Source organism: Danio rerio, chromosome 3 (genome assembly GCF_052040795.2).
Source record: "Danio rerio strain M-AB ecotype USA chromosome 3, GRCz13ab, whole genome shotgun sequence".
Classification (NCBI taxonomy): Eukaryota; Metazoa; Chordata; class Actinopteri; order Cypriniformes; family Danionidae; genus Danio; species Danio rerio.
This window is the reverse complement of record NC_141023.1, coordinates 53132842-53204930: the sequence shown is the minus strand read 5'-3', so window position 1 is coordinate 53204930 and position 72089 is coordinate 53132842. Positions and strand designations below refer to the sequence as shown.

General features: G+C 34.9%; 2 long non-coding RNA genes across 2 annotated transcripts; both read left to right on the top strand.

Annotated features, from left to right (window-relative positions):
* The first annotated feature begins 16473 nt into the window (after positions 1-16473).
* Positions 16474-34670, top strand: LOC147846054 (uncharacterized). Its single transcript, XR_015481284.1, has 3 exons — positions 16474-16982; positions 30004-30746; positions 33352-34670. It is a non-coding gene; the product is annotated as an uncharacterized LOC147846054 (long non-coding RNA).
* Positions 34671-45489: 10819 nt separating this feature from the next.
* On the top strand, positions 45490-60152 carry LOC147846053 (uncharacterized). The gene is made up of 3 exons (XR_015481282.1): positions 45490-45998; positions 55486-56228; positions 58834-60152. It is a non-coding gene; the product is annotated as an uncharacterized LOC147846053 (long non-coding RNA).
* Positions 60153-72089: the final 11937 nt, after the last annotated feature.

The following is a 72089-nucleotide window of genomic DNA, read 5'->3' as shown; positions in this document are numbered from 1 at the left end:
CAAACTCAGTCAGAGACATAGATTTTCACTTGCAACTTGCTTTAACATGTTTAACAGTGCATGAAATGTTGTCTAAAACAAAAAAGAATGATGCATTTTATGGCTGGATCTGGTTTTATTACATTCTGAATTGGACGTTGAAAATGAGCTTATCTCAGCCAGCAGAGATGTCAAATCACAGTAATGCAAACTCAGTCAGAGACATAGATTTTCACTTGCAACTTGCTTTAACATGTTTAACAGTGCATGAAATGTTGTCTAAAACAAAAAAGAATGATGCATTTTATGGCTGGATCTGGTTTTATTACATTCTGAATTGGACGTTGAAAATGAGCTTATCTCAGCCAGCAGAGAGGTCAAATCACAGTAATGCAAACTCAGTCAGAGACATAGATTTTCACTTGCAACTTGCTTTAACATGTTTAACAGTGCATGAAATGTTGTCTAAAACAAAAAAGAATGATGCATTTTATGTCTGGATCTGGTTTTATTACATTCTGAATTGGACGTTGAAAATGAGCTTATCTCAGCCAGCAGAGAGGTCAAATCACAGTAATGCAAACTCAGTCAGAGACATAGATTTTCACTTGCAACTTGCTTTAACATGTTTAACAGTGCATGAAATGTTGTCTAAAACAAAAAAGAATGATGCATTTTATGTCTGGATCTGGTTTTATTACATTCTGAATTGGACGTTGAAAATGAGCTTATCTCAGCCAGCAGAGAGGTCAAATCACAGTAATGCAAACTCAGTCAGAGACATAGATTTTCACTTGCAACTTGCTTTAACATGTTTAACAGTGCATGAAATGTTGTCTAAAACAAAAAAGAATGATGCATTTAATGGCTGGATCTGGTTTTATTACATTCTGAATTGGACGTTGAAAATGAGCTTATCTCAGCCAGCAGAGATGTCAAATCACAGTAATGCAAACTCAGTCAGAGACATAGATTTTCACTTGCAACTTGCTTTAACATGTTTAACAGTGCATGAAATGTTGTCTAAAACAAAAAAGAATGATGCATTTTATAGCTGGATCTGGTTTTATTACATTCTGAATTGGACGTTGAAAATGAGCTTATCTCAGCCAGCAGAGAGGTCAAATCACAGTAATGCAAACTCAGTCAGAGACATAGATTTTCACTTGCAACTTGCTTTAACATGTTTAACAGTGCATGAAATGTTGTCTAAAACAAAAAAGAATGATGCATTTTATGGCTGGATCTGGTTTTATTACATTCTGAATTGGACGTTGAAAATGAGCTTATCTCAGCCAGCAGAGATGTCAAATCACAGTAATGCAAACTCAGTCAGAGACATAGATTTTCACTTGCAACTTGCTTTAACATGTTTAACAGTGCATGAAATGTTGTCTAAAACAAAAAAGAATGATGCATTTTATAGCTGGATCTGGTTTTATTACATTCTGAATTGGACGTTGAAAAAGAGCTTATCTCAGCCAGCAGAGAGGTCAAATCACAGTAATGCAAACTCAGTCAGAGACATAGATTTTCACTTGCAACTTGCTTTAACATGTTTAACAGTGCATGAAATGTTGTCTAAAACAAAAAAGAATGATGCATTTTATGGCTGGATCTGGTTTTATTACATTCTGAATTGGACGTTGAAAATGAGCTTATCTCAGCCAGCAGAGAGGTCAAATCACAGTAATGCAAACTCAGTCAGAGACATAGATTTTCACTTGCAACTTGCTTTAACATGTTTAACAGTGCATGAAATGTTGTCTAAAACAAAAAAGAATGATGCATTTTATGGCTGGATCTGGTTTTATTACATTCTGAATTGGACGTTGAAAATGAGCTTATCTCAGCCAGCAGAGATGTCAAATCACAGTAATGCAAACTCAGTCAGAGACATAGATTTTCACTTGCAACTTGCTTTAACATGTTTAACCGTGCATGAAATGTTGTCTAAAACAAAAAAGAATGATGCATTTTATGACTGGATCTGGTTTTATTACATTCTGAATTGGACGTTGAAAATGAGCTTATCTCAGCCAGTAGAGAGGTCAAATCACAGTAATGCAAACTCAGTCAGAGACATAGATTTTCACTTGCAACTTGCTTTAACATGTTTAACAGTGCATGAAATGTTGTCTAAAACAAAAAAGAATGATGCATTTTATGGCTGGATCTGGTTTTATTACATTCTGAATTGGACGTTGAAAATGAGCTTATCTCAGCCAGCAGAGAGGTCAAATCACAGTAATGCAAACTCAGTCAGAGACATAGATTTTCACTTGCAACTTGCTTTAACATGTTTAACAGTGCATGAAATGTTGTCTAAAACAAAAAAGAATGATGCATTTTATGGCTGGATCTGGTTTTATTACATTCTGAATTGGACGTTGAAAATGAGCTTATCTCAGCCAGCAGAGATGTCAAATCACAGTAATGCAAACTCAGTCAGAGACATAGATTTTCACTTGCAACTTGCTTTAACATGTTTAACAGTGCATGAAATGTTGTCTAAAACAAAAAAGAATGATGCATTTTATGACTGGATCTGGTTTTATTACATTCTGAATTGGACGTTGAAAATGAGCTTATCTCAGCCAGCAGAGATGTCAAATCACAGTAATGCAAACTCATTCAGAGACATAGATTTTCACTTGCAACTTGCTTTAACATGTTTAACAGTGCATGAAATGTTGTCTAAAACAAAAAAGAATGATGCATTTTATGGCTGGATCTGGTTTTATTACATTCTGAATTGGACGTTGAAAATGAGCTTATCTCAGCCAGCAGAGATGTCAAATCACAGTAATGCAAACTCAGTCAGAGACATAGATTTTCACTTGCAACTTGCTTTAACATGTTTAACAGTGCATGAAATGTTGTCTAAAACAAAAAAGAATGATGCATTTTATAGCTGGATCTGGTTTTATAACATTCTGAATTGGACGTTGAAAATGAGCTTATCTCAGCCAGCAGAGATGTCAAATCACAGTAATGCAAACTCAGTCAGAGACATAGATTTTCATTTGCAACTTGCTTTAACATGTTTAACAGTGCATGAAATGTTGTCTAAAACAAAAAAGAATGATGCATTTTATAGCTGGATCTGGTTTTATTACATTCTGAATTGGACGTTGAAAATGAGCTTATCTCAGCCAGCAGAGAGGTCAAATCACAGTAATGCAAACTCAGTCAGAGACATAGATTTTCATTTGCAACTTGCTTTAACATGTTTAACAGTGCATGAAATGTTGTCTAAAACAAAAAAGAATGATGCATTTTATAGCTGGATCTGGTTTTATTACATTCTGAATTGGACGTTGAAAATGAGCTTATCTCAGCCAGCAGAGATGTCAAATCACAGTAATGCAAACTCAGTCAGAGACATAGATTTTCACTTGCAACTTGCTTTAACATGTTTAACAGTGCATGAAATGTTGTCTAAAACAAAAAAGAATGATGCATTTTATAGCTGGATCTGGTTTTATTACATTCTGAATTGGACGTTGAAAATGAGCTTATCTCAGCCAGCAGAGATGTCAAATCACAGTAATGCAAACTCAGTCAGAGACATAGATTTTCATTTGCAACTTGCTTTAACATGTTTAACAGTGCATGAAATGTTGTCTAAAACAAAAAAGAATGATGCATTTTATAGCTGGATCTGGTTTTATTACATTCTGAATTGGACGTTGAAAATGAGCTTATCTCAGCCAGCAGAGAGGTCAAATCACAGTAATGCAAACTCAGTCAGAGACATAGATTTTCATTTGCAACTTGCTTTAACATGTTTAACAGTGCATGAAATGTTGTCTAAAACAAAAAAGAATGATGCATTTTATAGCTGGATCTGGTTTTATTACATTCTGAATTGGACGTTGAAAATGAGCTTATCTCAGCCAGCAGAGAGGTCAAATCACAGTAATGCAAACTCAGTCAGAGACATAGATTTTCACTTGCAACTTGCTTTAACATGTTTAACAGTGCATGAAATGTTGTCTAAAACAAAAAAGAATGATGCATTTTATGTCTGGATCTGGTTTTATTACATTCTGAATTGGACGTTGAAAATGAGCTTATCTCAGCCAGCAGAGAGGTCAAATCACAGTAATGCAAACTCAGTCAGAGACATAGATTTTCACTTGCAACTTGCTTTAACATGTTTAACAGTGCATGAAATGTTGTCTAAAACAAAAAAGAATGATGCATTTTATAGCTGGATCTGGTTTTATTACATTCTGAATTGGACGTTGAAAATGAGCTTATCTCAGCCAGCAGAGAGGTCAAATCACAGTAATGCAAACTCAGTCAGAGACATAGATTTTCACTTGCAACTTGCTTTAACATGTTTAACAGTGCATGAAATGTTGTCTAAAACAAAAAAGAATGATGCATTTTATGGCTGGATCTGGTTTTATTACATTCTGAATTGGACGTTGAAAATGAGCTTATCTCAGCCAGCAGAGAGGTCAAATCACAGTAATGCAAACTCAGTCAGAGACATAGATTTTCACTTGCAACTTGCTTTAACATGTTTAACAGTGCATGAAATGTTGTCTAAAACAAAAAAGAATGATGCATTTAATGGCTGGATCTGGTTTTATTACATTCTGAATTGGACGTTGAAAATGAGCTTATCTCAGCCAGCAGAGATGTCAAATCACAGTAATGCAAACTCAGTCAGAGACATAGATTTTCACTTGCAACTTGCTTTAACATGTTTAACAGTGCATGAAATGTTGTCTAAAACAAAAAAGAATGATGCATTTTATAGCTGGATCTGGTTTTATTACATTCTGAATTGGACGTTGAAAATGAGCTTATCTCAGCCAGCAGAGAGGTCAAATCACAGTAATGCAAACTCAGTCAGAGACATAGATTTTCACTTGCAACTTGCTTTAACATGTTTAACAGTGCATGAAATGTTGTCTAAAACAAAAAAGAATGATGCATTTTATGGCTGGATCTGGTTTTATTACATTCTGAATTGGACGTTGAAAATGAGCTTATCTCAGCCAGCAGAGATGTCAAATCACAGTAATGCAAACTCAGTCAGAGACATAGATTTTCACTTGCAACTTGCTTTAACATGTTTAACAGTGCATGAAATGTTGTCTAAAACAAAAAAGAATGATGCATTTTATAGCTGGATCTGGTTTTATTACATTCTGAATTGGACGTTGAAAATGAGCTTATCTCAGCCAGCAGAGAGGTCAAATCACAGTAATGCAAACTCAGTCAGAGACATAGATTTTCACTTGCAACTTGCTTTAACATGTTTAACAGTGCATGAAATGTTGTCTAAAACAAAAAAGAATGATGCATTTTATGGCTGGATCTGGTTTTATTACATTCTGAATTGGACGTTGAAAATGAGCTTATCTCAGCCAGCAGAGATGTCAAATCACAGTAATGCAAACTCAGTCAGAGACATAGATTTTCACTTGCAACTTGCTTTAACATGTTTAACAGTGCATGAAATGTTGTCTAAAACAAAAAAGAATGATGCATTTTATGGCTGGATCTGGTTTTATTACATTCTGAATTGGACGTTGAAAATGAGCTTATCTCAGCCAGCAGAGAGGTCAAATCACAGTAATGCAAACTCAGTCAGAGACATAGATTTTCACTTGCAACTTGCTTTAACATGTTTAACAGTGCATGAAATGTTGTCTAAAACAAAAAAGAATGATGCATTTTATGTCTGGATCTGGTTTTATTACATTCTGAATTGGACGTTGAAAATGAGCTTATCTCAGCCAGCAGAGAGGTCAAATCACAGTAATGCAAACTCAGTCAGAGACATAGATTTTCACTTGCAACTTGCTTTAACATGTTTAACAGTGCATGAAATGTTGTCTAAAACAAAAAAGAATGATGCATTTTATGTCTGGATCTGGTTTTATTACATTCTGAATTGGACGTTGAAAATGAGCTTATCTCAGCCAGCAGAGAGGTCAAATCACAGTAATGCAAACTCAGTCAGAGACATAGATTTTCACTTGCAACTTGCTTTAACATGTTTAACAGTGCATGAAATGTTGTCTAAAACAAAAAAGAATGATGCATTTAATGGCTGGATCTGGTTTTATTACATTCTGAATTGGACGTTGAAAATGAGCTTATCTCAGCCAGCAGAGATGTCAAATCACAGTAATGCAAACTCAGTCAGAGACATAGATTTTCACTTGCAACTTGCTTTAACATGTTTAACAGTGCATGAAATGTTGTCTAAAACAAAAAAGAATGATGCATTTTATAGCTGGATCTGGTTTTATTACATTCTGAATTGGACGTTGAAAATGAGCTTATCTCAGCCAGCAGAGAGGTCAAATCACAGTAATGCAAACTCAGTCAGAGACATAGATTTTCACTTGCAACTTGCTTTAACATGTTTAACAGTGCATGAAATGTTGTCTAAAACAAAAAAGAATGATGCATTTTATGGCTGGATCTGGTTTTATTACATTCTGAATTGGACGTTGAAAATGAGCTTATCTCAGCCAGCAGAGATGTCAAATCACAGTAATGCAAACTCAGTCAGAGACATAGATTTTCACTTGCAACTTGCTTTAACATGTTTAACAGTGCATGAAATGTTGTCTAAAACAAAAAAGAATGATGCATTTTATAGCTGGATCTGGTTTTATTACATTCTGAATTGGACGTTGAAAAAGAGCTTATCTCAGCCAGCAGAGAGGTCAAATCACAGTAATGCAAACTCAGTCAGAGACATAGATTTTCACTTGCAACTTGCTTTAACATGTTTAACAGTGCATGAAATGTTGTCTAAAACAAAAAAGAATGATGCATTTTATGGCTGGATCTGGTTTTATTACATTCTGAATTGGACGTTGAAAATGAGCTTATCTCAGCCAGCAGAGAGGTCAAATCACAGTAATGCAAACTCAGTCAGAGACATAGATTTTCACTTGCAACTTGCTTTAACATGTTTAACAGTGCATGAAATGTTGTCTAAAACAAAAAAGAATGATGCATTTTATGGCTGGATCTGGTTTTATTACATTCTGAATTGGACGTTGAAAATGAGCTTATCTCAGCCAGCAGAGATGTCAAATCACAGTAATGCAAACTCAGTCAGAGACATAGATTTTCACTTGCAACTTGCTTTAACATGTTTAACAGTGCATGAAATGTTGTCTAAAACAAAAAAGAATGATGCATTTTATGACTGGATCTGGTTTTATTACATTCTGAATTGGACGTTGAAAATGAGCTTATCTCAGCCAGTAGAGAGGTCAAATCACAGTAATGCAAACTCAGTCAGAGACATAGATTTTCACTTGCAACTTGCTTTAACATGTTTAACAGTGCATGAAATGTTGTCTAAAACAAAAAAGAATGATGCATTTTATGGCTGGATCTGGTTTTATTACATTCTGAATTGGACGTTGAAAATGAGCTTATCTCAGCCAGCAGAGAGGTCAAATCACAGTAATGCAAACTCAGTCAGAGACATAGATTTTCACTTGCAACTTGCTTTAACATGTTTAACAGTGCATGAAATGTTGTCTAAAACAAAAAAGAATGATGCATTTTATGGCTGGATCTGGTTTTATTACATTCTGAATTGGACGTTGAAAATGAGCTTATCTCAGCCAGCAGAGATGTCAAATCACAGTAATGCAAACTCAGTCAGAGACATAGATTTTCACTTGCAACTTGCTTTAACATGTTTAACAGTGCATGAAATGTTGTCTAAAACAAAAAAGAATGATGCATTTTATGACTGGATCTGGTTTTATTACATTCTGAATTGGACGTTGAAAATGAGCTTATCTCAGCCAGTAGAGAGGTCAAATCACAGTAATGCAAACTCAGTCAGAGACATAGATTTTCACTTGCAACTTGCTTTAACATGTTTAACAGTGCATGAAATGTTGTCTAAAACAAAAAAGAATGATGCATTTTATGGCTGGATCTGGTTTTATTACATTCTGAATTGGACGTTGAAAATGAGCTTATCTCAGCCAGCAGAGAGGTCAAATCACAGTAATGCAAACTCAGTCAGAGACATAGATTTTCACTTGCAACTTGCTTTAACATGTTTAACAGTGCATGAAATGTTGTCTAAAACAAAAAAGAATGATGCATTCTATAGCTGGATCTGGTTTTATTACATTCTGAATTGGACGTTGAAAATGAGCTTATCTCAACCAGCAGAGAGGTCAAATCACAGTAATGCAAACTCAATCAGAGACATAGATTTTCACTTGCAACTTGCTTTAACATGTTTAACAGTGCATGAAATGTTGTCTAAAACAAAAAAGAATGATGCATGTTATAGCTGGATCTGGTTTTATTACATTCTGAATTGGACGTTGAAAATGAGCTTATCTCAGCCAGCAGAGATGTCAAATCACAGTAATGCAAACTCAGTCAGAGACATAGATTTTCATTTGCAACTTGCTTTAACATGTTTAACAGTGCATGAAATGTTGTCTAAAACAAAAAAGAATGATGCATTTTATAGCTGGATCTGGTTTTATTACATTCTGAATTGGACGTTGAAAATGAGCTTATCTCAGCCAGCAGAGAGGTCAAATCACAGTAATGCAAACTCAGTCAGAGACATAGATTTTCATTTGCAACTTGCTTTAACATGTTTAACAGTGCATGAAATGTTGTCTAAAACAAAAAAGAATGATGCATTTTATAGCTGGATCTGGTTTTATTACATTCTGAATTGGACGTTGAAAATGAGCTTATCTCAGCCAGCAGAGAGGTCAAATCACAGTAATGCAAACTCAGTCAGAGACATAGATTTTCACTTGCAACTTGCTTTAACATGTTTAACAGTGCATGAAATGTTGTCTAAAACAAAAAAGAATGATGCATTTTATGTCTGGATCTGGTTTTATTACATTCTGAATTGGACGTTGAAAATGAGCTTATCTCAGCCAGCAGAGAGGTCAAATCACAGTAATGCAAACTCAGTCAGAGACATAGATTTTCACTTGCAACTTGCTTTAACATGTTTAACAGTGCATGAAATGTTGTCTAAAACAAAAAAGAATGATGCATTTTATAGCTGGATCTGGTTTTATTACATTCTGAATTGGACGTTGAAAATGAGCTTATCTCAGCCAGCAGAGAGGTCAAATCACAGTAATGCAAACTCAGTCAGAGACATAGATTTTCACTTGCAACTTGCTTTAACATGTTTAACAGTGCATGAAATGTTGTCTAAAACAAAAAAGAATGATGCATTTTATGGCTGGATCTGGTTTTATTACATTCTGAATTGGACGTTGAAAATGAGCTTATCTCAGCCAGCAGAGAGGTCAAATCACAGTAATGCAAACTCAGTCAGAGACATAGATTTTCACTTGCAACTTGCTTTAACATGTTTAACAGTGCATGAAATGTTGTCTAAAACAAAAAAGAATGATGCATTTAATGGCTGGATCTGGTTTTATTACATTCTGAATTGGACGTTGAAAATGAGCTTATCTCAGCCAGCAGAGATGTCAAATCACAGTAATGCAAACTCAGTCAGAGACATAGATTTTCACTTGCAACTTGCTTTAACATGTTTAACAGTGCATGAAATGTTGTCTAAAACAAAAAAGAATGATGCATTTTATAGCTGGATCTGGTTTTATTACATTCTGAATTGGACGTTGAAAATGAGCTTATCTCAGCCAGCAGAGATGTCAAATCACAGTAATGCAAACTCAGTCAGAGACATAGATTTTCATTTGCAACTTGCTTTAACATGTTTAACAGTGCATGAAATGTTGTCTAAAACAAAAAAGAATGATGCATTTTATAGCTGGATCTGGTTTTATTACATTCTGAATTGGACGTTGAAAATGAGCTTATCTCAGCCAGCAGAGAGGTCAAATCACAGTAATGCAAACTCAGTCAGAGACATAGATTTTCACTTGCAACTTGCTTTAACATGTTTAACAGTGCATGAAATGTTGTCTAAAACAAAAAAGAATGATGCATTTTATGGCTGGATCTGGTTTTATTACATTCTGAATTGGACGTTGAAAATGAGCTTATCTCAGCCAGCAGAGATGTCAAATCACAGTAATGCAAACTCAGTCAGAGACATAGATTTTCACTTGCAACTTGCTTTAACATGTTTAACAGTGCATGAAATGTTGTCTAAAACAAAAAAGAATGATGCATTTTATAGCTGGATCTGGTTTTATTACATTCTGAATTGGACGTTGAAAAAGAGCTTATCTCAGCCAGCAGAGAGGTCAAATCACAGTAATGCAAACTCAGTCAGAGACATAGATTTTCACTTGCAACTTGCTTTAACATGTTTAACAGTGCATGAAATGTTGTCTAAAACAAAAAAGAATGATGCATTTTATGGCTGGATCTGGTTTTATTACATTCTGAATTGGACGTTGAAAATGAGCTTATCTCAGCCAGCAGAGAGGTCAAATCACAGTAATGCAAACTCAGTCAGAGACATAGATTTTCACTTGCAACTTGCTTTAACATGTTTAACAGTGCATGAAATGTTGTCTAAAACAAAAAAGAATGATGCATTTTATGGCTGGATCTGGTTTTATTACATTCTGAATTGGACGTTGAAAATGAGCTTATCTCAGCCAGCAGAGATGTCAAATCACAGTAATGCAAACTCAGTCAGAGACATAGATTTTCACTTGCAACTTGCTTTAACATGTTTAACAGTGCATGAAATGTTGTCTAAAACAAAAAAGAATGATGCATTTTATGACTGGATCTGGTTTTATTACATTCTGAATTGGACGTTGAAAATGAGCTTATCTCAGCCAGCAGAGAGGTCAAATCACAGTAATGCAAACTCAGTCAGAGACATAGATTTTCACTTGCAACTTGCTTTAACATGTTTAACAGTGCATGAAATGTTGTCTAAAACAAAAAAGAATGATGCATTTTATGGCTGGATCTGGTTTTATTACATTCTGAATTGGACGTTGAAAATGAGCTTATCTCAGCCAGCAGAGAGGTCAAATCACAGTAATGCAAACTCAGTCAGAGACATAGATTTTCACTTGCAACTTGCTTTAACATGTTTAACAGTGCATGAAATGTTGTCTAAAACAAAAAAGAATGATGCATTCTATAGCTGGATCTGGTTTTATTACATTCTGAATTGGACGTTGAAAATGAGCTTATCTCAACCAGCAGAGAGGTCAAATCACAGTAATGCAAACTCAATCAGAGACATAGATTTTCACTTGCAACTTGCTTTAACATGTTTAACAGTGCATGAAATGTTGTCTAAAACAAAAAAGAATGATGCATGTTATAGCTGGATCTGGTTTTATTACATTCTGAATTGGACGTTGAAAATGAGCTTATCTCAGCCAGCAGAGAGGTCAAATCACAGTAATGCAAACTCAGTCAGAGACATAGATTTTCACTTGCAACTTGCTTTAACATGTTTAACAGTGCATGAAATGTTGTCTAAAACAAAAAAGAATGATGCATTTTATGGCTGGATCTGGTTTTATTACATTCTGAATTGGACGTTGAAAATGAGCTTATCTCAGCCAGCAGAGAGGTCAAATCACAGTAATGCAAACTCAGTCAGAGACATAGATTTTCACTTGCAACTTGCTTTAACATGTTTAACAGTGCATGAAATGTTGTCTAAAACAAAAAAGAATGATGCATTTTATGGCTGGATCTGTTTTTATCACTTTCTGAACTGGACGTTGAAAATGAGCTTATCTCAGCCAGCAGAGAGGTCAAATCACAGTAATGCAAACTCAGTCAGAGACATAGATTTTCACTTGCAACTTGCTTTAACATGTTTAACAGTGCATGAAATGTTGTCTAAAACAAAAAAGAATGATGCATTTTATGGCTGGATCTGGTTTTATTACATTCTGAATTGGACGTTGAAAATGAGCTTATCTCAGCCAGCAGAGATGTCAAATCAGAGTAATGCAAACTCAGTCAGAGACATAGATTTTCACTTGCAACTTGCTTTAACATGTTTAACAGTGCATGAAATGTTGTCTAAAACAAAAAAGAATGATGCATTTTATAGCTGGATCTGGTTTTATTACATTCTGAATTGGACGTTGAAAATGAGCTTATCTCAGCCAGCAGAGAGGTCAAATCACAGTAATGCAAACTCAGTCAGAGACATAGATTTTCACTTGCAACTTGCTTTAACATGTTTAACAGTGCATGAAATGTTGTCTAAAACAAAAAAGAATGATGCATTTTATGTCTGGATCTGGTTTTATTACATTCTGAATTGGACGTTGAAAATGAGCTTATCTCAGCCAGCAGAGAGGTCAAATCACAGTAATGCAAACTCAGTCAGAGACATAGATTTTCACTTGCAACTTGCTTTAACATGTTTAACAGTGCATGAAATGTTGTCTAAAACAAAAAAGAATGATGCATTTTATAGCTGGATCTGGTTTTATTACATTCTGAATTGGACGTTGAAAATGAGCTTATCTCAGCCAGCAGAGAGGTCAAATCACAGTAATGCAAACTCAGTCAGAGACATAGATTTTCACTTGCAACTTGCTTTAACATGTTTAACAGTGCATGAAATGTTGTCTAAAACAAAAAAGAATGATGCATTTTATGGCTGGATCTGGTTTTATTACATTCTGAATTGGACGTTGAAAATGAGCTTATCTCAGCCAGCAGAGATGTCAAATCACAGTAATGCAAACTCAGTCAGAGACATAGATTTTCACTTGCAACTTGCTTTAACATGTTTAACAGTGCATGAAATGTTGTCTAAAACAAAAAAGAATGATGCATTTTATAGCTGGATCTGGTTTTATTACATTCTGAATTGGACGTTGAAAATGAGCTTATCTCAGCCAGCAGAGAGGTCAAATCACAGTAATGCAAACTCAGTCAGAGACATAGATTTTCACTTGCAACTTGCTTTAACATGTTTAACAGTGCATGAAATGTTGTCTAAAACAAAAAAGAATGATGCATTTTATGGCTGGATCTGGTTTTATTACATTCTGAATTGGACGTTGAAAATGAGCTTATCTCAGCCAGCAGAGATGTCAAATCACAGTAATGCAAACTCAGTCAGAGACATAGATTTTCACTTGCAACTTGCTTTAACATGTTTAACAGTGCATGAAATGTTGTCTAAAACAAAAAAGAATGATCCATTTTATGGCTGGATCTGTTTTTATCACTTTCTGAATTGGACGTTGAAAATGAGCTTATCTCAGCCAGCAGAGAGCTCAAATCACAGTAATGCAAACTCAGTCAGAGACATAGATTTTCACTTGCAACTTGCTTTAACATGTTTAACAGTGCATGAAATGTTGTCTAAAACAAAAAAGAATGATGCATTTTATGTCTGGATCTGGTTTTATTACATTCTGAATTGGACGTTGAAAATGAGCTTATCTCAGCCAGCAGAGAGGTCAAATCACAGTAATGCAAACTCAGTCAGAGACATAGATTTTCACTTGCAACTTGCTTTAACATGTTTAACAGTGCATGAAATGTTGTCTAAAACAAAAAAGAATGATGCATTTTATGGCTGGATCTGGTTTTATTACATTCTGAATTGGACGTTGAAAATGAGCTTATCTCAGCCAGCAGAGAGGTCAAATCACAGTAATGCAAACTCAGTCAGAGACATAGATTTTCACTTGCAACTTGCTTTAACATGTTTAACAGTGCATGAAATGTTGTCTAAAACAAAAAAGAATGATGCATTTTATAGCTGGATCTGGTTTTATTACATTCTGAATTGGACGTTGAAAATGAGCTTATCTCAACCAGCAGAGAGGTCAAATCACAGTAATGCAAACTCAATCAGAGACAAAGATTTTCACTTGCAACTTGCTTTAACATGTTTAACAGTGCATGAAATGTTGTCTAAAACAAAAAAGAATGATGCATGTTATAGCTGGATCTGGTTTTATTACATTCTGAATTGGACGTTGAAAATGAGCTTATCTCAGCCAGCAGAGAGGTCAAATCACAGTAATGCAAACTCAGTCAGAGACATAGATTTTCACTTGCAACTTGCTTTAACATGTTTAACAGTGCATGAAATGTTGTCTAAAACAAAAAAGAATGATGCATTTTATGGCTGGATCTGGTTTTATTACATTCTGAATTGGACGTTGAAAATGAGCTTATCTCAGCCAGCAGAGATGTCAAATCAGAGTAATGCAAACTCAGTCAGAGACATAGATTTTCACTTGCAACTTGCTTTAACATGTTTAACAGTGCATGAAATGTTGTCTAAAACAAAAAAGAATGATGCATTTTATAGCTGGATCTGGTTTTATTACATTCTGAATTGGACGTTGAAAATGAGCTTATCTCAGCCAGCAGAGAGGTCAAATCACAGTAATGCAAACTCAGTCAGAGACATAGATTTTCACTTGCAACTTGCTTTAACATGTTTAACAGTGCATGAAATGTTGTCTAAAACAAAAAAGAATGATGCATTTTATAGCTGCATCTGGTTTTATTACATTCTGAATTGGACGTTGAAAATGAGCTTATCTCAGCCAGCAGAGAGGTCAAATCACAGTAATGCAAACTCAGTCAGAGACATAGATTTTCACTTGCAACTTGCTTTAACATGTTTAACAGTGCATGAAATGTTGTCTAAAACAAAAAAGAATGATGCATTTTATGGCTGGATCTGGTTTTATTACATTCTGAATTGGACGTTGAAAATGAGCTTATCTCAGCCAGCAGAGATGTCAAATCACAGTAATGCAAACTCAGTCAGAGACATAGATTTTCACTTGCAACTTGCTTTAACATGTTTAACAGTGCATGAAATGTTGTCTAAAACAAAAAAGAATGATGCATTTTATAGCTGGATCTGGTTTTATAACATTCTGAATTGGACGTTGAAAATGAGCTTATCTCAGCCAGCAGAGATGTCAAATCACAGTAATGCAAACTCAGTCAGAGACATAGATTTTCATTTGCAACTTGCTTTAACATGTTTAACAGTGCATGAAATGTTGTCTAAAACAAAAAAGAATGATGCATTTTATAGCTGGATCTGGTTTTATTACATTCTGAATTGGACGTTGAAAATGAGCTTATCTCAGCCAGCAGAGAGGTCAAATCACAGTAATGCAAACTCAGTCAGAGACATAGATTTTCATTTGCAACTTGCTTTAACATGTTTAACAGTGCATGAAATGTTGTCTAAAACAAAAAAGAATGATGCATTTTATAGCTGGATCTGGTTTTATTACATTCTGAATTGGACGTTGAAAATGAGCTTATCTCAGCCAGCAGAGATGTCAAATCACAGTAATGCAAACTCAGTCAGAGACATAGATTTTCACTTGCAACTTGCTTTAACATGTTTAACAGTGCATGAAATGTTGTCTAAAACAAAAAAGAATGATGCATTTTATAGCTGGATCTGGTTTTATTACATTCTGAATTGGACGTTGAAAATGAGCTTATCTCAGCCAGCAGAGATGTCAAATCACAGTAATGCAAACTCAGTCAGAGACATAGATTTTCATTTGCAACTTGCTTTAACATGTTTAACAGTGCATGAAATGTTGTCTAAAACAAAAAAGAATGATGCATTTTATAGCTGGATCTGGTTTTATTACATTCTGAATTGGACGTTGAAAATGAGCTTATCTCAGCCAGCAGAGAGGTCAAATCACAGTAATGCAAACTCAGTCAGAGACATAGATTTTCATTTGCAACTTGCTTTAACATGTTTAACAGTGCATGAAATGTTGTCTAAAACAAAAAAGAATGATGCATTTTATAGCTGGATCTGGTTTTATTACATTCTGAATTGGACGTTGAAAATGAGCTTATCTCAGCCAGCAGAGAGGTCAAATCACAGTAATGCAAACTCAGTCAGAGACATAGATTTTCACTTGCAACTTGCTTTAACATGTTTAACAGTGCATGAAATGTTGTCTAAAACAAAAAAGAATGATGCATTTTATGTCTGGATCTGGTTTTATTACATTCTGAATTGGACGTTGAAAATGAGCTTATCTCAGCCAGCAGAGAGGTCAAATCACAGTAATGCAAACTCAGTCAGAGACATAGATTTTCACTTGCAACTTGCTTTAACATGTTTAACAGTGCATGAAATGTTGTCTAAAACAAAAAAGAATGATGCATTTTATAGCTGGATCTGGTTTTATTACATTCTGAATTGGACGTTGAAAATGAGCTTATCTCAGCCAGCAGAGAGGTCAAATCACAGTAATGCAAACTCAGTCAGAGACATAGATTTTCACTTGCAACTTGCTTTAACATGTTTAACAGTGCATGAAATGTTGTCTAAAACAAAAAAGAATGATGCATTTTATAGCTGGATCTGGTTTTATTACATTCTGAATTGGACGTTGAAAATGAGCTTATCTCAGCCAGCAGAGATGTCAAATCACAGTAATGCAAACTCAGTCAGAGACATAGATTTTCATTTGCAACTTGCTTTAACATGTTTAACAGTGCATGAAATGTTGTCTAAAACAAAAAAGAATGATGCATTTTATAGCTGGATCTGGTTTTATTACATTCTGAATTGGACGTTGAAAATGAGCTTATCTCAGCCAGCAGAGAGGTCAAATCACAGTAATGCAAACTCAGTCAGAGACATAGATTTTCACTTGCAACTTGCTTTAACATGTTTAACAGTGCATGAAATGTTGTCTAAAACAAAAAAGAATGATGCATTTTATGGCTGGATCTGGTTTTATTACATTCTGAATTGGACGTTGAAAATGAGCTTATCTCAGCCAGCAGAGATGTCAAATCAGAGTAATGCAAACTCAGTCAGAGACATAGATTTTCACTTGCAACTTGCTTTAACATGTTTAACAGTGCATGAAATGTTGTCTAAAACAAAAAAGAATGATGCATTTTATAGCTGGATCTGGTTTTATTACATTCTGAATTGGACGTTGAAAATGAGCTTATCTCAGCCAGCAGAGAGGTCAAATCACAGTAATGCAAACTCAGTCAGAGACATAGATTTTCACTTGCAACTTGCTTTAACATGTTTAACAGTGCATGAAATGTTGTCTAAAACAAAAAAGAATGATGCATTTTATAGCTGCATCTGGTTTTATTACATTCTGAATTGGACGTTGAAAATGAGCTTATCTCAGCCAGCAGAGAGGTCAAATCACAGTAATGCAAACTCAGTCAGAGACATAGATTTTCACTTGCAACTTGCTTTAACATGTTTAACAGTGCATGAAATGTTGTCTAAAACAAAAAAGAATGATGCATTTTATGTCTGGATCTGGTTTTATTACATTCTGAATTGGACGTTGAAAATGAGCTTATCTCAGCCAGCAGAGAGGTCAAATCACAGTAATGCAAACTCAGTCAGAGACATAGATTTTCACTTGCAACTTGCTTTAACATGTTTAACAGTGCATGAAATGTTGTCTAAAACAAAAAAGAATGATGCATTTTATGGCTGGATCTGGTTTTATTACATTCTGAATTGGACGTTGAAAATGAGCTTATCTCAGCCAGCAGAGATGTCAAATCACAGTAATGCAAACTCATTCAGAGACATAGATTTTCACTTGCAACTTGCTTTAACATGTTTAACAGTGCATGAAATGTTGTCTAAAACAAAAAAGAATGATGCATTTTATGGCTGGATCTGGTTTTATTACATTCTGAATTGGACGTTGAAAATGAGCTTATCTCAGCCAGCAGAGATGTCAAATCACAGTAATGCAAACTCAGTCAGAGACATAGATTTTAACTTGCAACTTGCTTTAACATGTTTAACAGTGCATGAAATGTTGTCTAAAACAAAAAAGAATGATGCATTTTATAGCTGGATCTGGTTTTATAACATTCTGAATTGGACGTTGAAAATGAGCTTATCTCAGCCAGCAGAGATGTCAAATCACAGTAATGCAAACTCAATCAGAGACATAGATTTTCACTTGCAACTTGCTTTAACATGTTTAACAGTGCATGAAATGTTGTCTAAAACAAAAAAGAATGATGCATTTTATAGCTGGATCTGGTTTTATTACATTCTGAATTGGACGTTGAAAATGAGCTTATCTCAACCAGCAGAGAGGTCAAATCACAGTAATGCAAACTCAATCAGAGACATAGATTTTCACTTGCAACTTGCTTTAACATGTTTAACAGTGCATGAAATGTTGTCTAAAACAAAAAAGAATGATGCATGTTATAGCTGGATCTGGTTTTATTACATTCTGAATTGGACGTTGAAAATGAGCTTATCTCAGCCAGCAGAGATGTCAAATCACAGTAATGCAAACTCAGTCAGAGACATAGATTTTCACTTGCAACTTGCTTTAACATGTTTAACAGTGCATGAAATGTTGTCTAAAACAAAAAAGAATGATGCATTTTATGGCTGGATCTGGTTTTATTACATTCTGAATTGGACGTTGAAAATGAGCTTATCTCAGCCAGCAGAGAGGTCAAATCACAGTAATGCAAACTCAGTCAGAGACATAGATTTTCACTTGCAACTTGCTTTAACATGTTTAACAGTGCATGAAATGTTGTCTAAAACAAAAAAGAATGATGCATTTTATAGCTGGATCTGGTTTTATTACATTCTGAATTGGACGTTGAAAATGAGCTTATCTCAGCCAGCAGAGAGGTCAAATCACAGTAATGCAAACTCAGTCAGAGACATAGATTTTCACTTGCAACTTGCTTTAACATGTTTAACAGTGCATGAAATGTTGTCTAAAACAAAAAAGAATGATGCATTTTATGGCTGGATCTGGTTTTATTACATTCTGAATTGGACGTTGAAAATGAGCTTATCTCAGCCAGCAGAGATGTCAAATCACAGTAATGCAAACTCAGTCAGAGACATAGATTTTCACTTGCAACTTGCTTTAACATGTTTAACAGTGCATGAAATGTTGTCTAAAACAAAAAAGAATGATGCATTTTATGGCTGGATCTGGTTTTATTACATTCTGAATTGGACGTTGAAAATGAGCTTATCTCAGCCAGCAGAGAGGTCAAATCACAGTAATGCAAACTCAGTCAGAGACATAGATTTTCACTTGCAACTTGCTTTAACATGTTTAACAGTGCATGAAATGTTGTCTAAAACAAAAAAGAATGATGCATTTTATGGCTGGATCTGGTTTTATTACATTCTGAATTGGACGTTGAAAATGAGCTTATCTCAGCCAGCAGAGAGGTCAAATCACAGTAATGCAAACTCAGTCAGAGACATAGATTTTCACTTGCAACTTGCTTTAACATGTTTAACAGTGCATGAAATGTTGTCTAAAACAAAAAAGAATGATGCATTTTATGGCTGGATCTGTTTTTATCACTTTCTAAATTGGACGTTGAAAATGAGCTTATCTCAGCCAGCAGATAGGTCAAATCACAGTAATGCAAACTCAGTCAGAGACATAGATTTTCACTTGCAACTTGCTTTAACATGTTTAACAGTGCATGAAATGTTGTCTAAAACAAAAAAGAATGATCCATTTTATGGCTGGATCTGTTTTTATCACTTTCTGAATTGGACGTTGAAAATGAGCTTATCTCAGCCAGCAGAGAGGTCAAATCACAGTAATGCAAACTCAGTCAGGGACATAGATTTTCTCTTGCAACTTGCTTTAACATGTTTAACAGTGCATGAAATGTTGTCTAAAACAAAAAAGAATGATGCATTTTATGGCTGGATCTGTTTTTATCACTTTCTGAATTGGACGTTGAAAATGAGCTTATCTCAGCCAGCAGAGAGGTCAAATCACAGTAATGCAAACTCAGTCAGAGACATAGATTTTCACTTGCAACTTGCTTTTACATGTTTAACAGTGCATGAAATGTTGTCTAAAACAAAAAAGAATGATGCATTTTATGGCTGGATCTGGTTTTATTACATTCTGAATTGGACGTTGAAAATGAGCTTATCTCAGCCAGCAGAGATGTCAAATCACAGTAATGCAAACTCAGTCAGAGACATAGATTTTCACTTGCAACTTGCTTTAACATGTTTAACAGTGCATGAAATGTTGTCTAAAACAAAAAAGAATGATGCATTTTATAGCTGGATCTGGTTTTATTACATTCTGAATTGGACGTTGAAAATGAGCTTATCTCAGCCAGCAGAGATGTCAAATCACAGTAATGCAAACTCAGTCAGAGACATAGATTTTCATTTGCAACTTGCTTTAACATGTTTAACAGTGCATGAAATGTTGTCTAAAACAAAAAAGAATGATGCATTTTATAGCTGGATCTGGTTTTATTACATTCTGAATTGGACGTTGAAAATGAGCTTATCTCAGCCAGCAGAGAGGTCAAATCACAGTAATGCAAACTCAGTCAGAGACATAGATTTTCATTTGCAACTTGCTTTAACATGTTTAACAGTGCATGAAATGTTGTCTAAAACAAAAAAGAATGATGCATTTTATAGCTGGATCTGGTTTTATTACATTCTGAATTGGACGTTGAAAATGAGCTTATCTCAGCCAGCAGAGAGGTCAAATCACAGTAATGCAAACTCAGTCAGAGACATAGATTTTCACTTGCAACTTGCTTTAACATGTTTAACAGTGCATGAAATGTTGTCTAAAACAAAAAAGAATGATGCATTTTATGTCTGGATCTGGTTTTATTACATTCTGAATTGGACGTTGAAAATGAGCTTATCTCAGCCAGCAGAGAGGTCAAATCACAGTAATGCAAACTCAGTCAGAGACATAGATTTTCACTTGCAACTTGCTTTAACATGTTTAACAGTGCATGAAATGTTGTCTAAAACAAAAAAGAATGATGCATTTTATAGCTGGATCTGGTTTTATTACATTCTGAATTGGACGTTGAAAAAGAGCTTATCTCAGCCAGCAGAGAGGTCAAATCACAGTAATGCAAACTCAGTCAGAGACATAGATTTTCACTTGCAACTTGCTTTAACATGTTTAACAGTGCATGAAATGTTGTCTAAAACAAAAAAGAATGATGCATTTTATGGCTGGATCTGGTTTTATTACATTCTGAATTGGACGTTGAAAATGAGCTTATCTCAGCCAGCAGAGAGGTCAAATCACAGTAATGCAAACTCAGTCAGAGACATAGATTTTCACTTGCAACTTGCTTTAACATGTTTAACAGTGCATGAAATGTTGTCTAAAACAAAAAAGAATGATGCATTTTATGGCTGGATCTGGTTTTATTACATTCTGAATTGGACGTTGAAAATGAGCTTATCTCAGCCAGCAGAGAGGTCAAATCACAGTAATGCAAACTCAGTCAGAGACATAGATTTTCACTTGCAACTTGCTTTAACATGTTTAACAGTGCATGAAATGTTGTCTAAAACAAAAAAGAATGATGCATTTTATGGCTGGATCTGGTTTTATTACATTCTGAATTGGACGTTGAAAATGAGCTTATCTCAGCCAGCAGAGAGGTCAAATCACAGTAATGCAAACTCAGTCAGAGACATAGATTTTCACTTGCAACTTGCTTTAACATGTTTAACAGTGCATGAAATGTTGTCTAAAACAAAAAAGAATGATGCATTTTATAGCTGGATCTGGTTTTATTACATTCTGAATTGGACGTTGAAAATGAGCTTATCTCAGCCAGCAGAGAGGTCAAATCACAGTAATGCAAACTCAATCAGAGACATAGATTTTCACTTGCAACTTGCTTTAACATGTTTAACAGTGCATGAAATGTTGTCTAAAACAAAAAAGAATGATGCATGTTATAGCTGGATCTGGTTTTATTACATTCTGAATTGGACGTTGAAAATGAGCTTATCTCAGCCAGCAGAGAGGTCAAATCACAGTAATGCAAACTCAGTCAGAGACATAGATTTTCACTTGCAACTTGCTTTAACATGTTTAACAGTGCATGAAATGTTGTCTAAAACAAAAAAGAATGATGCATTTTATGGCTGGATCTGGTTTTATTACATTCTGAATTGGACGTTGAAAATGAGCTTATCTCAGCCAGCAGAGAAGTCAAATCACAGTAATGCAAACTCAGTCAGAGACATAGATTTTCACATGCAACTTGCTTTAACATGTTTAACAGTGCATGAAATGTTGTCTAAAACAAAAAAGAATGATGCATTTTATGGCTGGATCTGTTTTTATCACTTTCTGAACTGGACGTTGAAAATGAGCTTATCTCAGCCAGCAGAGAGGTCAAATCACAGTAATGCAAACTCAGTCAGAGACATAGATTTTCACTTGCAACTTGCTTTAACATGTTTAACAGTGCATGAAATGTTGTCTAAAACAAAAAAGAATGATGCATTTTATAGCTGGATCTGGTTTTATTACATTCTGAATTGGACGTTGAAAATGAGCTTATCTCAGCCAGCAGAGAGGTCAAATCACAGTAATGCAAACTCAGTCAGAGACATAGATTTTCACTTGCAACTTGCTTTAACATGTTTAACAGTGCATGAAATGTTGTCTAAAACAAAAAAGAATGATGCATTTTATGGCTGGATCTGGTTTTATTACATTCTGAATTGGACGTTGAAAATGAGCTTATCTCAGCCAGCAGAGATGTCAAATCACAGTAATGCAAACTCAGTCAGAGACATAGATTTTCACTTGCAACTTGCTTTAACATGTTTAACAGTGCATGAAATGTTGTCTAAAACAAAAAAGAATGATGCATTTTATAGCTGGATCTGGTTTTATTACATTCTGAATTGGACGTTGAAAATGAGCTTATCTCAGCCAGCAGAGAGGTCAAATCACAGTAATGCAAACTCAGTCAGAGACATAGATTTTCACTTGCAACTTGCTTTAACATGTTTAACAGTGCATGAAATGTTGTCTAAAACAAAAAAGAATGATGCATTTTATGGCTGGATCTGGTTTTATTACATTCTGAATTGGACGTTGAAAATGAGCTTATCTCAGCCAGCAGAGAGGTCAAATCACAGTAATGCAAACTCAGTCAGAGACATAGATTTTCACTTGCAACTTGCTTTAACATGTTTAACAGTGCATGAAATGTTGTCTAAAACAAAAAAGAATGATGCATTTTATGGCTGGATCTGTTTTTATCACTTTCTGAACTGGACGTTGAAAATGAGCTTATCTCAGCCAGCAGAGAGGTCAAATCACAGTAATGCAAACTCAGTCAGAGACATAGATTTTCACTTGCAACTTGCTTTAACATGTTTAACAGTGCATGAAATGTTGTCTAAAACAAAAAAGAATGATGCATTTTATAGCTGGATCTGGTTTTATTACATTCTGAATTGGACGTTGAAAATGAGCTTATCTCAGCCAGCAGAGAGGTCAAATCACAGTAATGCAAACTCAGTCAGAGACATAGATTTTCACTTGCAACTTGCTTTAACATGTTTAACAGTGCATGAAATGTTGTCTAAAACAAAAAAGAATGATGCATTTTATGGCTGGATCTGGTTTTATTACATTCTGAATTGGACGTTGAAAATGAGCTTATCTCAGCCAGCAGAGATGTCAAATCACAGTAATGCAAACTCAGTCAGAGACATAGATTTTCACTTGCAACTTGCTTTAACATGTTTAACAGTGCATGAAATGTTGTCTAAAACAAAAAAGAATGATGCATTTTATGGCTGGATCTGGTTTTATTACATTCTGAATTGGACGTTGAAAATGAGCTTATCTCAGCCAGCAGAGAGCTCAAATCACAGTAATGCAAACTCAGTCAGAGACATAGATTTTCACTTGCAACTTGCTTTAACATGTTTAACAGTGCATGAAATGTTGTCTAAAACAAAAAAGAATGATGCATTTTATGTCTGGATCTGGTTTTATTACATTCTGAATTGGACGTTGAAAATGAGCTTATCTCAGCCAGCAGAGAGGTCAAATCACAGTAATGCAAACTCAGTCAGAGACATAGATTTTCACTTGCAACTTGCTTTAACATGTTTAACAGTGCATGAAATGTTGTCTAAAACAAAAAAGAATGATGCATTTTATGGCTGGATCTGGTTTTATTACATTCTGAATTGGACGTTGAAAATGAGCTTATCTCAGCCAGCAGAGATGTCAAATCACAGTAATGCAAACTCAGTCAGAGACATAGATTTTCACTTGCAACTTGCTTTAACATGTTTAACAGTGCATGAAATGTTGTCTAAAACAAAAAAGAATGATGCATTTTATAGCTGGATCTGGTTTTATTACATTCTGAATTGGACGTTGAAAAAGAGCTTATCTCAGCCAGCAGAGAGGTCAAATCACAGTAATGCAAACTCAGTCAGAGACATAGATTTTCACTTGCAACTTGCTTTAACATGTTTAACAGTGCATGAAATGTTGTCTAAAACAAAAAAGAATGATGCATTTTATGGCTGGATCTGGTTTTATTACATTCTGAATTGGACGTTGAAAATGAGCTTATCTCAGCCAGCAGAGAGGTCAAATCACAGTAATGCAAACTCAGTCAGAGACATAGATTTTCACTTGCAACTTGCTTTAACATGTTTAACAGTGCATGAAATGTTGTCTAAAACAAAAAAGAATGATGCATTTTATGGCTGGATCTGTTTTTATCACTTTCTGAATTGGACGTTGAAAATGAGCTTATCTCAGCCAGCAGAGATGTCAAATCACAGTAATGCAAACTCAGTCAGAGACATAGATTTTCACTTGCAACTTGCTTTAACATGTTTAACAGTGCATGAAATGTTGTCTAAAACAAAAAAGAATGATGCATTTTATGGCTGGATCTGGTTTTATTACATTCTGAATTGGACGTTGAAAATGAGCTTATCTCAGCCAGCAGAGAGGTCAAATCACAGTAATGCAAACTCAGTCAGAGACATAGATTTTCACTTGCAACTTGCTTTAACATGTTTAACAGTGCATGAAATGTTGTCTAAAACAAAAAAGAATGATGCATTTAATGGCTGGATCTGGTTTTATTACATTCTGAATTGGACGTTGAAAATGAGCTTATCTCAGCCAGCAGAGAGGTCAAATCACAGTAATGCAAACTCAGTCAGAGACATAGATTTTCACTTGCAACTTGCTTTAACATGTTTAACAGTGCATGAAATGTTGTCTAAAACAAAAAAGAATGATGCATTTTATAGCTGGATCTGGTTTTATTACATTCTGAATTGGACGTTGAAAATGAGCTTATCTCAGCCAGCAGAGAGGTCAAATCACAGTAATGCAAACTCAATCAGAGACATAGATTTTCACTTGCAACTTGCTTTAACATGTTTAACAGTGCATGAAATGTTGTCTAAAACAAAAAAGAATGATGCATGTTATAGCTGGATCTGGTTTTATTACATTCTGAATTGGACGTTGAAAATGAGCTTATCTCAGCCAGCAGAGAGGTCAAATCACAGTAATGCAAACTCAGTCAGAGACATAGATTTTCACTTGCAACTTGCTTTAACATGTTTAACAGTGCATGAAATGTTGTCTAAAACAAAAAAGAATGATGCATTTTATGGCTGGATCTGGTTTTATTACATTCTGAATTGGACGTTGAAAATGAGCTTATCTCAGCCAGCAGAGAAGTCAAATCACAGTAATGCAAACTCAGTCAGAGACATAGATTTTCACATGCAACTTGCTTTAACATGTTTAACAGTGCATGAAATGTTGTCTAAAACAAAAAAGAATGATGCATTTTATGGCTGGATCTGTTTTTATCACTTTCTGAACTGGACGTTGAAAATGAGCTTATCTCAGCCAGCAGAGAGGTCAAATCACAGTAATGCAAACTCAGTCAGAGACATAGATTTTCACTTGCAACTTGCTTTAACATGTTTAACAGTGCATGAAATGTTGTCTAAAACAAAAAAGAATGATGCATTTTATAGCTGGATCTGGTTTTATTACATTCTGAATTGGACGTTGAAAATGAGCTTATCTCAGCCAGCAGAGAGGTCAAATCACAGTAATGCAAACTCAGTCAGAGACATAGATTTTCACTTGCAACTTGCTTTAACATGTTTAACAGTGCATGAAATGTTGTCTAAAACAAAAAAGAATGATGCATTTTATGGCTGGATCTGGTTTTATTACATTCTGAATTGGACGTTGAAAATGAGCTTATCTCAGCCAGCAGAGATGTCAAATCACAGTAATGCAAACTCAGTCAGAGACATAGATTTTCACTTGCAACTTGCTTTAACATGTTTAACAGTGCATGAAATGTTGTCTAAAACAAAAAAGAATGATGCATTTTATAGCTGGATCTGGTTTTATTACATTCTGAATTGGACGTTGAAAATGAGCTTATCTCAGCCAGCAGAGAGGTCAAATCACAGTAATGCAAACTCAGTCAGAGACATAGATTTTCACTTGCAACTTGCTTTAACATGTTTAACAGTGCATGAAATGTTGTCTAAAACAAAAAAGAATGATGCATTTTATGGCTGGATCTGGTTTTATTACATTCTGAATTGGACGTTGAAAATGAGCTTATCTCAGCCAGCAGAGAGGTCAAATCACAGTAATGCAAACTCAGTCAGAGACATAGATTTTCACTTGCAACTTGCTTTAACATGTTTAACAGTGCATGAAATGTTGTCTAAAACAAAAAAGAATGATGCATTTTATGGCTGGATCTGTTTTTATCACTTTCTGAACTGGACGTTGAAAATGAGCTTATCTCAGCCAGCAGAGAGGTCAAATCACAGTAATGCAAACTCAGTCAGAGACATAGATTTTCACTTGCAACTTGCTTTAACATGTTTAACAGTGCATGAAATGTTGTCTAAAACAAAAAAGAATGATGCATTTTATAGCTGGATCTGGTTTTATTACATTCTGAATTGGACGTTGAAAATGAGCTTATCTCAGCCAGCAGAGAGGTCAAATCACAGTAATGCAAACTCAGTCAGAGACATAGATTTTCACTTGCAACTTGCTTTAACATGTTTAACAGTGCATGAAATGTTGTCTAAAACAAAAAAGAATGATGCATTTTATGGCTGGATCTGGTTTTATTACATTCTGAATTGGACGTTGAAAATGAGCTTATCTCAGCCAGCAGAGATGTCAAATCACAGTAATGCAAACTCAGTCAGAGACATAGATTTTCACTTGCAACTTGCTTTAACATGTTTAACAGTGCATGAAATGTTGTCTAAAACAAAAAAGAATGATGCATTTTATGGCTGGATCTGGTTTTATTACATTCTGAATTGGACGTTGAAAATGAGCTTATCTCAGCCAGCAGAGAGCTCAAATCACAGTAATGCAAACTCAGTCAGAGACATAGATTTTCACTTGCAACTTGCTTTAACATGTTTAACAGTGCATGAAATGTTGTCTAAAACAAAAAAGAATGATGCATTTTATGTCTGGATCTGGTTTTATTACATTCTGAATTGGACGTTGAAAATGAGCTTATCTCAGCCAGCAGAGAGGTCAAATCACAGTAATGCAAACTCAGTCAGAGACATAGATTTTCACTTGCAACTTGCTTTAACATGTTTAACAGTGCATGAAATGTTGTCTAAAACAAAAAAGAATGATGCATTTTATGGCTGGATCTGGTTTTATTACATTCTGAATTGGACGTTGAAAATGAGCTTATCTCAGCCAGCAGAGATGTCAAATCACAGTAATGCAAACTCAGTCAGAGACATAGATTTTCACTTGCAACTTGCTTTAACATGTTTAACAGTGCATGAAATGTTGTCTAAAACAAAAAAGAATGATGCATTTTATAGCTGGATCTGGTTTTATTACATTCTGAATTGGACGTTGAAAAAGAGCTTATCTCAGCCAGCAGAGAGGTCAAATCACAGTAATGCAAACTCAGTCAGAGACATAGATTTTCACTTGCAACTTGCTTTAACATGTTTAACAGTGCATGAAATGTTGTCTAAAACAAAAAAGAATGATGCATTTTATGGCTGGATCTGGTTTTATTACATTCTGAATTGGACGTTGAAAATGAGCTTATCTCAGCCAGCAGAGATGTCAAATCACAGTAATGCAAACTCAGTCAGAGACATAGATTTTCATTTGCAACTTGCTTTAACATGTTTAACAGTGCATGAAATGTTGTCTAAAACAAAAAAGAATGATGCATTTTATAGCTGGATCTGGTTTTATTACATTCTGAATAGGACGTTGAAAATGAGCTTATCTCAGCCAGCAGAGAGGTCAAATCACAGTAATGCAAACTCAGTCAGAGACATAGATTTTCATTTGCAACTTGCTTTAACATGTTTAACAGTGCATGAAATGTTGTCTAAAACAAAAAAGAATGATGCATTTTATAGCTGGATCTGGTTTTATTACATTCTGAATTGGACGTTGAAAATGAGCTTATCTCAGCCAGCAGAGAGGTCAAATCACAGTAATGCAAACTCAGTCAGAGACATAGATTTTCACTTGCAACTTGCTTTAACATGTTTAACAGTGCATGAAATGTTGTCTAAAACAAAAAAGAATGATGCATTTTATGTCTGGATCTGGTTTTATTACATTCTGAATTGGACGTTGAAAATGAGCTTATCTCAGCCAGCAGAGAGGTCAAATCACAGTAATGCAAACTCAGTCAGAGACATAGATTTTCACTTGCAACTTGCTTTAACATGTTTAACAGTGCATGGAATGTTGTCTAAAACAAAAAAGAATGATGCATTTTATGTCTGGATCTGGTTTTATTACATTCTGAATTGGACGTTGAAAATGAGCTTATCTCAGCCAGCAGAGAGGTCAAATCACAGTAATGCAAACTCAGTCAGAGACATAGATTTTCACTTGCAACTTGCTTTAACATGTTTAACAGTGCATGAAATGTTGTCTAAAACAAAAAAGAATGATGCATTTAATGGCTGGATCTGGTTTTATTACATTCTGAATTGGACGTTGAAAATGAGCTTATCTCAGCCAGCCGAGATGTCAAATCACAGTAATGCAAACTCAGTCAGAGACATAGATTTTCACTTGCAACTTGCTTTAACATGTTTAACAGTGCATGAAATGTTGTCTAAAACAAAAAAGAATGATGCATTTTATAGCTGGATCTGGTTTTATTACATTCTGAATTGGACGTTGAAAATGAGCTTATCTCAGCCAGCAGAGAGGTCAAATCACAGTAATGCAAACTCAATCAGAGACATAGATTTTCACTTGCAACTTGCTTTAACATGTTTAACAGTGCATGAAATGTTGTCTAAAACAAAAAAGAATGATGCATTTTATAGCTGGATCTGGTTTTATTACATTCTGAATTGGACGTTGAAAATGAGCTTATCTCAGCCAGCAGAGAGGTCAAATCACAGTAATGCAAACTCAGTCAGAGACATAGATTTTCACTTGCAACTTGCTTTAACATGTTTAACAGTGCATGAAATGTTGTCTAAAACAAAAAAGAATGATGCATTTTATGGCTGGATCTGTTTTTATCACTTTCTGAATTGGACGTTGAAAATGAGCTTATCTCAGCCAGCAGAGAGGTCAAATCACAGTAATGCAAACTCAGTCAGAGACATAGATTTTCACTTGCAACTTGCTTTAACATGTTTAACAGTGCATGAAATGTTGTCTAAAACAAAAAAGAATGATGCATTTTATGGCTGGATCTGGTTTTATTACATTCTGAATTGGACGTTGAAAATGAGCTTATCTCAGCCAGCAGAGATGTCAAATCACAGTAATGCAAACTCAGTCAGAGACATAGATTTTCACTTGCAACTTGCTTTAACATGTTTAACAGTGCATGAAATGTTGTCTAAAACAAAAAAGAATGATGCATTTTATAGCTGGATCTGGTTTTATTACATTCTGAATTGGACGTTGAAAATGAGCTTATCTCAGCCAGCAGAGAGGTCAAATCACAGTAATGCAAACTCAGTCAGAGACATAGATTTTCACTTGCAACTTGCTTTAACATGTTTAACAGTGCATGAAATGTTGTCTAAAACAAAAAAGAATGATGCATTTTATAGCTGCATCTGGTTTTATTACATTCTGAATTGGACGTTGAAAATGAGCTTATCTCAGCCAGCAGAGAGGTCAAATCACAGTAATGCAAACTCAGTCAGAGACATAGATTTTCACTTGCAACTTGCTTTAACATGTTTAACAGTGCATGAAATGTTGTCTAAAACAAAAAAGAATGATGCATTTTATGGCTGGATCTGGTTTTATTACATTCTGAATTGGACGTTGAAAATGAGCTTATCTCAGCCAGCAGAGATGTCAAATCACAGTAATGCAAACTCAGTCAGAGACATAGATTTTCACTTGCAACTTGCTTTAACATGTTTAACAGTGCATGAAATGTTGTCTAAAACAAAAAAGAATGATGCATTTTATGGCTGGATCTGGTTTTATTACATTCTGAATTGGACGTTGAAAATGAGCTTATCTCAGCCAGCAGAGATGTCAAATCACAGTAATGCAAACTCAGTCAGAGACATAGATTTTCACTTGCAACTTGCTTTAACATGTTTAACAGTGCATGAAATGTTGTCTAAAACAAAAAAGAATGATGCATTTTATAGCTGGATCTGGTTTTATTACATTCTGAATTGGACGTTGAAAATGAGCTTATCTCAGCCAGCAGAGAGGTCAAATCACAGTAATGCAAACTCAGTCAGAGACATAGATTTTCATTTGCAACTTGCTTTAACATGTTTAACAGTGCATGAAATGTTGTCTAAAACAAAAAAGAATGATGCATTTTATAGCTGGATCTGGTTTTAGTACATTCTGAATTGGACGTTGAAAATGAGCTTATCTCAGCCAGCAGAGAGGTCAAATCACAGTAATGCAAACTCAGTCAGAGACATAGATTTTCACTTGCAACTTGCTTTAACATGTTTAACAGTGCATGAAATGTTGTCTAAAACAAAAAAGAATGATCCATTTTATGGCTGGATCTGTTTTTATCACTTTCTGAATTGGACGTTGAAAATGAGCTTATCTCAGCCAGCAGAGAGGTCAAATCACAGTAATGCAAACTCAGTCAGGGACATAGATTTTCTCTTGCAACTTGCTTTAACATGTTTAACAGTGCATGAAATGTTGTCTAAAACAAAAAAGAATGATGCATTTTATGCCTGGATCTGTTTTTATCACTTTCTGAATTGGACGTTGAAAATGAGCTTATCTCAGCCAGCAGAGATGTCAAATCACAGTAATGCAAACTCAGTCAGAGACATAGATTTTCACTTGCAACTTGCTTTAACATGTTTAACAGTGCATGAAATGTTGTCTAAAACAAAAAAGAATGATGCATTTTATAGCTGGATCTGGTTTTATTACATTCTGAATTGGACGTTGAAAATGAGCTTATCTCAGCCAGCAGAGATGTCAAATCACAGTAATGCAAACTCAGTCAGAGACATAGATTTTCATTTGCAACTTGCTTTAACATGTTTAACAGTGCATGAAATGTTGTCTAAAACAAAAAAGAATGATGCATTTTATAGCTGGATCTGGTTTTATTACATTCTGAATTGGACGTTGAAAATGAGCTTATCTCAGCCAGCAGAGATGTCAAATCACAGTAATGCAAACTCAGTCAGAGACATAGATTTTCACTTGCAACTTGCTTTAACATGTTTAACAGTGCATGAAATGTTGTCTAAAACAAAAAAGAATGATGCATTTTATAGCTGGATCTGGTTTTATTACATTCTGAATTGGACGTTGAAAATGAGCTTATCTCAGCCAGCAGAGAGGTCAAATCACAGTAATGCAAACTCAGTCAGAGACATAGATTTTCACTTGCAACTTGCTTTAACATGTTTAACAGTGCATGAAATGTTGTCTAAAACAAAAAAGAATGATGCATTTTATGTCTGGATCTGGTTTTATTACATTCTGAATTGGACGTTGAAAATGAGCTTATCTCAGCCAGCAGAGAGGTCAAATCACAGTAATGCAAACTCAGTCAGAGACATAGATTTTCACTTGCAACTTGCTTTAACATGTTTAACAGTGCATGAAATGTTGTCTAAAACAAAAAAGAATGATGCATTTAATGGCTGGATCTGGTTTTATTACATTCTGAATTGGACGTTGAAAATGAGCTTATCTCAGCCAGCAGAGATGTCAAATCACAGTAATGCAAACTCAGTCAGAGACATAGATTTTCACTTGCAACTTGCTTTAACATGTTTAACAGTGCATGAAATGTTGTCTAAAACAAAAAAGAATGATGCATTTTATGGCTGGATCTGGTTTTATTACATTCTGAATTGGACGTTGAAAATGAGCTTATCTCAGCCAGCAGAGAGGTCAAATCACAGTAATGCAAACTCAGTCAGAGACATAGATTTTCATTTGCAACTTGCTTTAACATGTTTAACAGTGCATGAAATGTTGTCTAAAACAAAAAAGAATGATGCATTTTATAGCTGGATCTGGTTTTATTACATTCTGAATTGGACGTTGAAAATGAGCTTATCTCAGCCAGCAGAGAGGTCAAATCACAGTAATGCAAACTCAGTCAGAGACATAGATTTTCACTTGCAACTTGCTTTAACATGTTTAACAGTGCATGAAATGTTGTCTAAAACAAAAAAGAATGATGCATTTTATGTCTGGATCTGGTTTTATTACATTCTGAATTGGACGTTGAAAATGAGCTTATCTCAGCCAGCAGAGAGGTCAAATCACAGTAATGCAAACTCAGTCAGAGACATAGATTTTCACTTGCAACTTGCTTTAACATGTTTAACAGTGCATGAAATGTTGTCTAAAACAAAAAAGAATGATGCATTTAATGGCTGGATCTGGTTTTATTACATTCTGAATTGGACGTTGAAAATGAGCTTATCTCAGCCAGCAGAGATGTCAAATCACAGTAATGCAAACTCAGTCAGAGACATAGATTTTCACTTGCAACTTGCTTTAACATGTTTAACAGTGCATGAAATGTTGTCTAAAACAAAAAAGAATGATGCATTTTATAGCTGGATCTGGTTTTATTACATTCTGAATTGGACGTTGAAAATGAGCTTATCTCAGCCAGCAGAGAGGTCAAATCACAGTAATGCAAACTCAGTCAGAGACATAGATTTTCACTTGCAACTTGCTTTAACATGTTTAACAGTGCATGAAATGTTGTCTAAAACAAAAAAGAATGATGCATTTTATGGCTGGATCTGGTTTTATTACATTCTGAATTGGACGTTGAAAATGAGCTTATCTCAGCCAGCAGAGAGGTCAAATCACAGTAATGCAAACTCAGTCAGAGACATAGATTTTCATTTGCAACTTGCTTTAACATGTTTAACAGTGCATGAAATGTTGTCTAAAACAAAAAAGAATGATGCATTTTATAGCTGGATCTGGTTTTATTACATTCTGAATTGGACGTTGAAAATGAGCTTATCTCAGCCAGCAGAGAGGTCAAATCACAGTAATGCAAACTCAGTCAGAGACATAGATTTTCACTTGCAACTTGCTTTAACATGTTTAACAGTGCATGAAATGTTGTCTAAAACAAAAAAGAATGATGCATTTTATGTCTGGATCTGGTTTTATTACATTCTGAATTGGACGTTGAAAATGAGCTTATCTCAGCCAGCAGAGAGGTCAAATCACAGTAATGCAAACTCAGTCAGAGACATAGATTTTCACTTGCAACTTGCTTTAACATGTTTAACAGTGCATGAAATGTTGTCTAAAACAAAAAAGAATGATGCATTTAATGGCTGGATCTGGTTTTATTACATTCTGAATTGGACGTTGAAAATGAGCTTATCTCAGCCAGCAGAGATGTCAAATCACAGTAATGCAAACTCAGTCAGAGACATAGATTTTCACTTGCAACTTGCTTTAACATGTTTAACAGTGCATGAAATGTTGTCTAAAACAAAAAAGAATGATGCATTTTATGGCTGGATCTGGTTTTATTACATTCTGAATTGGACGTTGAAAATGAGCTTATCTCAGCCAGCAGAGATGTCAAATCACAGTAATGCAAACTCAGTCAGAGACATAGATTTTCACTTGCAACTTGCTTTAACATGTTTAACAGTGCATGAAATGTTGTCTAAAACAAAAAAGAATGATGCATTTTATAGCTGGATCTGGTTTTATTACATTCTGAATTGGACGTTGAAAATGAGCTTATCTCAGCCAGCAGAGAGGTCAAATCACAGTAATGCAAACTCAGTCAGAGACATAGATTTTCACTTGCAACTTGCTTTAACATGTTTAACAGTGCATGAAATGTTGTCTAAAACAAAAAAGAATGATGCATTTTATGGCTGGATCTGGTTTTATTACATTCTGAATTGGACGTTGAAAATGAGCTTATCTCAGCCAGCAGAGATGTCAAATCACAGTAATGCAAACTCAGTCAGAGACATAGATTTTCACTTGCAACTTGCTTTAACATGTTTAACAGTGCATGAAATGTTGTCTAAAACAAAAAAGAATGATGCATTTTATGGCTGGATCTGGTTTTATTACATTCTGAATTGGACGTTGAAAATGAGCTTATCTCAGCCAGCAGAGATGTCAAATCACAGTAATGCAAACTCAGTCAGAGACATAGATTTTCACTTGCAACTTGCTTTAACATGTTTAACAGTGCATGAAATGTTGTCTAAAACAAAAAAGAATGATGCATTTTATGGCTGGATCTGGTTTTATTACATTCTGAATTGGACGTTGAAAATGAGCTTATCTCAGCCAGCAGAGAGGTCAAATCACAGTAATGCAAACTCAGTCAGAGACATAGATTTTCATTTGCAACTTGCTTTAACATGTTTAACAGTGCATGAAATGTTGTCTAAAACAAAAAAGAATGATGCATTTTATGGCTGGATCTGGTTTTATTACATTCTGAATTGGACGTTGAAAATGAGCTTATCTCAGCCAGCAGAGATGTCAAATCACAGTAATGCAAACTCAGTCAGAGACATAGATTTTCACTTGCAACTTGCTTTAACATGTTTAACAGTGCATGAAATGTTGTCTAAAACAAAAAAGAATGATGCATTTTATGACTGGATCTGGTTTTATTACATTCTGAATTGGACGTTGAAAATGAGCTTATCTCAGCCAGTAGAGAGGTCAAATCACAGTAATGCAAACTCAGTCAGAGACATAGATTTTCACTTGCAACTTGCTTTAACATGTTTAACAGTGCATGAAATGTTGTCTAAAACAAAAAAGAATGATGCATTTTATGGCTGGATCTGGTTTTATTACATTCTGAATTGGACGTTGAAAATGAGCTTATCTCAGCCAGCAGAGAGGTCAAATCACAGTAATGCAAACTCAGTCAGAGACATAGATTTTCACTTGCAACTTGCTTTAACATGTTTAACAGTGCATGAAATGTTGTCTAAAACAAAAAAGAATGATGCATTTTATGGCTGGATCTGGTTTTATTACATTCTGAATTGGACGTTGAAAATGAGCTTATCTCAGCCAGCAGAGATGTCAAATCACAGTAATGCAAACTCAGTCAGAGACATAGATTTTCACTTGCAACTTGCTTTAACATGTTTAACAGTGCATGAAATGTTGTCTAAAACAAAAAAGAATGATGCATTTTATGACTGGATCTGGTTTTATTACATTCTGAATTGGACGTTGAAAATGAGCTTATCTCAGCCAGTAGAGAGGTCAAATCACAGTAATGCAAACTCAGTCAGAGACATAGATTTTCACTTGCAACTTGCTTTAACATGTTTAACAGTGCATGAAATGTTGTCTAAAACAAAAAAGAATGATGCATTTTATGGCTGGATCTGGTTTTATTACATTCTGAATTGGACGTTGAAAATGAGCTTATCTCAGCCAGCAGAGAGGTCAAATCACAGTAATGCAAACTCAGTCAGAGACATAGATTTTCACTTGCAACTTGCTTTAACATGTTTAACAGTGCATGAAATGTTGTCTAAAACAAAAAAGAATGATGCATTCTATAGCTGGATCTGGTTTTATTACATTCTGAATTGGACGTTGAAAATGAGCTTATCTCAACCAGCAGAGAGGTCAAATCACAGTAATGCAAACTCAATCAGAGACATAGATTTTCACTTGCAACTTGCTTTAACATGTTTAACAGTGCATGAAATGTTGTCTAAAACAAAAAAGAATGATGCATGTTATAGCTGGATCTGGTTTTATTACATTCTGAATTGGACGTTGAAAATGAGCTTATCTCAGCCAGCAGAGATGTCAAATCACAGTAATGCAAACTCAGTCAGAGACATAGATTTTCATTTGCAACTTGCTTTAACATGTTTAACAGTGCATGAAATGTTGTCTAAAACAAAAAAGAATGATGCATTTTATAGCTGGATCTGGTTTTATTACATTCTGAATTGGACGTTGAAAATGAGCTTATCTCAGCCAGCAGAGAGGTCAAATCACAGTAATGCAAACTCAGTCAGAGACATAGATTTTCATTTGCAACTTGCTTTAACATGTTTAACAGTGCATGAAATGTTGTCTAAAACAAAAAAGAATGATGCATTTTATAGCTGGATCTGGTTTTATTACATTCTGAATTGGACGTTGAAAATGAGCTTATCTCAGCCAGCAGAGAGGTCAAATCACAGTAATGCAAACTCAGTCAGAGACATAGATTTTCACTTGCAACTTGCTTTAACATGTTTAACAGTGCATGAAATGTTGTCTAAAACAAAAAAGAATGATGCATTTTATGTCTGGATCTGGTTTTATTACATTCTGAATTGGACGTTGAAAATGAGCTTATCTCAGCCAGCAGAGAGGTCAAATCACAGTAATGCAAACTCAGTCAGAGACATAGATTTTCACTTGCAACTTGCTTTAACATGTTTAACAGTGCATGAAATGTTGTCTAAAACAAAAAAGAATGATGCATTTTATAGCTGGATCTGGTTTTATTACATTCTGAATTGGACGTTGAAAATGAGCTTATCTCAGCCAGCAGAGAGGTCAAATCACAGTAATGCAAACTCAGTCAGAGACATAGATTTTCACTTGCAACTTGCTTTAACATGTTTAACAGTGCATGAAATGTTGTCTAAAACAAAAAAGAATGATGCATTTTATGGCTGGATCTGGTTTTATTACATTCTGAATTGGACGTTGAAAATGAGCTTATCTCAGCCAGCAGAGAGGTCAAATCACAGTAATGCAAACTCAGTCAGAGACATAGATTTTCACTTGCAACTTGCTTTAACATGTTTAACAGTGCATGAAATGTTGTCTAAAACAAAAAAGAATGATGCATTTAATGGCTGGATCTGGTTTTATTACATTCTGAATTGGACGTTGAAAATGAGCTTATCTCAGCCAGCAGAGATGTCAAATCACAGTAATGCAAACTCAGTCAGAGACATAGATTTTCACTTGCAACTTGCTTTAACATGTTTAACAGTGCATGAAATGTTGTCTAAAACAAAAAAGAATGATGCATTTTATAGCTGGATCTGGTTTTATTACATTCTGAATTGGACGTTGAAAATGAGCTTATCTCAGCCAGCAGAGAGGTCAAATCACAGTAATGCAAACTCAGTCAGAGACATAGATTTTCACTTGCAACTTGCTTTAACATGTTTAACAGTGCATGAAATGTTGTCTAAAACAAAAAAGAATGATGCATTTTATGGCTGGATCTGGTTTTATTACATTCTGAATTGGACGTTGAAAATGAGCTTATCTCAGCCAGCAGAGATGTCAAATCACAGTAATGCAAACTCAGTCAGAGACATAGATTTTCACTTGCAACTTGCTTTAACATGTTTAACAGTGCATGAAATGTTGTCTAAAACAAAAAAGAATGATGCATTTTATAGCTGGATCTGGTTTTATTACATTCTGAATTGGACGTTGAAAATGAGCTTATCTCAGCCAGCAGAGAGGTCAAATCACAGTAATGCAAACTCAGTCAGAGACATAGATTTTCACTTGCAACTTGCTTTAACATGTTTAACAGTGCATGAAATGTTGTCTAAAACAAAAAAGAATGATGCATTTTATGGCTGGATCTGGTTTTATTACATTCTGAATTGGACGTTGAAAATGAGCTTATCTCAGCCAGCAGAGATGTCAAATCACAGTAATGCAAACTCAGTCAGAGACATAGATTTTCACTTGCAACTTGCTTTAACATGTTTAACAGTGCATGAAATGTTGTCTAAAACAAAAAAGAATGATGCATTTTATGGCTGTATCTGGTTTTATTACATTCTGAATTGGACGTTGAAAATGAGCTTATCTCAGCCAGCAGAGAGGTCAAATCACAGTAATGCAAACTCAGTCAGAGACATAGATTTTCACTTGCAACTTGCTTTAACATGTTTAACAGTGCATGAAATGTTGTCTAAAACAAAAAAGAATGATGCATTTTATGTCTGGATCTGGTTTTATTACATTCTGAATTGGACGTTGAAAATGAGCTTATCTCAGCCAGCAGAGAGGTCAAATCACAGTAATGCAAACTCAGTCAGAGACATAGATTTTCACTTGCAACTTGCTTTAACATGTTTAACAGTGCATGAAATGTTGTCTAAAACAAAAAAGAATGATGCATTTTATGTCTGGATCTGGTTTTATTACATTCTGAATTGGACGTTGAAAATGAGCTTATCTCAGCCAGCAGAGAGGTCAAATCACAGTAATGCAAACTCAGTCAGAGACATAGATTTTCACTTGCAACTTGCTTTAACATGTTTAACAGTGCATGAAATGTTGTCTAAAACAAAAAAGAATGATGCATTTAATGGCTGGATCTGGTTTTATTACATTCTGAATTGGACGTTGAAAATGAGCTTATCTCAGCTAGCAGAGATGTCAAATCACAGTAATGCAAACTCAGTCAGAGACATAGATTTTCACTTGCAACTTGCTTTAACATGTTTAACAGTGCATGAAATGTTGTCTAAAACAAAAAAGAATGATGCATTTTATAGCTGGATCTGGTTTTATTACATTCTGAATTGGACGTTGAAAATGAGCTTATCTCAGCCAGCAGAGAGGTCAAATCACAGTAATGCAAACTCAGTCAGAGACATAGATTTTCACTTGCAACTTGCTTTAACATGTTTAACAGTGCATGAAATGTTGTCTAAAACAAAAAAGAATGATGCATTTTATGGCTGGATCTGGTTTTATTACATTCTGAATTGGACGTTGAAAATGAGCTTATCTCAGCCAGCAGAGATGTCAAATCACAGTAATGCAAACTCAGTCAGAGACATAGATTTTCACTTGCAACTTGCTTTAACATGTTTAACAGTGCATGAAATGTTGTCTAAAACAAAAAAGAATGATGCATTTTATAGCTGGATCTGGTTTTATTACATTCTGAATTGGACGTTGAAAAAGAGCTTATCTCAGCCAGCAGAGAGGTCAAATCACAGTAATGCAAACTCAGTCAGAGACATAGATTTTCACTTGCAACTTGCTTTAACATGTTTAACAGTGCATGAAATGTTGTCTAAAACAAAAAAGAATGATGCATTTTATGGCTGGATCTGGTTTTATTACATTCTGAATTGGACGTTGAAAATGAGCTTATCTCAGCCAGCAGAGAGGTCAAATCACAGTAATGCAAACTCAGTCAGAGACATAGATTTTCACTTGCAACTTGCTTTAACATGTTTAACAGTGCATGAAATGTTGTCTAAAACAAAAAAGAATGATGCATTTTATGGCTGGATCTGGTTTTATTACATTCTGAATTGGACGTTGAAAATGAGCTTATCTCAGCCAGCAGAGATGTCAAATCACAGTAATGCAAACTCAGTCAGAGACATAGATTTTCACTTGCAACTTGCTTTAACATGTTTAACAGTGCATGAAATGTTGTCTAAAACAAAAAAGAATGATGCATTTTATGACTGGATCTGGTTTTATTACATTCTGAATTGGACGTTGAAAATGAGCTTATCTCAGCCAGCAGAGAGGTCAAATCACAGTAATGCAAACTCAGTCAGAGACATAGATTTTCACTTGCAACTTGCTTTAACATGTTTAACAGTGCATGAAATGTTGTCTAAAACAAAAAAGAATGATGCATTTTATGGCTGGATCTGGTTTTATTACATTCTGAATTGGACGTTGAAAATGAGCTTATCTCAGCCAGCAGAGAGGTCAAATCACAGTAATGCAAACTCAGTCAGAGACATAGATTTTCACTTGCAACTTGCTTTAACATGTTTAACAGTGCATGAAATGTTGTCTAAAACAAAAAAGAATGATGCATTCTATAGCTGGATCTGGTTTTATTACATTCTGAATTGGACGTTGAAAATGAGCTTATCTCAACCAGCAGAGAGGTCAAATCACAGTAATGCAAACTCAATCAGAGACATAGATTTTCACTTGCAACTTGCTTTAACATGTTTAACAGTGCATGAAATGTTGTCTAAAACAAAAAAGAATGATGCATGTTATAGCTGGATCTGGTTTTATTACATTCTGAATTGGACGTTGAAAATGAGCTTATCTCAGCCAGCAGAGAGGTCAAATCACAGTAATGCAAACTCAGTCAGAGACATAGATTTTCACTTGCAACTTGCTTTAACATGTTTAACAGTGCATGAAATGTTGTCTAAAACAAAAAAGAATGATGCATTTTATGGCTGGATCTGGTTTTATTACATTCTGAATTGGACGTTGAAAATGAGCTTATCTCAGCCAGCAGAGAGGTCAAATCACAGTAATGCAAACTCAGTCAGAGACATAGATTTTCACTTGCAACTTGCTTTAACATGTTTAACAGTGCATGAAATGTTGTCTAAAACAAAAAAGAATGATGCATTTTATGGCTGGATCTGTTTTTATCACTTTCTGAACTGGACGTTGAAAATGAGCTTATCTCAGCCAGCAGAGAGGTCAAATCACAGTAATGCAAACTCAGTCAGAGACATAGATTTTCACTTGCAACTTGCTTTAACATGTTTAACAGTGCATGAAATGTTGTCTAAAACAAAAAAGAATGATGCATTTTATGGCTGGATCTGGTTTTATTACATTCTGAATTGGACGTTGAAAATGAGCTTATCTCAGCCAGCAGAGATGTCAAATCAGAGTAATGCAAACTCAGTCAGAGACATAGATTTTCACTTGCAACTTGCTTTAACATGTTTAACAGTGCATGAAATGTTGTCTAAAACAAAAAAGAATGATGCATTTTATAGCTGGATCTGGTTTTATTACATTCTGAATTGGACGTTGAAAATGAGCTTATCTCAGCCAGCAGAGAGGTCAAATCACAGTAATGCAAACTCAGTCAGAGACATAGATTTTCACTTGCAACTTGCTTTAACATGTTTAACAGTGCATGAAATGTTGTCTAAAACAAAAAAGAATGATGCATTTTATGTCTGGATCTGGTTTTATTACATTCTGAATTGGACGTTGAAAATGAGCTTATCTCAGCCAGCAGAGAGGTCAAATCACAGTAATGCAAACTCAGTCAGAGACATAGATTTTCACTTGCAACTTGCTTTAACATGTTTAACAGTGCATGAAATGTTGTCTAAAACAAAAAAGAATGATGCATTTTATAGCTGGATCTGGTTTTATTACATTCTGAATTGGACGTTGAAAATGAGCTTATCTCAGCCAGCAGAGAGGTCAAATCACAGTAATGCAAACTCAGTCAGAGACATAGATTTTCACTTGCAACTTGCTTTAACATGTTTAACAGTGCATGAAATGTTGTCTAAAACAAAAAAGAATGATGCATTTTATGGCTGGATCTGGTTTTATTACATTCTGAATTGGACGTTGAAAATGAGCTTATCTCAGCCAGCAGAGATGTCAAATCACAGTAATGCAAACTCAGTCAGAGACATAGATTTTCACTTGCAACTTGCTTTAACATGTTTAACAGTGCATGAAATGTTGTCTAAAACAAAAAAGAATGATGCATTTTATAGCTGGATCTGGTTTTATTACATTCTGAATTGGACGTTGAAAATGAGCTTATCTCAGCCAGCAGAGAGGTCAAATCACAGTAATGCAAACTCAGTCAGAGACATAGATTTTCACTTGCAACTTGCTTTAACATGTTTAACAGTGCATGAAATGTTGTCTAAAACAAAAAAGAATGATGCATTTTATGGCTGGATCTGGTTTTATTACATTCTGAATTGGACGTTGAAAATGAGCTTATCTCAGCCAGCAGAGATGTCAAATCACAGTAATGCAAACTCAGTCAGAGACATAGATTTTCACTTGCAACTTGCTTTAACATGTTTAACAGTGCATGAAATGTTGTCTAAAACAAAAAAGAATGATCCATTTTATGGCTGGATCTGTTTTTATCACTTTCTGAATTGGACGTTGAAAATGAGCTTATCTCAGCCAGCAGAGAGCTCAAATCACAGTAATGCAAACTCAGTCAGAGACATAGATTTTCACTTGCAACTTGCTTTAACATGTTTAACAGTGCATGAAATGTTGTCTAAAACAAAAAAGAATGATGCATTTTATGTCTGGATCTGGTTTTATTACATTCTGAATTGGACGTTGAAAATGAGCTTATCTCAGCCAGCAGAGAGGTCAAATCACAGTAATGCAAACTCAGTCAGAGACATAGATTTTCACTTGCAACTTGCTTTAACATGTTTAACAGTGCATGAAATGTTGTCTAAAACAAAAAAGAATGATGCATTTTATGGCTGGATCTGGTTTTATTACATTCTGAATTGGACGTTGAAAATGAGCTTATCTCAGCCAGCAGAGAGGTCAAATCACAGTAATGCAAACTCAGTCAGAGACATAGATTTTCACTTGCAACTTGCTTTAACATGTTTAACAGTGCATGAAATGTTGTCTAAAACAAAAAAGAATGATGCATTTTATAGCTGGATCTGGTTTTATTACATTCTGAATTGGACGTTGAAAATGAGCTTATCTCAACCAGCAGAGAGGTCAAATCACAGTAATGCAAACTCAATCAGAGACAAAGATTTTCACTTGCAACTTGCTTTAACATGTTTAACAGTGCATGAAATGTTGTCTAAAACAAAAAAGAATGATGCATGTTATAGCTGGATCTGGTTTTATTACATTCTGAATTGGACGTTGAAAATGAGCTTATCTCAGCCAGCAGAGAGGTCAAATCACAGTAATGCAAACTCAGTCAGAGACATAGATTTTCACTTGCAACTTGCTTTAACATGTTTAACAGTGCATGAAATGTTGTCTAAAACAAAAAAGAATGATGCATTTTATGGCTGGATCTGGTTTTATTACATTCTGAATTGGACGTTGAAAATGAGCTTATCTCAGCCAGCAGAGATGTCAAATCAGAGTAATGCAAACTCAGTCAGAGACATAGATTTTCACTTGCAACTTGCTTTAACATGTTTAACAGTGCATGAAATGTTGTCTAAAACAAAAAAGAATGATGCATTTTATAGCTGGATCTGGTTTTATTACATTCTGAATTGGACGTTGAAAATGAGCTTATCTCAGCCAGCAGAGAGGTCAAATCACAGTAATGCAAACTCAGTCAGAGACATAGATTTTCACTTGCAACTTGCTTTAACATGTTTAACAGTGCATGAAATGTTGTCTAAAACAAAAAAGAATGATGCATTTTATAGCTGCATCTGGTTTTATTACATTCTGAATTGGACGTTGAAAATGAGCTTATCTCAGCCAGCAGAGAGGTCAAATCACAGTAATGCAAACTCAGTCAGAGACATAGATTTTCACTTGCAACTTGCTTTAACATGTTTAACAGTGCATGAAATGTTGTCTAAAACAAAAAAGAATGATGCATTTTATGGCTGGATCTGGTTTTATTACATTCTGAATTGGACGTTGAAAATGAGCTTATCTCAGCCAGCAGAGATGTCAAATCACAGTAATGCAAACTCAGTCAGAGACATAGATTTTCACTTGCAACTTGCTTTAACATGTTTAACAGTGCATGAAATGTTGTCTAAAACAAAAAAGAATGATGCATTTTATAGCTGGATCTGGTTTTATAACATTCTGAATTGGACGTTGAAAATGAGCTTATCTCAGCCAGCAGAGATGTCAAATCACAGTAATGCAAACTCAGTCAGAGACATAGATTTTCATTTGCAACTTGCTTTAACATGTTTAACAGTGCATGAAATGTTGTCTAAAACAAAAAAGAATGATGCATTTTATAGCTGGATCTGGTTTTATTACATTCTGAATTGGACGTTGAAAATGAGCTTATCTCAGCCAGCAGAGAGGTCAAATCACAGTAATGCAAACTCAGTCAGAGACATAGATTTTCATTTGCAACTTGCTTTAACATGTTTAACAGTGCATGAAATGTTGTCTAAAACAAAAAAGAATGATGCATTTTATAGCTGGATCTGGTTTTATTACATTCTGAATTGGACGTTGAAAATGAGCTTATCTCAGCCAGCAGAGATGTCAAATCACAGTAATGCAAACTCAGTCAGAGACATAGATTTTCACTTGCAACTTGCTTTAACATGTTTAACAGTGCATGAAATGTTGTCTAAAACAAAAAAGAATGATGCATTTTATAGCTGGATCTGGTTTTATTACATTCTGAATTGGACGTTGAAAATGAGCTTATCTCAGCCAGCAGAGATGTCAAATCACAGTAATGCAAACTCAGTCAGAGACATAGATTTTCATTTGCAACTTGCTTTAACATGTTTAACAGTGCATGAAATGTTGTCTAAAACAAAAAAGAATGATGCATTTTATAGCTGGATCTGGTTTTATTACATTCTGAATTGGACGTTGAAAATGAGCTTATCTCAGCCAGCAGAGAGGTCAAATCACAGTAATGCAAACTCAGTCAGAGACATAGATTTTCATTTGCAACTTGCTTTAACATGTTTAACAGTGCATGAAATGTTGTCTAAAACAAAAAAGAATGATGCATTTTATAGCTGGATCTGGTTTTATTACATTCTGAATTGGACGTTGAAAATGAGCTTATCTCAGCCAGCAGAGAGGTCAAATCACAGTAATGCAAACTCAGTCAGAGACATAGATTTTCACTTGCAACTTGCTTTAACATGTTTAACAGTGCATGAAATGTTGTCTAAAACAAAAAAGAATGATGCATTTTATGTCTGGATCTGGTTTTATTACATTCTGAATTGGACGTTGAAAATGAGCTTATCTCAGCCAGCAGAGAGGTCAAATCACAGTAATGCAAACTCAGTCAGAGACATAGATTTTCACTTGCAACTTGCTTTAACATGTTTAACAGTGCATGAAATGTTGTCTAAAACAAAAAAGAATGATGCATTTTATAGCTGGATCTGGTTTTATTACATTCTGAATTGGACGTTGAAAATGAGCTTATCTCAGCCAGCAGAGAGGTCAAATCACAGTAATGCAAACTCAGTCAGAGACATAGATTTTCACTTGCAACTTGCTTTAACATGTTTAACAGTGCATGAAATGTTGTCTAAAACAAAAAAGAATGATGCATTTTATAGCTGGATCTGGTTTTATTACATTCTGAATTGGACGTTGAAAATGAGCTTATCTCAGCCAGCAGAGATGTCAAATCACAGTAATGCAAACTCAGTCAGAGACATAGATTTTCATTTGCAACTTGCTTTAACATGTTTAACAGTGCATGAAATGTTGTCTAAAACAAAAAAGAATGATGCATTTTATAGCTGGATCTGGTTTTATTACATTCTGAATTGGACGTTGAAAATGAGCTTATCTCAGCCAGCAGAGAGGTCAAATCACAGTAATGCAAACTCAGTCAGAGACATAGATTTTCACTTGCAACTTGCTTTAACATGTTTAACAGTGCATGAAATGTTGTCTAAAACAAAAAAGAATGATGCATTTTATGGCTGGATCTGGTTTTATTACATTCTGAATTGGACGTTGAAAATGAGCTTATCTCAGCCAGCAGAGATGTCAAATCAGAGTAATGCAAACTCAGTCAGAGACATAGATTTTCACTTGCAACTTGCTTTAACATGTTTAACAGTGCATGAAATGTTGTCTAAAACAAAAAAGAATGATGCATTTTATAGCTGGATCTGGTTTTATTACATTCTGAATTGGACGTTGAAAATGAGCTTATCTCAGCCAGCAGAGAGGTCAAATCACAGTAATGCAAACTCAGTCAGAGACATAGATTTTCACTTGCAACTTGCTTTAACATGTTTAACAGTGCATGAAATGTTGTCTAAAACAAAAAAGAATGATGCATTTTATAGCTGCATCTGGTTTTATTACATTCTGAATTGGACGTTGAAAATGAGCTTATCTCAGCCAGCAGAGAGGTCAAATCACAGTAATGCAAACTCAGTCAGAGACATAGATTTTCACTTGCAACTTGCTTTAACATGTTTAACAGTGCATGAAATGTTGTCTAAAACAAAAAAGAATGATGCATTTTATGTCTGGATCTGGTTTTATTACATTCTGAATTGGACGTTGAAAATGAGCTTATCTCAGCCAGCAGAGAGGTCAAATCACAGTAATGCAAACTCAGTCAGAGACATAGATTTTCACTTGCAACTTGCTTTAACATGTTTAACAGTGCATGAAATGTTGTCTAAAACAAAAAAGAATGATGCATTTTATGGCTGGATCTGGTTTTATTACATTCTGAATTGGACGTTGAAAATGAGCTTATCTCAGCCAGCAGAGATGTCAAATCACAGTAATGCAAACTCATTCAGAGACATAGATTTTCACTTGCAACTTGCTTTAACATGTTTAACAGTGCATGAAATGTTGTCTAAAACAAAAAAGAATGATGCATTTTATGGCTGGATCTGGTTTTATTACATTCTGAATTGGACGTTGAAAATGAGCTTATCTCAGCCAGCAGAGATGTCAAATCACAGTAATGCAAACTCAGTCAGAGACATAGATTTTAACTTGCAACTTGCTTTAACATGTTTAACAGTGCATGAAATGTTGTCTAAAACAAAAAAGAATGATGCATTTTATAGCTGGATCTGGTTTTATAACATTCTGAATTGGACGTTGAAAATGAGCTTATCTCAGCCAGCAGAGATGTCAAATCACAGTAATGCAAACTCAATCAGAGACATAGATTTTCACTTGCAACTTGCTTTAACATGTTTAACAGTGCATGAAATGTTGTCTAAAACAAAAAAGAATGATGCATTTTATAGCTGGATCTGGTTTTATTACATTCTGAATTGGACGTTGAAAATGAGCTTATCTCAACCAGCAGAGAGGTCAAATCACAGTAATGCAAACTCAATCAGAGACATAGATTTTCACTTGCAACTTGCTTTAACATGTTTAACAGTGCATGAAATGTTGTCTAAAACAAAAAAGAATGATGCATGTTATAGCTGGATCTGGTTTTATTACATTCTGAATTGGACGTTGAAAATGAGCTTATCTCAGCCAGCAGAGATGTCAAATCACAGTAATGCAAACTCAGTCAGAGACATAGATTTTCACTTGCAACTTGCTTTAACATGTTTAACAGTGCATGAAATGTTGTCTAAAACAAAAAAGAATGATGCATTTTATGGCTGGATCTGGTTTTATTACATTCTGAATTGGACGTTGAAAATGAGCTTATCTCAGCCAGCAGAGAGGTCAAATCACAGTAATGCAAACTCAGTCAGAGACATAGATTTTCACTTGCAACTTGCTTTAACATGTTTAACAGTGCATGAAATGTTGTCTAAAACAAAAAAGAATGATGCATTTTATAGCTGGATCTGGTTTTATTACATTCTGAATTGGACGTTGAAAATGAGCTTATCTCAGCCAGCAGAGAGGTCAAATCACAGTAATGCAAACTCAGTCAGAGACATAGATTTTCACTTGCAACTTGCTTTAACATGTTTAACAGTGCATGAAATGTTGTCTAAAACAAAAAAGAATGATGCATTTTATGGCTGGATCTGGTTTTATTACATTCTGAATTGGACGTTGAAAATGAGCTTATCTCAGCCAGCAGAGATGTCAAATCACAGTAATGCAAACTCAGTCAGAGACATAGATTTTCACTTGCAACTTGCTTTAACATGTTTAACAGTGCATGAAATGTTGTCTAAAACAAAAAAGAATGATGCATTTTATGGCTGGATCTGGTTTTATTACATTCTGAATTGGACGTTGAAAATGAGCTTATCTCAGCCAGCAGAGAGGTCAAATCACAGTAATGCAAACTCAGTCAGAGACATAGATTTTCACTTGCAACTTGCTTTAACATGTTTAACAGTGCATGAAATGTTGTCTAAAACAAAAAAGAATGATGCATTTTATGGCTGGATCTGGTTTTATTACATTCTGAATTGGACGTTGAAAATGAGCTTATCTCAGCCAGCAGAGAGGTCAAATCACAGTAATGCAAACTCAGTCAGAGACATAGATTTTCACTTGCAACTTGCTTTAACATGTTTAACAGTGCATGAAATGTTGTCTAAAACAAAAAAGAATGATGCATTTTATGGCTGGATCTGTTTTTATCACTTTCTAAATTGGACGTTGAAAATGAGCTTATCTCAGCCAGCAGATAGGTCAAATCACAGTAATGCAAACTCAGTCAGAGACATAGATTTTCACTTGCAACTTGCTTTAACATGTTTAACAGTGCATGAAATGTTGTCTAAAACAAAAAAGAATGATCCATTTTATGGCTGGATCTGTTTTTATCACTTTCTGAATTGGACGTTGAAAATGAGCTTATCTCAGCCAGCAGAGAGGTCAAATCACAGTAATGCAAACTCAGTCAGGGACATAGATTTTCTCTTGCAACTTGCTTTAACATGTTTAACAGTGCATGAAATGTTGTCTAAAACAAAAAAGAATGATGCATTTTATGGCTGGATCTGTTTTTATCACTTTCTGAATTGGACGTTGAAAATGAGCTTATCTCAGCCAGCAGAGAGGTCAAATCACAGTAATGCAAACTCAGTCAGAGACATAGATTTTCACTTGCAACTTGCTTTTACATGTTTAACAGTGCATGAAATGTTGTCTAAAACAAAAAAGAATGATGCATTTTATGGCTGGATCTGGTTTTATTACATTCTGAATTGGACGTTGAAAATGAGCTTATCTCAGCCAGCAGAGATGTCAAATCACAGTAATGCAAACTCAGTCAGAGACATAGATTTTCACTTGCAACTTGCTTTAACATGTTTAACAGTGCATGAAATGTTGTCTAAAACAAAAAAGAATGATGCATTTTATAGCTGGATCTGGTTTTATTACATTCTGAATTGGACGTTGAAAATGAGCTTATCTCAGCCAGCAGAGATGTCAAATCACAGTAATGCAAACTCAGTCAGAGACATAGATTTTCATTTGCAACTTGCTTTAACATGTTTAACAGTGCATGAAATGTTGTCTAAAACAAAAAAGAATGATGCATTTTATAGCTGGATCTGGTTTTATTACATTCTGAATTGGACGTTGAAAATGAGCTTATCTCAGCCAGCAGAGAGGTCAAATCACAGTAATGCAAACTCAGTCAGAGACATAGATTTTCATTTGCAACTTGCTTTAACATGTTTAACAGTGCATGAAATGTTGTCTAAAACAAAAAAGAATGATGCATTTTATAGCTGGATCTGGTTTTATTACATTCTGAATTGGACGTTGAAAATGAGCTTATCTCAGCCAGCAGAGAGGTCAAATCACAGTAATGCAAACTCAGTCAGAGACATAGATTTTCACTTGCAACTTGCTTTAACATGTTTAACAGTGCATGAAATGTTGTCTAAAACAAAAAAGAATGATGCATTTTATGTCTGGATCTGGTTTTATTACATTCTGAATTGGACGTTGAAAATGAGCTTATCTCAGCCAGCAGAGAGGTCAAATCACAGTAATGCAAACTCAGTCAGAGACATAGATTTTCACTTGCAACTTGCTTTAACATGTTTAACAGTGCATGAAATGTTGTCTAAAACAAAAAAGAATGATGCATTTTATAGCTGGATCTGGTTTTATTACATTCTGAATTGGACGTTGAAAAAGAGCTTATCTCAGCCAGCAGAGAGGTCAAATCACAGTAATGCAAACTCAGTCAGAGACATAGATTTTCACTTGCAACTTGCTTTAACATGTTTAACAGTGCATGAAATGTTGTCTAAAACAAAAAAGAATGATGCATTTTATGGCTGGATCTGGTTTTATTACATTCTGAATTGGACGTTGAAAATGAGCTTATCTCAGCCAGCAGAGAGGTCAAATCACAGTAATGCAAACTCAGTCAGAGACATAGATTTTCACTTGCAACTTGCTTTAACATGTTTAACAGTGCATGAAATGTTGTCTAAAACAAAAAAGAATGATGCATTTTATGGCTGGATCTGGTTTTATTACATTCTGAATTGGACGTTGAAAATGAGCTTATCTCAGCCAGCAGAGAGGTCAAATCACAGTAATGCAAACTCAGTCAGAGACATAGATTTTCACTTGCAACTTGCTTTAACATGTTTAACAGTGCATGAAATGTTGTCTAAAACAAAAAAGAATGATGCATTTTATGGCTGGATCTGGTTTTATTACATTCTGAATTGGACGTTGAAAATGAGCTTATCTCAGCCAGCAGAGAGGTCAAATCACAGTAATGCAAACTCAGTCAGAGACATAGATTTTCACTTGCAACTTGCTTTAACATGTTTAACAGTGCATGAAATGTTGTCTAAAACAAAAAAGAATGATGCATTTTATAGCTGGATCTGGTTTTATTACATTCTGAATTGGACGTTGAAAATGAGCTTATCTCAGCCAGCAGAGAGGTCAAATCACAGTAATGCAAACTCAATCAGAGACATAGATTTTCACTTGCAACTTGCTTTAACATGTTTAACAGTGCATGAAATGTTGTCTAAAACAAAAAAGAATGATGCATGTTATAGCTGGATCTGGTTTTATTACATTCTGAATTGGACGTTGAAAATGAGCTTATCTCAGCCAGCAGAGAGGTCAAATCACAGTAATGCAAACTCAGTCAGAGACATAGATTTTCACTTGCAACTTGCTTTAACATGTTTAACAGTGCATGAAATGTTGTCTAAAACAAAAAAGAATGATGCATTTTATGGCTGGATCTGGTTTTATTACATTCTGAATTGGACGTTGAAAATGAGCTTATCTCAGCCAGCAGAGAAGTCAAATCACAGTAATGCAAACTCAGTCAGAGACATAGATTTTCACATGCAACTTGCTTTAACATGTTTAACAGTGCATGAAATGTTGTCTAAAACAAAAAAGAATGATGCATTTTATGGCTGGATCTGTTTTTATCACTTTCTGAACTGGACGTTGAAAATGAGCTTATCTCAGCCAGCAGAGAGGTCAAATCACAGTAATGCAAACTCAGTCAGAGACATAGATTTTCACTTGCAACTTGCTTTAACATGTTTAACAGTGCATGAAATGTTGTCTAAAACAAAAAAGAATGATGCATTTTATAGCTGGATCTGGTTTTATTACATTCTGAATTGGACGTTGAAAATGAGCTTATCTCAGCCAGCAGAGAGGTCAAATCACAGTAATGCAAACTCAGTCAGAGACATAGATTTTCACTTGCAACTTGCTTTAACATGTTTAACAGTGCATGAAATGTTGTCTAAAACAAAAAAGAATGATGCATTTTATGGCTGGATCTGGTTTTATTACATTCTGAATTGGACGTTGAAAATGAGCTTATCTCAGCCAGCAGAGATGTCAAATCACAGTAATGCAAACTCAGTCAGAGACATAGATTTTCACTTGCAACTTGCTTTAACATGTTTAACAGTGCATGAAATGTTGTCTAAAACAAAAAAGAATGATGCATTTTATAGCTGGATCTGGTTTTATTACATTCTGAATTGGACGTTGAAAATGAGCTTATCTCAGCCAGCAGAGAGGTCAAATCACAGTAATGCAAACTCAGTCAGAGACATAGATTTTCACTTGCAACTTGCTTTAACATGTTTAACAGTGCATGAAATGTTGTCTAAAACAAAAAAGAATGATGCATTTTATGGCTGGATCTGGTTTTATTACATTCTGAATTGGACGTTGAAAATGAGCTTATCTCAGCCAGCAGAGAGGTCAAATCACAGTAATGCAAACTCAGTCAGAGACATAGATTTTCACTTGCAACTTGCTTTAACATGTTTAACAGTGCATGAAATGTTGTCTAAAACAAAAAAGAATGATGCATTTTATGGCTGGATCTGTTTTTATCACTTTCTGAACTGGACGTTGAAAATGAGCTTATCTCAGCCAGCAGAGAGGTCAAATCACAGTAATGCAAACTCAGTCAGAGACATAGATTTTCACTTGCAACTTGCTTTAACATGTTTAACAGTGCATGAAATGTTGTCTAAAACAAAAAAGAATGATGCATTTTATAGCTGGATCTGGTTTTATTACATTCTGAATTGGACGTTGAAAATGAGCTTATCTCAGCCAGCAGAGAGGTCAAATCACAGTAATGCAAACTCAGTCAGAGACATAGATTTTCACTTGCAACTTGCTTTAACATGTTTAACAGTGCATGAAATGTTGTCTAAAACAAAAAAGAATGATGCATTTTATGGCTGGATCTGGTTTTATTACATTCTGAATTGGACGTTGAAAATGAGCTTATCTCAGCCAGCAGAGATGTCAAATCACAGTAATGCAAACTCAGTCAGAGACATAGATTTTCACTTGCAACTTGCTTTAACATGTTTAACAGTGCATGAAATGTTGTCTAAAACAAAAAAGAATGATGCATTTTATGGCTGGATCTGGTTTTATTACATTCTGAATTGGACGTTGAAAATGAGCTTATCTCAGCCAGCAGAGAGCTCAAATCACAGTAATGCAAACTCAGTCAGAGACATAGATTTTCACTTGCAACTTGCTTTAACATGTTTAACAGTGCATGAAATGTTGTCTAAAACAAAAAAGAATGATGCATTTTATGTCTGGATCTGGTTTTATTACATTCTGAATTGGACGTTGAAAATGAGCTTATCTCAGCCAGCAGAGAGGTCAAATCACAGTAATGCAAACTCAGTCAGAGACATAGATTTTCACTTGCAACTTGCTTTAACATGTTTAACAGTGCATGAAATGTTGTCTAAAACAAAAAAGAATGATGCATTTTATGGCTGGATCTGGTTTTATTACATTCTGAATTGGACGTTGAAAATGAGCTTATCTCAGCCAGCAGAGATGTCAAATCACAGTAATGCAAACTCAGTCAGAGACATAGATTTTCACTTGCAACTTGCTTTAACATGTTTAACAGTGCATGAAATGTTGTCTAAAACAAAAAAGAATGATGCATTTTATAGCTGGATCTGGTTTTATTACATTCTGAATTGGACGTTGAAAAAGAGCTTATCTCAGCCAGCAGAGAGGTCAAATCACAGTAATGCAAACTCAGTCAGAGACATAGATTTTCACTTGCAACTTGCTTTAACATGTTTAACAGTGCATGAAATGTTGTCTAAAACAAAAAAGAATGATGCATTTTATGGCTGGATCTGGTTTTATTACATTCTGAATTGGACGTTGAAAATGAGCTTATCTCAGCCAGCAGAGATGTCAAATCACAGTAATGCAAACTCAGTCAGAGACATAGATTTTCATTTGCAACTTGCTTTAACATGTTTAACAGTGCATGAAATGTTGTCTAAAACAAAAAAGAATGATGCATTTTATAGCTGGATCTGGTTTTATTACATTCTGAATAGGACGTTGAAAATGAGCTTATCTCAGCCAGCAGAGAGGTCAAATCACAGTAATGCAAACTCAGTCAGAGACATAGATTTTCATTTGCAACTTGCTTTAACATGTTTAACAGTGCATGAAATGTTGTCTAAAACAAAAAAGAATGATGCATTTTATAGCTGGATCTGGTTTTATTACATTCTGAATTGGACGTTGAAAATGAGCTTATCTCAGCCAGCAGAGAGGTCAAATCACAGTAATGCAAACTCAGTCAGAGACATAGATTTTCACTTGCAACTTGCTTTAACATGTTTAACAGTGCATGAAATGTTGTCTAAAACAAAAAAGAATGATGCATTTTATGTCTGGATCTGGTTTTATTACATTCTGAATTGGACGTTGAAAATGAGCTTATCTCAGCCAGCAGAGAGGTCAAATCACAGTAATGCAAACTCAGTCAGAGACATAGATTTTCACTTGCAACTTGCTTTAACATGTTTAACAGTGCATGGAATGTTGTCTAAAACAAAAAAGAATGATGCATTTTATGTCTGGATCTGGTTTTATTACATTCTGAATTGGACGTTGAAAATGAGCTTATCTCAGCCAGCAGAGAGGTCAAATCACAGTAATGCAAACTCAGTCAGAGACATAGATTTTCACTTGCAACTTGCTTTAACATGTTTAACAGTGCATGAAATGTTGTCTAAAACAAAAAAGAATGATGCATTTAATGGCTGGATCTGGTTTTATTACATTCTGAATTGGACGTTGAAAATGAGCTTATCTCAGCCAGCCGAGATGTCAAATCACAGTAATGCAAACTCAGTCAGAGACATAGATTTTCACTTGCAACTTGCTTTAACATGTTTAACAGTGCATGAAATGTTGTCTAAAACAAAAAAGAATGATGCATTTTATAGCTGGATCTGGTTTTATTACATTCTGAATTGGACGTTGAAAATGAGCTTATCTCAGCCAGCAGAGAGGTCAAATCACAGTAATGCAAACTCAATCAGAGACATAGATTTTCACTTGCAACTTGCTTTAACATGTTTAACAGTGCATGAAATGTTGTCTAAAACAAAAAAGAATGATGCATTTTATAGCTGGATCTGGTTTTATTACATTCTGAATTGGACGTTGAAAATGAGCTTATCTCAGCCAGCAGAGAGGTCAAATCACAGTAATGCAAACTCAGTCAGAGACATAGATTTTCACTTGCAACTTGCTTTAACATGTTTAACAGTGCATGAAATGTTGTCTAAAACAAAAAAGAATGATGCATTTTATGGCTGGATCTGTTTTTATCACTTTCTGAATTGGACGTTGAAAATGAGCTTATCTCAGCCAGCAGAGAGGTCAAATCACAGTAATGCAAACTCAGTCAGAGACATAGATTTTCACTTGCAACTTGCTTTAACATGTTTAACAGTGCATGAAATGTTGTCTAAAACAAAAAAGAATGATGCATTTTATGGCTGGATCTGGTTTTATTACATTCTGAATTGGACGTTGAAAATGAGCTTATCTCAGCCAGCAGAGATGTCAAATCACAGTAATGCAAACTCAGTCAGAGACATAGATTTTCACTTGCAACTTGCTTTAACATGTTTAACAGTGCATGAAATGTTGTCTAAAACAAAAAAGAATGATGCATTTTATAGCTGGATCTGGTTTTATTACATTCTGAATTGGACGTTGAAAATGAGCTTATCTCAGCCAGCAGAGAGGTCAAATCACAGTAATGCAAACTCAGTCAGAGACATAGATTTTCACTTGCAACTTGCTTTAACATGTTTAACAGTGCATGAAATGTTGTCTAAAACAAAAAAGAATGATGCATTTTATAGCTGCATCTGGTTTTATTACATTCTGAATTGGACGTTGAAAATGAGCTTATCTCAGCCAGCAGAGAGGTCAAATCACAGTAATGCAAACTCAGTCAGAGACATAGATTTTCACTTGCAACTTGCTTTAACATGTTTAACAGTGCATGAAATGTTGTCTAAAACAAAAAAGAATGATGCATTTTATGGCTGGATCTGGTTTTATTACATTCTGAATTGGACGTTGAAAATGAGCTTATCTCAGCCAGCAGAGATGTCAAATCACAGTAATGCAAACTCAGTCAGAGACATAGATTTTCACTTGCAACTTGCTTTAACATGTTTAACAGTGCATGAAATGTTGTCTAAAACAAAAAAGAATGATGCATTTTATGGCTGGATCTGGTTTTATTACATTCTGAATTGGACGTTGAAAATGAGCTTATCTCAGCCAGCAGAGATGTCAAATCACAGTAATGCAAACTCAGTCAGAGACATAGATTTTCACTTGCAACTTGCTTTAACATGTTTAACAGTGCATGAAATGTTGTCTAAAACAAAAAAGAATGATGCATTTTATAGCTGGATCTGGTTTTATTACATTCTGAATTGGACGTTGAAAATGAGCTTATCTCAGCCAGCAGAGAGGTCAAATCACAGTAATGCAAACTCAGTCAGAGACATAGATTTTCATTTGCAACTTGCTTTAACATGTTTAACAGTGCATGAAATGTTGTCTAAAACAAAAAAGAATGATGCATTTTATAGCTGGATCTGGTTTTAGTACATTCTGAATTGGACGTTGAAAATGAGCTTATCTCAGCCAGCAGAGAGGTCAAATCACAGTAATGCAAACTCAGTCAGAGACATAGATTTTCACTTGCAACTTGCTTTAACATGTTTAACAGTGCATGAAATGTTGTCTAAAACAAAAAAGAATGATCCATTTTATGGCTGGATCTGTTTTTATCACTTTCTGAATTGGACGTTGAAAATGAGCTTATCTCAGCCAGCAGAGAGGTCAAATCACAGTAATGCAAACTCAGTCAGGGACATAGATTTTCTCTTGCAACTTGCTTTAACATGTTTAACAGTGCATGAAATGTTGTCTAAAACAAAAAAGAATGATGCATTTTATGCCTGGATCTGTTTTTATCACTTTCTGAATTGGACGTTGAAAATGAGCTTATCTCAGCCAGCAGAGATGTCAAATCACAGTAATGCAAACTCAGTCAGAGACATAGATTTTCACTTGCAACTTGCTTTAACATGTTTAACAGTGCATGAAATGTTGTCTAAAACAAAAAAGAATGATGCATTTTATAGCTGGATCTGGTTTTATTACATTCTGAATTGGACGTTGAAAATGAGCTTATCTCAGCCAGCAGAGATGTCAAATCACAGTAATGCAAACTCAGTCAGAGACATAGATTTTCATTTGCAACTTGCTTTAACATGTTTAACAGTGCATGAAATGTTGTCTAAAACAAAAAAGAATGATGCATTTTATAGCTGGATCTGGTTTTATTACATTCTGAATTGGACGTTGAAAATGAGCTTATCTCAGCCAGCAGAGATGTCAAATCACAGTAATGCAAACTCAGTCAGAGACATAGATTTTCACTTGCAACTTGCTTTAACATGTTTAACAGTGCATGAAATGTTGTCTAAAACAAAAAAGAATGATGCATTTTATAGCTGGATCTGGTTTTATTACATTCTGAATTGGACGTTGAAAATGAGCTTATCTCAGCCAGCAGAGAGGTCAAATCACAGTAATGCAAACTCAGTCAGAGACATAGATTTTCACTTGCAACTTGCTTTAACATGTTTAACAGTGCATGAAATGTTGTCTAAAACAAAAAAGAATGATGCATTTTATGTCTGGATCTGGTTTTATTACATTCTGAATTGGACGTTGAAAATGAGCTTATCTCAGCCAGCAGAGAGGTCAAATCACAGTAATGCAAACTCAGTCAGAGACATAGATTTTCACTTGCAACTTGCTTTAACATGTTTAACAGTGCATGAAATGTTGTCTAAAACAAAAAAGAATGATGCATTTAATGGCTGGATCTGGTTTTATTACATTCTGAATTGGACGTTGAAAATGAGCTTATCTCAGCCAGCAGAGATGTCAAATCACAGTAATGCAAACTCAGTCAGAGACATAGATTTTCACTTGCAACTTGCTTTAACATGTTTAACAGTGCATGAAATGTTGTCTAAAACAAAAAAGAATGATGCATTTTATGGCTGGATCTGGTTTTATTACATTCTGAATTGGACGTTGAAAATGAGCTTATCTCAGCCAGCAGAGAGGTCAAATCACAGTAATGCAAACTCAGTCAGAGACATAGATTTTCATTTGCAACTTGCTTTAACATGTTTAACAGTGCATGAAATGTTGTCTAAAACAAAAAAGAATGATGCATTTTATAGCTGGATCTGGTTTTATTACATTCTGAATTGGACGTTGAAAATGAGCTTATCTCAGCCAGCAGAGAGGTCAAATCACAGTAATGCAAACTCAGTCAGAGACATAGATTTTCACTTGCAACTTGCTTTAACATGTTTAACAGTGCATGAAATGTTGTCTAAAACAAAAAAGAATGATGCATTTTATGTCTGGATCTGGTTTTATTACATTCTGAATTGGACGTTGAAAATGAGCTTATCTCAGCCAGCAGAGAGGTCAAATCACAGTAATGCAAACTCAGTCAGAGACATAGATTTTCACTTGCAACTTGCTTTAACATGTTTAACAGTGCATGAAATGTTGTCTAAAACAAAAAAGAATGATGCATTTAATGGCTGGATCTGGTTTTATTACATTCTGAATTGGACGTTGAAAATGAGCTTATCTCAGCCAGCAGAGATGTCAAATCACAGTAATGCAAACTCAGTCAGAGACATAGATTTTCACTTGCAACTTGCTTTAACATGTTTAACAGTGCATGAAATGTTGTCTAAAACAAAAAAGAATGATGCATTTTATAGCTGGATCTGGTTTTATTACATTCTGAATTGGACGTTGAAAATGAGCTTATCTCAGCCAGCAGAGAGGTCAAATCACAGTAATGCAAACTCAGTCAGAGACATAGATTTTCACTTGCAACTTGCTTTAACATGTTTAACAGTGCATGAAATGTTGTCTAAAACAAAAAAGAATGATGCATTTTATGGCTGGATCTGGTTTTATTACATTCTGAATTGGACGTTGAAAATGAGCTTATCTCAGCCAGCAGAGAGGTCAAATCACAGTAATGCAAACTCAGTCAGAGACATAGATTTTCATTTGCAACTTGCTTTAACATGTTTAACAGTGCATGAAATGTTGTCTAAAACAAAAAAGAATGATGCATTTTATAGCTGGATCTGGTTTTATTACATTCTGAATTGGACGTTGAAAATGAGCTTATCTCAGCCAGCAGAGAGGTCAAATCACAGTAATGCAAACTCAGTCAGAGACATAGATTTTCACTTGCAACTTGCTTTAACATGTTTAACAGTGCATGAAATGTTGTCTAAAACAAAAAAGAATGATGCATTTTATGTCTGGATCTGGTTTTATTACATTCTGAATTGGACGTTGAAAATGAGCTTATCTCAGCCAGCAGAGAGGTCAAATCACAGTAATGCAAACTCAGTCAGAGACATAGATTTTCACTTGCAACTTGCTTTAACATGTTTAACAGTGCATGAAATGTTGTCTAAAACAAAAAAGAATGATGCATTTAATGGCTGGATCTGGTTTTATTACATTCTGAATTGGACGTTGAAAATGAGCTTATCTCAGCCAGCAGAGATGTCAAATCACAGTAATGCAAACTCAGTCAGAGACATAGATTTTCACTTGCAACTTGCTTTAACATGTTTAACAGTGCATGAAATGTTGTCTAAAACAAAAAAGAATGATGCATTTTATGGCTGGATCTGGTTTTATTACATTCTGAATTGGACGTTGAAAATGAGCTTATCTCAGCCAGCAGAGATGTCAAATCACAGTAATGCAAACTCAGTCAGAGACATAGATTTTCACTTGCAACTTGCTTTAACATGTTTAACAGTGCATGAAATGTTGTCTAAAACAAAAAAGAATGATGCATTTTATAGCTGGATCTGGTTTTATTACATTCTGAATTGGACGTTGAAAATGAGCTTATCTCAGCCAGCAGAGAGGTCAAATCACAGTAATGCAAACTCAGTCAGAGACATAGATTTTCACTTGCAACTTGCTTTAACATGTTTAACAGTGCATGAAATGTTGTCTAAAACAAAAAAGAATGATGCATTTTATGGCTGGATCTGGTTTTATTACATTCTGAATTGGACGTTGAAAATGAGCTTATCTCAGCCAGCAGAGATGTCAAATCACAGTAATGCAAACTCAGTCAGAGACATAGATTTTCACTTGCAACTTGCTTTAACATGTTTAACAGTGCATGAAATGTTGTCTAAAACAAAAAAGAATGATGCATTTTATGGCTGGATCTGGTTTTATTACATTCTGAATTGGACGTTGAAAATGAGCTTATCTCAGCCAGCAGAGATGTCAAATCACAGTAATGCAAACTCAGTCAGAGACATAGATTTTCACTTGCAACTTGCTTTAACATGTTTAACAGTGCATGAAATGTTGTCTAAAACAAAAAAGAATGATGCATTTTATGGCTGGATCTGGTTTTATTACATTCTGAATTGGACGTTGAAAATGAGCTTATCTCAGCCAGCAGAGAGGTCAAATCACAGTAATGCAAACTCAGTCAGAGACATAGATTTTCATTTGCAACTTGCTTTAACATGTTTAACAGTGCATGAAATGTTGTCTAAAACAAAAAAGAATGATGCATTTTATAGCTGGATCTGGTTTTATTACATTCTGAATTGGACGTTGAAAATGAGTTTATCTCAGCCAGCAGAGAGGTCAAATCACAGTAATGCAAACTCAGTCAGAGACATAGATTTTCACTTGCAACTTGCTTTAACATGTTTAACAGTGCATGAAATGTTGTCTAAAACAAAAAAGAATGATGCATTTTATAGCTGGATCTGGTTTTATTACATTCTGAATTGGACGTTGAAAATGAGCTTATCTCAGCCAGCAGAGATGTCAAATCACAGTAATGCAAACTCAGTCAGAGACATAGATTTTCATTTGCAACTTGCTTTAACATGTTTAACAGTGCATGAAATGTTGTCTAAAACAAAAAAGAATGATGCATTTTATAGCTGGATCTGGTTTTATTACATTCTGAATTGGACGTTGAAAATGAGCTTATCTCAGCCAGCAGAGAGGTCAAATCACAGTAATGCAAACTCAGTCAGAGACATAGATTTTCATTTGCAACTTGCTTTAACATGTTTAACAGTGCATGAAATGTTGTCTAAAACAAAAAAGAATGATGCATTTTATAGCTGGATCTGGTTTTATTACATTCTGAATTGGACGTTGAAAATGAGCTTATCTCAGCCAGCAGATAGGTCAAATCACAGTAATGCAAACTCAGTCAGAGACATAGATTTTCACTTGCAACTTGCTTTAACATGTTTAACAGTGCATGAAATGTTGTCTAAAACAAAAAAGAATGATGCATTTTATGGCTGGATCTGGTTTTATCACATTCTGAAATGGACGTTGAAAATGAGCTTATCTCAGCCAGCAGAGAGGTCAAAGCACAGTAATGCAAACTCAGTCAGAGACATAGATTTTCACTTGCAACTTGCTTTAACATGTTTAACAGTGCATGAAATGTTGTCTAAAACAAAAAAGAATGATCCATTTTATGGCTGGATCTGTTTTTATCACTTTCTGAATTGGACGTTGAAAATGAGCTTATCTCAGCCAGCAGAGATGTCAAATCACAGTAATGCAAACTCAGTCAGAGACATAGATTTTCATTTGCAACTTGCTTTTACATGTTTAACAGTGCATGAAATGTTGTCTAAAACAAAAAAGAATGATGCATTTTATAGCTGGATCTGGTTTTATTACATTCTGAATTGGACGTTGAAAATGAGCTTATCTCAGCCAGCAGAGATGTCAAATCACAGTAATGCAAACTCAGTCAGAGACATAGATTTTCACTTGCAACTTGCTTTAACATGTTTAACAGTGCATGAAATGTTGTCTAAAACAAAAAAGAATGATGCATTTTATGTCTGGATCTGGTTTTATTACATTCTGAATTGGACGTTGAAAATGAGCTTATCTCAGCCAGCAGAGAGGTCAAATCACAGTAATGCAAACTCAGTCAGAGACATAGATTTTCACTTGCAACTTGCTTTAACATGTTTAACAGTGCATGAAATGTTGTCTAAAACAAAAAAGAATGATGCATTTTATGGCTGGATCTGGTTTTATCACATTCTGAAATGGACGTTGAAAATGAGCTTATCTCAGCCAGCAGAGAGGTCAAAGCACAGTAATGCAAACTCAGTCAGAGACATAGATTTTCATTTGCAACTTGCTTTAACATGTTTAACAGTGCATGAAATGTTGTCTAAAACAAAAAAGAATGATGCATTTTATAGCTGGATCTGGTTTTATTACATTCTGAATTGGACGTTGAAAATGAGCTTATCTCAGCCAGCAGAGAGGTCAAATCACAGTAATGCAAACTCAGTCAGAGACATAGATTTTCACTTGCAACTTGCTTTAACATGTTTAACAGTGCATGAAATGTTGTCTAAAACAAAAAAGAATGATGCATTTTATGGCTGGATCTGGTTTTATTACATTCTGAATTGGACGTTGAAAATGAGCTTATCTCAGCCAGCAGAGAGGTCAAATCACAGTAATGCAAACTCAGTCAGAGACATAGATTTTCATTTGCAACTTGCTTTAACATGTTTAACAGTGCATGAAATGTTGTCTAAAACAAAAAAGAATGATGCATTTTATAGCTGGATCTGGTTTTATTACATTCTGAATTGGACGTTGAAAATGAGTTTATCTCAGCCAGCAGAGAGGTCAAATCACAGTAATGCAAACTCAGTCAGAGACATAGATTTTCACTTGCAACTTGCTTTAACATGTTTAACAGTGCATGAAATGTTGTCTAAAACAAAAAAGAATGATGCATTTTATAGCTGGATCTGGTTTTATTACATTCTGAATTGGACGTTGAAAATGAGCTTATCTCAGCCAGCAGAGAGGTCAAATCACAGTAATGCAAACTCAGTCAGAGACATAGATTTTCATTTGCAACTTGCTTTAACATGTTTAACAGTGCATGAAATGTTGTCTAAAACAAAAAAGAATGATGCATTTTATAGCTGGATCTGGTTTTATTACATTCTGAATTGGACGTTGAAAATGAGCTTATCTCAGCCAGCAGATAGGTCAAATCACAGTAATGCAAACTCAGTCAGAGACATAGATTTTCACTTGCAACTTGCTTTAACATGTTTAACAGTGCATGAAATGTTGTCTAAAACAAAAAAGAATGATGCATTTTATGGCTGGATCTGGTTTTATCACATTCTGAAATGGACGTTGAAAATGAGCTTATCTCAGCCAGCAGAGAGGTCAAAGCACAGTAATGCAAACTCAGTCAGAGACATAGATTTTCACTTGCAACTTGCTTTAACATGTTTAACAGTGCATGAAATGTTGTCTAAAACAAAAAAGAATGATCCATTTTATGGCTGGATCTGTTTTTATCACTTTCTGAATTGGACGTTGAAAATGAGCTTATCTCAGCCAGCAGAGATGTCAAATCACAGTAATGCAAACTCAGTCAGAGACATAGATTTTCATTTGCAACTTGCTTTTACATGTTTAACAGTGCATGAAATGTTGTCTAAAACAAAAAAGAATGATGCATTTTATAGCTGGATCTGGTTTTATTACATTCTGAATTGGACGTTGAAAATGAGCTTATCTCAGCCAGCAGAGATGTCAAATCAGAGTAATGCAAACTCAGTCAGAGACATAGATTTTCACTTGCAACTTGCTTTAACATGTTTAACAGTGCATGAAATGTTGTCTAAAACAAAAAAAAATGATGCATTTTATGTCTGGATCTGGTTTTATTACATTCTGAATTGGATGTTGAAAATGAGCTTATCTCAGCCAGCAGAGAGGTCAAATCACAGTAATGCAAACTCAGTCAGAGACATAGATTTTCACTTGCAACTTGCTTTAACATGTTTAACAGTGCATGAAATGTTGTCTAAAACAAAAAAGAATGATGCATTTTATAGCTGGATCTGGTTTTATTACATTCTGAATTGGACGTTGAAAATGAGCTTATCTCAGCCAGCAGAGAGGTCAAATCACAGTAATGCAAACTCAGTCAGAGACATAGATTTTCACTTGCAACTTGCTTTAACATGTTTAACAGTGCATGAAATGTTGTCTAAAACAAAAAAGAATGATGCATTTTATGGCTGGATCTGGTTTTATTACATTCTGAATTGGACGTTGAAAATGAGCTTATCTCAGCCAGCAGAGATGTCAAATCACAGTAATGCAAACTCAGTCAGAGACATAGATTTTCACTTGCAACTTGCTTTAACATGTTTAACAGTGCATGAAATGTTGTCTAAAACAAAAAAGAATGATGCATTTTATAGCTGGATCTGGTTTTATTACATTCTGAATTGGACGTTAAAAATGAGCTTATCTCAGCCAGCAGAGAGGTCAAATCACAGTAATGCAAACTCAGTCAGAGACATAGATTTTCACTTGCAACTTGCTTTAACATGTTTAACAGTGCATGAAATGTTGTCTAAAACAAAAAAGAATGATGCATTTTATGGCTGGATCTGGTTTTATTACATTCTGAATTGGACGTTGAAAATGAGCTTATCTCAGCCAGCAGAGAGGTCAAATCACAGTAATGCAAACTCAGTCAGAGACATAGATTTTCACTTGCAACTTGCTTTAACATGTTTAACAGTGCATGAAATGTTGTCTAAAACAAAAAAGAATGATGCATTTTATAGCTGGATCTGGTTTTATTACATTCTGAATTGGACGTTGAAAATGAGCTTATCTCAGCCAGCAGAGAGGTCAAATCACAGTAATGCAAACTCAGTCAGAGACATAGATTTTCACTTGCAACTTGCTTTAACATGTTTAACAGTGCATGAAATGTTGTCTAAAACAAAAAAGAATGATGCATTTTATGGCTGGATCTGGTTTTATTACATTCTGAATTGGACGTTGAAAATGAGCTTATCTCAGCCAGCAGAGATGTCAAATCACAGTAATGCAAACTCAGTCAGAGACATAGATTTTCACTTGCAACTTGCTTTAACATGTTTAACAGTGCATGAAATGTTGTCTAAAACAAAAAAGAATGATGCATTTTATAGCTGGATCTGGTTTTATTACATTCTGAATTGGACGTTAAAAATGAGCTTATCTCAGCCAGCAGAGATGTCAAATCACAGTAATGCAAACTCAGTCAGAGACATAGATTTTCACTTGCAACTTGCTTTAACATGTTTAACAGTGCATGAAATGTTGTCTAAAACAAAAAAGAATGATGCATTTTATAGCTGGATCTGGTTTTATTACATTCTGAATTGGACGTTAAAAATGAGCTTATCTCAGCCAGCAGAGAGGTCAAATCACAGTAATGCAAACTCAGTCAGAGACATAGATTTTCACTTGCAACTTGCTTTAACATGTTTAACAGTGCATGAAATGTTGTCTAAAACAAAAAAGAATGATGCATTTTATGGCTGGATCTGGTTTTATTACATTCTGAATTGGACGTTGAAAATGAGCTTATCTCAGCCAGCAGAGAGGTCAAATCACAGTAATGCAAACTCAGTCAGAGACATAGATTTTCATTTGCAACTTGCTTTAACATGTTTAACAGTGCATGAAATGTTGTCTAAAACAAAAAAGAATGATGCATTTTATAGCTGGATCTGGTTTTATTACATTCTGAATTGGACGTTGAAAATGAGCTTATCTCAGCCAGCAGAGAGGTCAAATCACAGTAATGCAAACTCAGTCAGAGACATAGATTTTCATTTGCAACTTGCTTTAACATGTTTAACAGTGCATGAAATGTTGTCTAAAACAAAAAAGAATGATGCATTTTATAGCTGGATCTGGTTTTATTACATTCTGAATTGGACGTTGAAAATGAGCTTATCTCAGCCAGCAGATAGGTCAAATCACAGTAATGCAAACTCAGTCAGAGACATAGATTTTCACTTGCAACTTGCTTTAACATGTTTAACAGTGCATGAAATGTTGTCTAAAACAAAAAAGAATGATGCATTTTATGGCTGGATCTGGTTTTATCACATTCTGAAATGGACGTTGAAAATGAGCTTATCTCAGCCAGCAGAGAGGTCAAAGCACAGTAATGCAAACTCAGTCAGAGACATAGATTTTCACTTGCAACTTGCTTTAACATGTTTAACAGTGCATGAAATGTTGTCTAAAACAAAAAAGAATGATCCATTTTATGGCTGGATCTGTTTTTATCACTTTCTGAATTGGACGTTGAAAATGAGCTTATCTCAGCCAGCAGAGATGTCAAATCACAGTAATGCAAACTCAGTCAGAGACATAGATTTTCATTTGCAACTTGCTTTTACATGTTTAACAGTGCATGAAATGTTGTCTAAAACAAAAAAGAATGATGCATTTTATAGCTGGATCTGGTTTTATTACATTCTGAATTGGACGTTGAAAATGAGCTTATCTCAGCCAGCAGAGATGTCAAATCACAGTAATGCAAACTCAGTCAGAGACATAGATTTTCACTTGCAACTTGCTTTAACATGTTTAACAGTGCATGAAATGTTGTCTAAAACAAAAAAGAATGATGCATTTTATGTCTGGATCTGGTTTTATTACATTCTGAATTGGACGTTGAAAATGAGCTTATCTCAGCCAGCAGAGAGGTCAAATCACAGTAATGCAAACTCAGTCAGAGACATAGATTTTCACTTGCAACTTGCTTTAACATGTTTAACAGTGCATGAAATGTTGTCTAAAACAAAAAAGAATGATGCATTTTATGGCTGGATCTGGTTTTATCACATTCTGAAATGGACGTTGAAAATGAGCTTATCTCAGCCAGCAGAGAGGTCAAAGCACAGTAATGCAAACTCAGTCAGAGACATAGATTTTCATTTGCAACTTGCTTTAACATGTTTAACAGTGCATGAAATGTTGTCTAAAACAAAAAAGAATGATGCATTTTATAGCTGGATCTGGTTTTATTACATTCTGAATTGGACGTTGAAAATGAGCTTATCTCAGCCAGCAGAGAGGTCAAATCACAGTAATGCAAACTCAGTCAGAGACATAGATTTTCACTTGCAACTTGCTTTAACATGTTTAACAGTGCATGAAATGTTGTCTAAAACAAAAAAGAATGATGCATTTTATGGCTGGATCTGGTTTTATTACATTCTGAATTGGACGTTGAAAATGAGCTTATCTCAGCCAGCAGAGAGGTCAAATCACAGTAATGCAAACTCAGTCAGAGACATAGATTTTCATTTGCAACTTGCTTTAACATGTTTAACAGTGCATGAAATGTTGTCTAAAACAAAAAAGAATGATGCATTTTATAGCTGGATCTGGTTTTATTACATTCTGAATTGGACGTTGAAAATGAGTTTATCTCAGCCAGCAGAGAGGTCAAATCACAGTAATGCAAACTCAGTCAGAGACATAGATTTTCACTTGCAACTTGCTTTAACATGTTTAACAGTGCATGAAATGTTGTCTAAAACAAAAAAGAATGATGCATTTTATAGCTGGATCTGGTTTTATTACATTCTGAATTGGACGTTGAAAATGAGCTTATCTCAGCCAGCAGAGATGTCAAATCACAGTAATGCAAACTCAGTCAGAGACATAGATTTTCATTTGCAACTTGCTTTAACATGTTTAACAGTGCATGAAATGTTGTCTAAAACAAAAAAGAATGATGCATTTTATAGCTGGATCTGGTTTTATTACATTCTGAATTGGACGTTGAAAATGAGCTTATCTCAGCCAGCAGAGAGGTCAAATCACAGTAATGCAAACTCAGTCAGAGACATAGATTTTCATTTGCAACTTGCTTTAACATGTTTAACAGTGCATGAAATGTTGTCTAAAACAAAAAAGAATGATGCATTTTATAGCTGGATCTGGTTTTATTACATTCTGAATTGGACGTTGAAAATGAGCTTATCTCAGCCAGCAGATAGGTCAAATCACAGTAATGCAAACTCAGTCAGAGACATAGATTTTCACTTGCAACTTGCTTTAACATGTTTAACAGTGCATGAAATGTTGTCTAAAACAAAAAAGAATGATGCATTTTATGGCTGGATCTGGTTTTATCACATTCTGAAATGGACGTTGAAAATGAGCTTATCTCAGCCAGCAGAGAGGTCAAAGCACAGTAATGCAAACTCAGTCAGAGACATAGATTTTCACTTGCAACTTGCTTTAACATGTTTAACAGTGCATGAAATGTTGTCTAAAACAAAAAAGAATGATCCATTTTATGGCTGGATCTGTTTTTATCACTTTCTGAATTGGACGTTGAAAATGAGCTTATCTCAGCCAGCAGAGATGTCAAATCACAGTAATGCAAACTCAGTCAGAGACATAGATTTTCATTTGCAACTTGCTTTTACATGTTTAACAGTGCATGAAATGTTGTCTAAAACAAAAAAGAATGATGCATTTTATAGCTGGATCTGGTTTTATTACATTCTGAATTGGACGTTGAAAATGAGCTTATCTCAGCCAGCAGAGATGTCAAATCAGAGTAATGCAAACTCAGTCAGAGACATAGATTTTCACTTGCAACTTGCTTTAACATGTTTAACAGTGCATGAAATGTTGTCTAAAACAAAAAAAAATGATGCATTTTATGTCTGGATCTGGTTTTATTACATTCTGAATTGGATGTTGAAAATGAGCTTATCTCAGCCAGCAGAGAGGTCAAATCACAGTAATGCAAACTCAGTCAGAGACATAGATTTTCACTTGCAACTTGCTTTAACATGTTTAACAGTGCATGAAATGTTGTCTAAAACAAAAAAGAATGATGCATTTTATAGCTGGATCTGGTTTTATTACATTCTGAATTGGACGTTGAAAATGAGCTTATCTCAGCCAGCAGAGAGGTCAAATCACAGTAATGCAAACTCAGTCAGAGACATAGATTTTCACTTGCAACTTGCTTTAACATGTTTAACAGTGCATGAAATGTTGTCTAAAACAAAAAAGAATGATGCATGTTATGGCTGGATCTGGTTTTATTACATTCTGAATTGGACGTTGAAAATGAGCTTATCTCAGCCAGCAGAGATGTCAAATCACAGTAATGCAAACTCAGTCAGAGACATAGATTTTCACTTGCAACTTGCTTTAACATGTTTAACAGTGCATGAAATGTTGTCTAAAACAAAAAAGAATGATGCATTTTATAGCTGGATCTGGTTTTATTACATTCTGAATTGGACGTTAAAAATGAGCTTATCTCAGCCAGCAGAGAGGTCAAATCACAGTAATGCAAACTCAGTCAGAGACATAGATTTTCACTTGCAACTTGCTTTAACATGTTTAACAGTGCATGAAATGTTGTCTAAAACAAAAAAGAATGATGCATTTTATGGCTGGATCTGGTTTTATTACATTCTGAATTGGACGTTGAAAATGAGCTTATCTCAGCCAGCAGAGAGGTCAAATCACAGTAATGCAAACTCAGTCAGAGACATAGATTTTCACTTGCAACTTGCTTTAACATGTTTAACAGTGCATGAAATGTTGTCTAAAACAAAAAAGAATGATGCATTTTATAGCTGGATCTGGTTTTATTACATTCTGAATTGGACGTTGAAAATGAGCTTATCTCAGCCAGCAGAGAGGTCAAATCACAGTAATGCAAACTCAGTCAGAGACATAGATTTTCACTTGCAACTTGCTTTAACATGTTTAACAGTGCATGAAATGTTGTCTAAAACAAAAAAGAATGATGCATTTTATGGCTGGATCTGGTTTTATTACATTCTGAATTGGACGTTGAAAATGAGCTTATCTCAGCCAGCAGAGAGGTCAAATCACAGTAATGCAAACTCAGTCAGAGACATAGATTTTCATTTGCAACTTGCTTTAACATGTTTAACAGTGCATGAAATGTTGTCTAAAACAAAAAAGAATGATGCATTTTATAGCTGGATCTGGTTTTATTACATTCTGAATTGGACGTTGAAAATGAGTTTATCTCAGCCAGCAGAGAGGTCAAATCACAGTAATGCAAACTCAGTCAGAGACATAGATTTTCACTTGCAACTTGCTTTAACATGTTTAACAGTGCATGAAATGTTGTCTAAAACAAAAAAGAATGATGCATTTTATAGCTGGATCTGGTTTTATTACATTCTGAATTGGACGTTGAAAATGAGCTTATCTCAGCCAGCAGAGATGTCAAATCACAGTAATGCAAACTCAGTCAGAGACATAGATTTTCATTTGCAACTTGCTTTAACATGTTTAACAGTGCATGAAATGTTGTCTAAAACAAAAAAGAATGATGCATTTTATAGCTGGATCTGGTTTTATTACATTCTGAATTGGACGTTGAAAATGAGCTTATCTCAGCCAGCAGAGATGTCAAATCAGAGTAATGCAAACTCAGTCAGAGACATAGATTTTCACTTGCAACTTGCTTTAACATGTTTAACAGTGCATGAAATGTTGTCTAAAACAAAAAAAAATGATGCATTTTATGTCTGGATCTGGTTTTATTACATTCTGAATTGGATGTTGAAAATGAGCTTATCTCAGCCAGCAGAGAGGTCAAATCACAGTAATGCAAACTCAGTCAGAGACATAGATTTTCACTTGCAACTTGCTTTAACATGTTTAACAGTGCATGAAATGTTGTCTAAAACAAAAAAGAATGATGCATTTTATAGCTGGATCTGGTTTTATTACATTCTGAATTGGACGTTGAAAATGAGCTTATCTCAGCCAGCAGAGAGGTCAAATCACAGTAATGCAAACTCAGTCAGAGACATAGATTTTCACTTGCAACTTGCTTTAACATGTTTAACAGTGCATGAAATGTTGTCTAAAACAAAAAAGAATGATGCATGTTATGGCTGGATCTGGTTTTATTACATTCTGAATTGGACGTTGAAAATGAGCTTATCTCAGCCAGCAGAGATGTCAAATCACAGTAATGCAAACTCAGTCAGAGACATAGATTTTCACTTGCAACTTGCTTTAACATGTTTAACAGTGCATGAAATGTTGTCTAAAACAAAAAAGAATGATGCATTTTATAGCTGGATCTGGTTTTATTACATTCTGAATTGGACGTTAAAAATGAGCTTATCTCAGCCAGCAGAGAGGTCAAATCACAGTAATGCAAACTCAGTCAGAGACATAGATTTTCACTTGCAACTTGCTTTAACATGTTTAACAGTGCATGAAATGTTGTCTAAAACAAAAAAGAATGATGCATTTTATGGCTGGATCTGGTTTTATTACATTCTGAATTGGACGTTGAAAATGAGCTTATCTCAGCCAGCAGAGAGGTCAAATCACAGTAATGCAAACTCAGTCAGAGACATAGATTTTCACTTGCAACTTGCTTTAACATGTTTAACAGTGCATGAAATGTTGTCTAAAACAAAAAAGAATGATGCATTTTATAGCTGGATCTGGTTTTATTACATTCTGAATTGGACGTTGAAAATGAGCTTATCTCAGCCAGCAGAGAGGTCAAATCACAGTAATGCAAACTCAGTCAGAGACATAGATTTTCACTTGCAACTTGCTTTAACATGTTTAACAGTGCATGAAATGTTGTCTAAAACAAAAAAGAATGATGCATTTTATGGCTGGATCTGGTTTTATTACATTCTGAATTGGACGTTGAAAATGAGCTTATCTCAGCCAGCAGAGATGTCAAATCACAGTAATGCAAACTCAGTCAGAGACATAGATTTTCACTTGCAACTTGCTTTAACATGTTTAACAGTGCATGAAATGTTGTCTAAAACAAAAAAGAATGATGCATTTTATAGCTGGATCTGGTTTTATTACATTCTGAATTGGACGTTAAAAATGAGCTTATCTCAGCCAGCAGAGATGTCAAATCACAGTAATGCAAACTCAGTCAGAGACATAGATTTTCACTTGCAACTTGCTTTAACATGTTTAACAGTGCATGAAATGTTGTCTAAAACAAAAAAGAATGATGCATTTTATAGCTGGATCTGGTTTTATTACATTCTGAATTGGACGTTAAAAATGAGCTTATCTCAGCCAGCAGAGAGGTCAAATCACAGTAATGCAAACTCAGTCAGAGACATAGATTTTCACTTGCAACTTGCTTTAACATGTTTAACAGTGCATGAAATGTTGTCTAAAACAAAAAAGAATGATGCATTTTATGGCTGGATCTGGTTTTATTACATTCTGAATTGGACGTTGAAAATGAGCTTATCTCAGCCAGCAGAGAGGTCAAATCACAGTAATGCAAACTCAGTCAGAGACATAGATTTTCATTTGCAACTTGCTTTAACATGTTTAACAGTGCATGAAATGTTGTCTAAAACAAAAAAGAATGATGCATTTTATAGCTGGATCTGGTTTTATTACATTCTGAATTGGACGTTGAAAATGAGCTTATCTCAGCCAGCAGAGAGGTCAAATCACAGTAATGCAAACTCAGTCAGAGACATAGATTTTCATTTGCAACTTGCTTTAACATGTTTAACAGTGCATGAAATGTTGTCTAAAACAAAAAAGAATGATGCATTTTATAGCTGG